This window comes from Zingiber officinale, unplaced genomic scaffold (assembly GCF_018446385.1).
Source record: "Zingiber officinale cultivar Zhangliang unplaced genomic scaffold, Zo_v1.1 ctg31, whole genome shotgun sequence".
NCBI classification, from domain to species: domain Eukaryota; kingdom Viridiplantae; phylum Streptophyta; class Magnoliopsida; order Zingiberales; family Zingiberaceae; genus Zingiber; species Zingiber officinale.
Window position 1 is genome coordinate 1 of NW_024589934.1, and position 63,116 is coordinate 63,116.

Consider the following 63,116-nt stretch of genomic DNA (forward strand, 5'->3'; position numbering starts at 1 on the left):
TGGTTGCCCCTGCATTCTTGATCGACGGCATCATTATAACAATATGTGACATACGATCGTCCTGGTGACTTTCTCTTGGTCTTACGGTAATGACCTTGATAATGTAGCGTCGAGCATGCGTATTAGTCCACAATACGTGGTAAGTCACCGGTGATCTATCCATGGTAGAGGATAAAAGTCTTTCAGACAGCTTTGTTGAGATCGAAAAATCTATGCATACTCCACTTGTTGCGGCAGGGGCCAACCTCACGTTACTTGACCGGCTCGGGAAGCGCACCTCGCGTATGGTAAACTTCGACTTTCTCCGCCACTTGGGATATTGACATTACGCTCGCTTACTGAAGTCTCTTTTTTGCCTTCACCGGCCGGCGTCGGTGGTTTCTTAGCTTCATCTTTGCGCTATACTTGGTGAAATCCGGGCAGCTCATGTATCGACGAACCCGAAAACATCATGATTTCTTTGAGCATTGGATAAATGCTGTTTCTCTCCTCGGCGGATCGGGCCCTTGGTTGGCTTGGAGTCGGGATTGGGTGAATTGCGCCTCTTTTAACGTAAATTAAAGGATGGCTTTTTCGATGTTACCGATCGGGCGCGTTAAGTGGAATTGGCTTATGGGACCATCTCGATGTAGCATCGCCGAACCGCTAGGCGATCTCCCGTATTTCTCCACTTGGTCCTCCGGGAACTTGATCTTGATGGAAGGTTGAGACGACTTATTGGAGGTGAGAGCCAGTCGTCCCAAAATAACGTTGTAGGGACGAGGGAGAGTCGACGACCACAAAGTTTGTCGTCCTTATCCTCATTGTGCTCTTCTCCCGGAAGAGGTAGCGAGTCGGTTGTCAAGCAGGTGAACAGTTGCAGTAAACCGTGGGCGTAGTTGTCGCAGAGCCTTGACTCGGCCGATCAAGTGCGGTGATCGAACGCCTTCTTAAATATGATGTTGACTGAGCTCCCTGTGTCAACAAATACGCGGTGAATAGTGTAATTGGCTATTACCGCTTTGATGAGCAGAGCATCGTCATGGGGTACTTCAACTCCTTCCAAGTCCCCGGGCCTGAAACTGATTTCGGGTCCACTCGCCCGCTCTCTGCTGCAGCCAACGGCGTGGATTTGGAGCTGCCGGACGCTCGCCTTTCTTGCTATTTTTATTAATTTTTTTATTTTTAAAAAATTATTTATTTTTAAAAAATTTTAAATTTTTTAAACATTTTTTAATTTTTTTAACATTTTTTAATATTTTTTTTACATTTTTTCCTTTTTTTTTTTCATGTTTTTTCTTATCGAAGGGTATTTTTGGTAAAAACTGTTAACCCCGGAATCAAGAAAAACCTTAGTTTTCTAAAGTTTTTCGATTCCGGGTTGGATGATCCTTTTGCTGACGTGTCGGGCATGGAACATTACTCGGGAATCATCGAATACCTAAACCAAACAAGGTTTTTGTTGATAACCTTGGATGGATAACCAAGGTTATCAAGAATAACTCCGAACCAAACGCACCCTTAGGGTTTCCGTATGTCACAATTACCATTCCACCCTCGTGATCGATCCTGTGGCATGGTACTTAATCTTCTCCGTTCCTTTAAAATTTAACGGGCAAGATCCACTTCTGCAATATTACAATTTAACGGACAAGCTCTCCTTCCTCCGCCGCCGCTCCTCATTCCACTGATCCAAAAGCCTTCTTCCTCCTCTTCTGATTTGGAGTAATCCACAGCAGTGGTCGCCTCTCGCGAGTTCGTCCATCTTCTTCCTTCCCTGCCGTCTGTCTATCGCAGCAGACCTAGGGTTTGGAGCAGGGGACCTTGCCGCGCCAACTCATTGAAACGACGGTCAACATCTTGTCTCTAACTCTCCTCTTTTCTGTAGCTTCAAATTATTTGGATTCCTCAATCTCTCGAGAGTTCGTCCATCTTCTTCCTTCCCTGCCGTTTGTCCATCGAAGCAGGCCTAGGGTTTGGAGCAGGGGACCTTGTCGCGTCAATTTGTTGAAACGACGGTCAACATCTTGTCTCTAACTCTTCTTCCTTTTCTGTAGCTTCAAATTATTTGGAGCAGGGGACCTTGTCTCAATCTCTTCGTTGTTGCAATGTTGTGTGTTGAGGGAAGTGACGTGTCGAAGGAGATGTTTGTCCGAGATCAGATCTGATATGAATTAATTATACTTTCTTTTTATTTATATTTTTGGTAGTGTTTGATGTGTGGTATTACCTGATTTAGGTTTGGAAGTTGTGCAGGGATTGTTTGACATATACTAGTCTAGATCTGATTTGTAGGCTTGAAGACCAAGAATTTGCGGTAATTTTGGCTTAGATTTGTTTTTGAGGAAGGCTTTTATCCACTTGTTTCTATAAATCGTGGTATTATATGCCCATACATTTTTACTCGGGCTGAAATTTGGTTGTGTTTCATCCTTGGTTTTTATAACCGGTGTTTCGAGTCAATAAATATTATAATTGCTGAGATTCTATATTTGATATGAGTGTTTGGTTGCCTGTGGCTCTACATCTGTCAAACTTAATTGGTTAGTGTCGGTGCATAGACACATGAGCTGTTAGTTTGTCTTTGGTTCTTATCGTTATGTCTTTCAAATTATGATATTTTTGTGTGTCGTAATCTATTACCAACTTGCACAGTAATGTTAGATTTCTTGGTGCTGCTTCCTCTACTGGTTATTATATTCATTTAGATGATTTTGAAAAGTTATCAAACCGTGTTTACCTAACAATTCAACACTTTACACAAGGTTATATATATCACTAGAATTTTAGAAAATCTTTACATCCTCCATAAATTAAAAGTGCTTAATAGGTTAAAATTTGATTTTCATTTTATCAGAGAGAAGTGTAATATAATGAGACCATGTCACTTTTGTTAGTTCTAACAGTTAGTCATAACATTTGCTGCCAAAATTGTTAAGTGGACTTAGAGTTTTTATAGTATATTCAAATCAATTAGAGGCCAAGTCCTAATTTTGCTCACTTGTAGATATGCGTAAGGAGATTACCTAGGGCTTCAAGTGGAAAATAATCCTCTCATAATTTTGTTAATTTTATAATAAAATTAGGTGCCAAGAAAATTTGGTATACTTATTATTTTTTTTCATTTTATCTAACCACCTTTTGTCCTGCCAATATTTCATAAAAAAAAACCATTTGTTTATTTGCCATCACCATGGCTCTTAGCTGTTCTTTATGATTAGGTTTTTCAAAAAAATGAATTCATTTATCCTTTTATATTTTTAGATGTTCTAATTAAGAACATGTTTTTCTTGTTTAAGATTGAAGAATTTAAGATTAGTTATGTAAAGTATTCAAGGGATCATGATGTTTTAAATTTGATTGTATATATTACATAGGTATGGGAGGTTTTTTATAGGTAGAGGATTCTCTTATCATTTGATCTATACATTAAATAGTCACACCAACAAATCAACGGAGCACGATTTAATGGTAATTCGTCAATTTTTCTTTATAAATACCGACGAACGACCATTGTGTTTCAAATTGAGCTTCTTGGCATCTTTGCATTCTGTCTTGTCTGATACCTCTCTTGACCAGCAGCGGCGTTGCATTTTTCTTTTCGTTAACGAAGGTTTTATTCATTCCTTACTAATTTTTTTGAATAATTAATATCTATATTATTTGATTTTGAACACAATGTATTTAAATATCTTCCTGTGCTACGCATATTTCTTGCCCTCCAGGTTTTTGTTTATTTGTTTTATTTTCATTTTATGACTTCATTGATTTTTTTCACATATCCGATGTTAAACTAACTTAGTGACTTCAACGAGATCTATTCTCATAAACTTTTGCTATTAGTCTTTTTTTTTTTTTGTATAATTTTAGATTTGCTATTAGTGTTTTTGTACTTTGAACATTGTTACTAACCATTAAATATTTAGCTTTGCTATTTAAATGTAGCCTTTACTTTAGTTGATTTTTTACATGGATCTTAACTGAACAAAATATTCTAGGTTAACATAATTGGCCAATTTGTAAACATTTTTCCTTACTATTTACTTTGAATCAGGATTTTTGAACTTAAACTTAGTCTCTGATCCTGTTCTAACTGAACTTTGTACCTATTGACTGGCGATTTGCAGGGGTGCGGTGCATACAACTGAAGCCATTCAACACTGACACCCCCTCTTGTTCTCTTTTACGGTTCCTACTCCTCTCTGTCTTGACTGTATTTTGTGTAAGATTAGTTTTTGTTAATTAAAGTTATTTAATTACTGAAATTCTAGAATTGTATGCATTTAAGATTGTCTATAAATGTACTCCTTGTTATGTTTGTGTTTCAAATTTCCTATTTAAGTCCTTTAAATGAATATTATTCGTGTCGTGAACTTATTGCACAGTTTAGCCTTACAAATTTAGATTTTGATTGTTATACTTAACTGTGACTTAGAACCTGAACTTTTGATTTCAACCTTTAGTATGAGGGTTCAGTCTCACTGTGAGCTGGACTTATTTTTGAAGTGTACTTAATTATGAACTAGATTTGCTTTTAAACAACGGAACATAGGTTTGAATTGTACATATTTTTGAAATGGATTTAGTTTCTCCATTTAATTTAATCTGTCAATCTATACTCTGAACTGATCTTAATACATTGATCTTAATCTCTGAAGCCAGTTGAATTTATACTCTGAATTTAATGTATTTTCTCTTTTGAAGTGACTTCAGTCTCTCGAGTTAGTCTCTAAACTCAATAATATTTTGGAACTCTGTAGATTTAGTATGTAAACATTACATTGGGTCTGAACAGCTCTTGCTATATAAATTGATCTTAGTGTCTGTTGTATTCAATATCTGAATCTGATCTACATATGAACTTGATATATCTGCAAACTGAACATAATTTTGAACTGGTTTTAGAGTTAAATTGTACTTAGTTTCATTCTTAACATATTCTCTCAATTTATTCATGTCTTGGTCTCTTAATTGAACTAAATCTCAGTCTGTTGAATTAATTGATTTATGGTCTTAAATGCTTGACGTAGCTTCTGAAATCTCTTCAGGAGGTTTAATTTCATGGTTACGTGAACTTGGAACGTTGAATGGAACTCTGAACTTGGTTATAATGTAGAACAAATAACATAATTTCCGAACAGAGTCTTAAAACAAATGACTCAGTATTTGAACTTAGTGTCTCAACTTAGTTTAGGAGTCTTACTTTCTTAACTTAGAGCTTGTTCTATGAACTTGGAACATATGTTCTGGAATTGAATTTGGTTAAAGGATCTGAATCTAGAACACATAATTCAGTCTCATTATGATTATAATTCAGAGATTTGGGGTTTCAGGGGCAAACTTAGAACCTAATTTCCGAACTTAAATTTTTTGTAGTATTTATAACATAATCTCTGGACCTACAACTCTGAACATAAAACTTGAAATCTGTGAAGTTTTTTTATTGTGTGAATTAACTTGACTGGACGTTTAAATCAACAGCTTAAACTCCAATGCTAAGCTCAGCTTAATTTTAAGATTTAGGAATTAAACTTGGAATTTTGAACATAAAATATTGATTTTAGTGTGGATTAACTTTTATGATATAATCTATAGACTTCCAACTCTGAACATTATGCATAAAAGTTAATTTGTAAACTAAGTACTTAATATTTTAATTTTGTACTTAATCAACTTAAGGACACGAAGGTTCTAATTTCTGAACTTAGCATCTCATGATTGTTTGGGAGGTTAAATCTCTAAATTCTAAATGTAGAATATATAACTTAGTTTTTGAACTCAGTCTAAGAACTTGGTTAAGAAACTAGGTTCGGAGACATAGTCTAAGTGAAGAGATTAAATTAAATTCTGATGATTATGCTCAAAAATTTAACTTTGTTCAAGTCAATAAAATCCCTTTAAAAACTAAGTTTACTCAGTTCAGAGAAAAAGCTAGCAGTGTTAGGGAAACCAAGACACTCCTGTAATAGTAGCTTATGTGAGTAAAAAACAAAAGAGACAAAGAATCAACTCATTAAAAACAAGCGTAAATGATTCTTATGAATAACAAAAAAAAAAAAGAAAAATAATTCAACTCACTGAAGGCAAAAATATATATTATTCATTCTAAACACAACTTTAAATTGAGTTTTAGATTGGTCTCTATATGTTTGAGATATAGTTAATAAAAAAAATCTGCCACTGCTCTTATCCTTTCACTTAAGGGTAGGGATGAAGTTTCGTAGATATTTGTGAAATAATCGATAGAAAATTGTCATTGCTCTGTTATCCTTTCACTTAAGGGTAGACATGAAGTTTCATCAAAGTGGTAATCTTTAACTATTTGAGAACGCGGCCCGGTCGTGCTAGGGCAGCAGCCCACCCTGCGGCTCGGTCGCACAAGGGCAGCGGCCCATCGCGCAGCCCGGCCGCACAAGTGCAGAGTTGGAATGCGCATTGGAACGTGTAGGGGCTCCGCCCGATAGGGCTGTACAGATCCGGTGGCTGGCTCAGCCGCCAGACTGAAGTGCCAAATCTCCCCGGCTTGATTAGGCTGCGAACGGCAGATTCGGCATCCCGCTAGATCTGCATAGCCCTATAGGGTTGCACAGGCCAAACATTCAGCAGTTGGGCTACTAGATCTGCTTGGCCGGATCAAGCTGCGAAGGCCAGACCGTTGGATCTTCCGGTGATGTGTGCAAATCCGTAAGTCCACGGAAGTGTCGTCAAGTAATAAAAAGATATCCAGCCACAAGGACTGGTAGTTGAATATTAGCTTGCTAAGCAGATTTAATTGTCTATACTAATCATAGTTTTGGGTGTTAAGAACTAGAAAATTCAATGGAAAGGTGAAGAAAGGAGCGAGAGAAGAGATTTGATTAAATAGATAGACAGATCACAATAAGAAAGTTCAGTCGGTGAAGACAATTCTTTTTGTTTTAGTTAGCAAATGATTGATTTATTTTTGGATGACCTATCCTTAATGGTGGTTCATATAGGTAGATTACCTTATTGCACTCGATGTGGACTTTTAAAACTACATTGGTGTAGCAATTCCAATTCACTGTCTACTTTTAGAGCGACTAAGCTTGAGAATTGCATTTCAAAGGAGGTCCCATCACGAAATCCCACAATTCCCTAATAACCCTTTCGTACTACGTGGTGATGAATTGAAGTTGATTTATTAAGATCTATGATAGCTATTACTCCTCGTTGCATACTGATTTCCTTTCGTTACTAATTTTTCACGTCTCGGGTCTCTAAGGGTTGGAGGATTGAGTTCTCTTTTCAGTTCATCCCCTAATTCTCATGGGATATGAATCTCGTGCTTTTTGCATCAAGATCGTGTTTACTCGATAGATCCGGCGGGCACGGGTGCTCGTGTCATGTTCGGCGACTGCTAGGGTCTCTAGCCACGAATTGTGCCGGCGGACACAGGTGCCTATGGCTGGTTCGGTCGAGTGGAACATGCCAACCGAATGAAACATGGCTGTGCTGGCTGGCACGGGCCATTCGGTTGAGGTCACTAAATGGGGCACTACCTATGCCAGATGCCACAGGCATCCGCGGCAAGGGTAGGGGCTTCCAAACTTAATCTTCAAGCACTGTCTTCGTGCCATTTTGCATCATAACAAAGGAAAGCACACGAGCATTTTTCCAAGATAGAAATGTATTACAGCGAAGCATATAGATATAATATCGCAAAATATATGCATGCAATGTAGGTTAAAAGATCCGTCAAAATGTATCAAAAACCTATGTAAATAAAATACATATATCAAAATCTCCCAGACTGATCCTTTACTTGGCCTCAAGCAAACATCAATATCTAAAATACATGTGAATAACTCTTCCTAAACTTCAATGAATTCATCTAATCCTATCAAATAGTGTCAAGTGAAGACTCTCAATCAGTTTCGCCAAGCCTACAAGCTAGTTACGTGCACAGTTCATGGTTTGTTCTTAAGGTTTCAAATTCCATCTTAGTCAAGCCGTCATTCAATTGCGTCCTCATGGTTTCCAACGTTAGGCACTTGCTTGCCTTATGAGAGGTTCATTTCCTCTTCCCAACACAAATTCTAAGACATGCTCAGTATTGAGAGAAATTGATAAATGTTTCCGAATAACATAACTCAGTATCAAAGGGGCATTTTATCCTTGCCACCCATGACAACTGTTTTTCTATCCTGTTATTGCACTCTTTTCTTTTTCTTTTACTTAAATATTTGTTGCTTCTCAAATTTTCTTCTATTTTCTTTTCTCTTTCTTTTCACATGTGATTTTGATTTTTTCAAGTGGGCTAACACAATCTGACCGAGTAACTAAAATGCTGAGAAAATGGTCATCTATGATGATGACTATTGTACTAAATCTACATTTCGGAGATAAACCTTAAGTGAAGTGTAATGGTCAAATTATCAAGTAGGCTTATGGTGAAACCAAATTAACTCAACAACGCTATTGTAAAATTTTATTATAAAATAGGAAGATATGAATCACCAATGGCATCATCAAACATGTAAATCATGCTTTAAAGGACAATTTCATGCATATTATACTTCATTTTGAATGACCCTTTATGTTTCGATTTATCAGGGTTGGTGGGATTCATTTCGACGTCCAATTATCAGGGTTGGTTATGATAGTGCATTCAATATTGGGTAGACCTAAGGGGTGCTCGATCTTTAAGCACAAAACCAAATGAATTCCCATCATTGACAAGCATCCTAGCAGCTAGACTCGCCCCAATGCCAAGACTTGAATGACCCTTTACCATTTTCAAACCATCCAAGTCATATTCAAGGTTATTAGCTATATGAGTAATATACCCATCAATTATTATTTTCCTCAAAGGGGCTTTCCTAACTTTGACCAAGTGCCTAATAATTAATATTCCCTCCATGTATCATACACCATAGGCACAATAGTTCGTTAAGTCTAACTACCCTTTTTAAATATGTTATTGGCCATCACTCTATGAATGTACCTGAGGATAGGATTTTGAAGATGAGTCGCTTTAGCTTTTGAGGGTCATATTCAAACTTCCCTGGCAATTCCTCCCAAAAGATCATGGCACAAAAATTCTTACGTGCTCCTCTCCCCTCCATTTGGAAATCTGAAATGGTAACTAAATTGTTTCAACGCCCATCTATAATCATCAGTAAACAATTAAACAATCTGAACATGATCCTCCCTGCGTCACAATTCTTCCCGGTTAGGATTTCAGCGTCTAATGAACTCAAAATCTCAAGGGTAGTCCTAGTGTATGTGGGGTAACGAATGCTCATCAACTCGTCCCAACCTACTTTATTGATCAATCACGATATGTTATCCTTAATCCCTAGAACATCTATAGCTTGCTCATCTATGTACCTATTGGGTGTAATCCTACGTTTAACAAGAATATTAAAACGTATTTTTTGAACTTCATGAAAACAATACCGTAAGGATCGCTATCCTCGTCCTGCGCTTTTTCCTTTATCTTCTCCTTTCCTTTTTTGCTTTGGAAGTAGAATCCTCTCCTTGCCTTGATCGTTTCATCTTCTCTTCAAGAATCTCAAAAGGAAGTAGGGACTTAGGGGAAAGGAAGTTGTGATCTTGTGAGAGGAGAGTGGAGATGAGATTTTAAGGCAAGGGAGGGGCTTAAGAATGAGGCCTAGAGGAAGCAGATGAATAATAAAGAGAGATTCTTGGGCTAGCACGGGCAGTGGTGGGCTAGGGCATGGATGGTGTTTAAATAGGGTTTGTGCGACGTAGGTCGTGCCAGCGAGCACGGGTGCCCGTGTCATGTTTGGCTAAATCAAATTTTGCCCACCACGATCCGTGATGGAGAATATGGGTACCTGTGTTGCTTTAATAGAACCGGTGGCCAAATAAGATTTTGCCTACACAACCTTGTTAGAGAACGGGTACTTGTGTTACTTCAACAGAATCGGACACGGACCGTGCTGGTAAGCACGAGCCCTCGTGGCAGCCTCCTACTGGTTTCACTTCGATGTTTTTTTGATGACTTGCAAAACAAAACGACTTGATTAAAATACTCCAAAAGTAAAGATCTGCGAATAAAACCGACAAAAATTTAAGAAACAGAAGATTTGGGTTGCCTCTCAAGAAGCGCTTGTTTAAAGTCTTTAGCATGACCTCTTCATTTTGAAGGGGTTCCTCTCCCCTTCCCCAACTAATCCAAATTGAAAAATCTCTTATCCTGATGGGGCTTTTGTTGGGCCAGTTTATTTGTTTTGTTTCAAAGGCTTTATGTTCAGTGTGTTCAGGAGTCTTTCATAATGAACCTCTGAATATTCAGAATTACTTCTCCCCTAATCTTCCTTCATAGAAATCATTTGACAATTTGGAGAGATCAAATTCCAACTTGTTGCTCTCCACCACAAATAATGGCTTATGATTTTTCATGTCTATAATTACCCCGGCAGTGGCTAAGAATGACCTTCTAAGAATAATGGGTATGCGAGATTCCTCTTCCATTTTTAATATCACAATCAGTTGGCACGACGATATCACCAATTTGCACACACACATCCTCTAAAATTCCCAAAGGGTACTCCTCTCATTTGCCCACGGATGATGGTTAAATGTAATGCTCTCAATAATCTCCTCAGCTTCTTTAAGTATTTTGTTCATTATGGCTCCTCCAACAATTGAGTCCATGTATACTTTAGCAGTGTATGAAATTTCATTATAGAATGTATGAATAAATAGTCATCTCTCAAGCCCATGATTTTAAGGCACTGTTGCACTAAGCTTTTGTATATGTTCCAAGACTCAAATAATGATTCTTCATCCTTTTGCATGAAATTCATAATGTGTCTTATGCAAGCCATCTTTCTTGGTCGGTAATATTTGTTGAGGTATCTTGGTTCACATTGATCCCATGTTGCTATGTACTTATGGGGAAGTGATGATAGCCACAACTCGACTTTGATCCGCAATGAGAATGGAAACAGCATAAGCTGGATAACATCCGTAGGAGCCTCATTTTGCTTTAAAGTATTATAAATTTCTAGAAAATTTTCTAAGTGTAGATTTGGGTCTTCCATTGGTGTCCCGCTGAATTGACTTTGTTGAAACATACGAATTAGGGTTGGCTTGAATTCAAAATTGTTTGCTTTAATTGTAGGTTGGGCAATGATAGATCTGAATCCTTTTACACTTGGCGATGCATAATTATCAAGTGGCCTATTATTGTTCATCATGGGGAGATTCTGATTTTGATTAAGATCTATTTTACTTGTTTTCTTAATCTTATTAAATGTTCTATCAATCTCTGGATCAAATGATAAAAATCCCCTAACCTTGCGGTTCTTCGCATGCACTAAAGTGTTTCTTGAAAAAGAAAAAGAAACAAAATTAAAAGAGTATAAACAAATGCAATAATTATCTTCTCGATCACACTCAAAATTGGCATATGCTTTGGTAACATGGGATTTAATTGTTGGACAATTTGTCGGAGATATTGGAGAATTTTAGCTAAATTGAAATTACATAAAAATCAATTTCAACTTATCTGTTGAGATGAGGTGTCAAGTAGGGTAGGAAGAGCTATTTGGGATAATCGAGTTGACTTGAAAAATTGGGTTGCCTTGGATGTCCGACTCCGGAGTCTGACTCCCAAGTCGCAACTGTCGAGTCAGAGTGTTGAGTTCAAGTGTCGACTTCGAGTGCTGACTCCTTACTATCAAGTTTGATTATATGAGTGTCGAATCCGAGTGTTGTCTCCCGAGTGCCGAGTGTCGAGTGTCAACTCCCGATGGGAAGGTTAGTGCTCCTGAGTCCTTAAAACATATTCGTCTTATCTCCGTCTGTGCTTAGAGGTTGTCGTGAGTCGTTAATTTCCCAAGATACAACGATAAATCAAGATTGAGTGAATGATTGACATTTAATTAATTACCTATTATTCCAAATAAAATGAGTAAAATATGTCTCATTTCAGGATCCATCTTGATGCTCGAGAGCTATCGAATTAGAAGAGCAATTAAGGAGGAAAATGATGCAAAAAGATTGTCTAACAGGAAGAAGAACAGAAAAACTTATGAATGTGTATTTTCTGTGTTTCCATGGATGGTCATTTTTTATTGAGTATAGAGGCCTTTTGTCACGGGTTATTTGCTAAATTTAAGAATTTTGTCAATTCTTTAACAAACTAAAGTAAAAGACTGATTTAATTAGGATGCGTTTGGTTGGCTAGATTAATTAATTTATTGGACTGTTAATTACAACATATTGTAAGCCTCAAAGGATTAAGTCTATATATATGGGGCAGTTGGAAAAAAGTTGAGCGGGAATTTAGAAAGTGAATGGAGACAATGGATTAAGAAAGTAATTGGATATATGAAAAAGAAAATGTTCATATAAAGATCTTAAATTGTTTTGTGAAAATTCTCTATGAATTTACTTTGGCTCAAAGTTTTGATGACAAAGTTTAAGGGGTTGGGTATCAAATAGTATTAACTCTCCCAGGCACATGGGAGTTTGTAATTTAATTAATGACCGAATCAATTTTTAATTAACAATTGAACGAAGTTAATAGATAATGATGGGAAGTTATTAGATAACAATCAAACATGGGAATTTTGTTTTAATTTTAATTATTTATTATATTATTAGCGATTGAGTTTTAAAATTGGTCCCTAATATGATGTTGTTAGTCACACTAAACTGTACCGATAAATTATTATCAAGCAATCATAATGCTTACAATGAACCAAATATCATGATTTTCATAAACATACCCCCAACATTTGTTAAATTTCCGACAACCTATCAAAGAATAGATATCATCTATATCCTAAACAACTCATGATATTTAAAAAATTTTAATACGCTCGGAAATGGAAAATCCTAGATTGCACAGGTTTATGATCATCTTCTGCAAGCTGTATGTGTCCCAGCTATTCAGGATTGATTACATAATTTGTATGCTTCCATTAAGCTCTATGTGCCTAGAATGTATAAATAATACCTAAAGAATGAAAATAACAACAATCTGATGCTCTGTCATATTAAAGCATCACAAACCATTAGTATTTATCAAAATTGTGCTACAGCCAAAACAACAAATATTTTTTCCTTGCACCGTGTAAGTAAATCGAAAGGAGTCTCTTGGATTCTTTTGTGAATAATTATATTTTACTCTAAATAAAATTTTATAGTAATACTACTATCCTAAATATTCTCCTTCCTGCCCTTGGTATGGCATGGTTCTAACAATGACAATGTGACAATATCTTTGGCAACTGCTAAGCAAAAAAAAAAAACAATAAAATAAGATAATGTAGGGGAGTCAATAAGGGTGAGATAAAAAAAAAGAAGATAAAGATAAAAATGATAGTTGGATGCAAGAGAGAAAGACATTATAAGAGATAGGGAAGGGCCTCTTTAAAAAACACCATGTCTATTTATTGGAAGCCTTCCAGCCATGAAAGGAGCCCGCTGCTTTCAGGTTATAAAAACTATGACGATCACTAACAATAACAAAATGAAGGTTGTTGTTTAGATTATTAAACTTTTCAGTTATTCTTTGTTAAAGAAAAAGAGCCTCTATGCTTGTGTAAATCTCCAACCAGTGAACTGAGAATAAGGCTTACTTTTTTCCTTCTTCCCTGCTTTTGTCTATGTGATGATATTGGGAGCATGGTTTGAAATCTCAAATTAAGCAACATGGCAAAATTATATCATTATGATAAATTATAAGAATTTTTTTTTCCTTTTTCCTTTTTCATCTCTTTCCTCCTTCCACCTTAAATTCACTGCTAACACCAATCAAAACTTGACATAGTACTGAAGTTGTGTTGTTTTTAGTTAGAGGGCAAGCCTTGAGCACGGCTTAGCATTTCATTCAAACTTTAGTTGAAATAGAGATAGATGAGGTAAAAACAATAGAAAGCTAATCAAATCCTATCATCTTATAAATACTAAATAAAAGAGGTTGATTGCAAGTGTGCTTCAAAGTGATGAAAACAAGCAGTAGTTTTATCAAAATGTGGATGGATTAAAGTGATTCATAACATCAAAGATGCACCTCACATGACTCCTAGAATATTCTTATTAATTACATAATAGAATATTCTTATTAATCAATAATATTAAAAAAATGTTATGAAAAGATAAAATTCTCTTGCAAAAGAAGTTTATTTGACATACAAGGAGCATATATACTCAGTGGAGGGCATAACAAAAAAATAATTAAATAGCAAAAAGCCACATTGGTATTTTACCGTTTGATTCTAATTCATAATTAATATCATTAAATAAATTAAGATTTAAATAAATTTGACTTATCCAATTATTTTAAATTAATAAAAAAATACTCACAATAGAATTAAACAGATAAACTAATATTAAGTGTTATAATATATTGCATTGTCTCTTTTATACTGAACATCTAATTAAATGGTAAAAATCAAATAGAAATTTGGTTTCAACATATTGAAATAAATAATTTGCATTATTTGTAATTTATTGATAATAAATACGGGAAAAAATCAATAAATATTAGAAATAATAATTAATTTCAGAATTTAAGAGAATTTGAATTGGATTAATCTTTCATGTTTATTGTTTAGGTGAATTAAATTGCAAACGACGATGAAGCGTGAAAGATTGAGGCTTGGTGAGCACGTATCCCCTGACGTTCCCCCCGCATTGGGTTAGTATGAAATTTATTTTATTTTTTTCTTTTGCAAATATGAATCATGGCACTTTGAATTCATGTGTATGTGTATATTTGCATTTTGGTTTAACTTATCTAATTGGTATTGACATGTTATTTTAAATTGTGATTGCAGATTTCAAGTCACGTCTGTGTGAGATGGCTAGAATCTGGGTAGAAAGAGAAGATGTTAAATGTATGCAATATATGGATCAGAAAAAGAAGTATTTGCACTGCATTTCTGAAGTAGAAAAATTGCAGAAATATGAAAATTTAAAAGAAGATTATAAAATAAAATTGGAGGAGCTTGAGAAAAATCAGATGTTGTTCTGGGTGGAAACGAATGAGACGGTGCACTTAATGTCGAAGACAATGGCATTATTGGAGAACAAGTATAAAGATATTCCAGAAAGTGGTTATTATAATGGAGAGCAAATTAATGAAGAGGAACTTAAAGCAGCTAATGAAGTTCAACCTCAAGCTAATGAACAGCAACCTGAAGTAGCAAATGTAGTGCAACTTGAAGCTACTGAAGAGCAACATGAAACTGTAAAAGAAGTGCAACCTGAAGCTATTGAAGAGCAACCTGATGAAGAGCAACTTGAGGCTAATGTTTTTGAAGGAGGTGATGAAGTTGGTCCAAGAAGAAGTAAGAGGAAGAAAAATAACTGAATGACTTTCTGTTTTTCTATACTAGGTGTGATGGATTGTTTAGGTTAATTAAAACACGAATTTATTTTGTCTACTGCAGAGAGCTTACTATGCTTGAAACTATGCTTGTTTTGTTAGAGGCATTAGATATATCTTTGTTTTGTTAAAGAGACAATTGAGGATATCTTGTTACTTCAATTGATTTGTCTGTTTTCATTTTCCTTAGATTATTTTTCTCTTTGAAAATTTTATACTAATAATTAAATATAGATTTTATTGTATATCAAAGGTTAAAATTACATTCAATGTTATTTAATCTCTTGAACTAAGTATGCAAGATGATAGATTAGATAAATTCAGAGAATAAGACGTTAGGTAGAATTCCAATTGGGTCAGAGAGGACTTGACGGGTATGAATCCAATTGGGTAATGGAGGACCAGATGGGTATAGGATACTAGGTTGAAATCCAATTGAGTTAGGGTTGACTATATGGCTAGCAGGAAATTCAGTTGGATCAAAGAGGATTAGACAACTAGTAGGAAGCCCAGTTAGATTAGTAGGATTAAATCGCTCGTTGAAATTCAGATGAGGCATATGGCTGGAAGTCTTAATGGTCAAGAAATCACGTTAAGAAGACAAGTAAGGTGAAATCAAGATTAGATCTTGGATAAGATTTGACTGGATTTAAGTCATAAATATTATGTGTTCATGCACTTTTATGCTAACTTAGTATTGTAACTGTGCAGGTTGGACTAATCTATATTGTAGGAGCTTAAAGCAAAAACTGAAGTTGAATGAATAGTATTCAAGGTGTCTCAAATGATTGGAGACACTTCAAGTGGATGGAGGCGCCTCAGGCAGGGAGGATGAGGCTTCGTGCAATCGGCGTTGGAGGCGTCTCAAGTGGATTGAGGCACCTCCGCACACATGGATCAGAAGTCGTCGTGTCGAGGAGTGGTAGGACTCAAGGCGCCTCTGGTTGAGTGGAGGTGCCTCAGACTAGATGAAGATCAGTGTTCGTGCATCAGATAAGCTCATATGAAGGCGCCTCAAGTGTGTTGGAGGCGCTTCGGATGTCTATTAAGCTCATTGAACAGTGCATGATAACAACTCGAACGCCCACTTTCTCAAGCTACTATGACTACTCGTTGCGCTCTACGAATCTCCATGCTACTACGCTAACTGAAAAAGCCGTCTCGGACAACCTACACGCATCGACAACACGAAATGTTGTCGATTACAAGTTTCTTTTACTGTGTACTTAATTGCATTAGGATAGTTGTAAGACTGTTACAACACCCTACATATTATATTCGACTGCTCTTTCCAAAAGTTATTTGGAAAGAGAGTATTAGTGGATCACCCATAGATATGATCCGAAGGATCTTGGGCTCTTGGAGTCGGAGTTGTTGGGGCTCTGAATCAAGTAAATAGACTGAGTTTTCATTGTGTTTTCAATTTTGTTGTGCGCTTGTATTTTTGATAAAGACTTCAAAACGAAAAAAAAAAATTTAAAACATGTGATTCACCCTCCTCTCATGTGCAAACGCTCTTATAAGTGATATTAGAGCCATGAGAGTTTGATCTCAGTGCAACCACTGAATCAAACTTTTTTTTTTTTATTTTTTTTGTCGCAATACTTTTTTTTTATTATTCCTTTTACACTACTTACTCCAAGATAAAATCTTGGGATATTTCTTTTAATTTGTATTGTGCTAGAAAAATTTGTTGGCCCATTGGTCGAAAATAGCTGTTTGCTGATGTGGCAACTTCGGGCGCTTGGACTTGATCCAGGCACCCCAGTGGTGCATTTATCTGCTTGCAATGGCTATGCAACGGTCTGAAAATAAAACTTTATCCTCACCCAAGAGCCTGGAATACGTCCGGGCGCATGGAGTGTTGCTGACGTGGACATTTGACGTCATTCGCACCAACGGCTTTCCGAAGCTCCCCTGCTGTGCCAGGCAGTCCAGGCACCTGGACATGGTCCAGGTGCTTAGAGTCTGGGTGCTTGGACATGGTCCAGGCTCTTGGACAAGTCAACACAGTGTTGACTTGTTCGATCTTCAGCTCTGGTTACTTGGGTGATGCTTTGACCATCTAGAGTTGAGCTCACCTGAACCTAACTCCTGTCTTTCTCTCCTCGAGCAGTTTTCCGCTCTAGTTTCTCGTCCCTCAGAAGCGTCGCGCGTGTCCTTCTCCTCCGCAGTGTACCCTTCCGTAACACCTTGAATGCAGCGAGCCAGTTATCTTGCTTCTCGTGCCATCATTATCGTTAGCTGTGTCTTTCGCTCAACTTCATGCATGTATTTTTAAGTTCTTGCATACTTAGATATAAGGATCAAATATAACAGGACATAACTTAACCCGGTTGATTACATCAAAATTCACTCGGGGTATTTAAAGAATTAATGCACAAAGAGATGTTGATGAGCATCCATGAACTTCCACTATACGAAATAAATTATTTCAGAATATGGAAGCATCAAATGGAATGCTTCGTAATAAAGGGCGATTTTGACTATGGCATGACACTAAGGTGATCCATTCAAGACATAGAAGTGAATACAAAGGTAATAAATCAAATTTTAAAGTTATCTAATAAAGTGTTATGCAGAATTGGAGAATTCAAGAATGCCTATGACCTATGGACTTGGTTGACACCATCCGTGAATTGCTGAAGAAGGGCATCATTCTCAAATTTGAGAAGATGATCCTCCGGACCAGTTATTCCCGAATATTCTCCGATGTTTAGATTTTGATAGTGTTTTGGCAAAGGATCCTCCAGTACCTGTTGAGAGAAAGGGGTAGTGATTCGCTCAGGGGAGCTATCATTGTCTATAACTTTCCCTTTGCGCCTGTCTCGGAAAGGTGCTTCTCCTGAAGATTCTTGGAGTACTTCTCCCCAGCCCAATTGCTTAGGCGGTGAGCAAAAGAGTGCTTGGAGGCGCCGAACTGGTGAAAGAGACATAGGAAGTAGACGAGTGTGGCCTTCCTCTTGAATGCCTCTCTCTCGTTGATGCGTGGTTGCTGACGCTGTCGGATTTGGTGGCGGTATAATGCCACCAGCGTTCGCTTATTGTTGTTGCAAGGCTCTCTGTACTCGAGCCTCGACAATCATCTTTAATTCCTCTGGCGTTAGAGCAACAATAGTGAGTTTTCCAGCCTTTTCCATCTCTAAGCTTCAGATTTAGGCGAAGATTCCTAAAGACATCGTCAAATTTAATCCTATATAATGGCTAAAGAGATGGTGTGTTGGTTCTGGTAGATGATTTGTTGACTGATAGAAGATTTTTCAATCCAAGATGAAACTCCTCTGCGGTCCTACACACACTCCGATGATTCAACAAAGCGTTAGTGACCTAAGACTATGGTGGGGTTCCTTAGCTAGACCCTTCAACGCTCAAGTCAGTACCGATCCAGAAGGTGGATGAAGAACAGTAGAGAAAGTGCTCACACGAAAATATGTTTGTGTACCTTACTAATGAAGAGGATTCTCCCTTTTATATCACCTCACATAACCTCCGCAATTGTGAGGTGGTCTACGACTCAAAGTTTATTAAAAGATGGAAGAAGTATAGCCTAGGCCTTGTGCAATAATCATCCGAGGAATCTTTTTTCGACCCATAAATGTACCTCTTTTGTGACTTTTGTAGTAGGCTTTCAATGAAGTGATTGAAGGAGTATGCTGCAATAACCAATCAATCAATGAGGAAGTCTCGAAGGAATATTCCCCGACAAGTTTGATAGGCTATTGGAACGTTGTCGACTATCTGTCTGCTAGATATATCTTGGCCATCTCGACTAGTCATTGAGTCGGCCACATGGTTAGATTACCCTCTGCTAAATGTATCTTGACCGATCATTAAGCCGACCGTATTTGAGTTGTATGATAGACTGTCTGTTATTAATATATTCAGAACTCCGTATGAAAATATTCTGCATTTACGTCTGGGTGGCCTTAGATTCAATTGACATATGAAAGTCAATGAGATCAAGAACATTAAACTCGACCGTCCAGTTGTCTGGCAGAACGGAAATAGATATAATATCTTTACATCAATCGAACCCTCTTGGAGGTTCACATGGGGCTAAATATCCTACTCACCATTGACTCTTACTCGGGCCATGCATACTTGCACCTTTGTCGACCGTTCCTGAGAAGATTTATGAAGTTGGGGACACTGAGCCCGGCTAATCGTATATTAAGAGTCTTACAAGACTAAGTGTCCTTCTACCCGTCCGGTCTTTACCCGGTTGGGCGCACATAAAGAGCCTTACGTTCGATCGGCATTTGCTCAGCCAATCGTATATTAAGAACTTTATAAGGTTAAGTGTCCTTAAGCCCGAGCGACCTTTCGCCCGATCGGGCGCACACAGAGAGCTTTATGTTGGATCGGTCTTCGCCCGGTCGATCGTTTATTAAGAGTTTTAGAATGCTAAGTATCCCTAAATCTGGGCGACCTTTCGCCCGATCGAGCACACACATAGAGTTTTACGTTTGATTGGCCTTCGCTCAGCCGATCATATATTAAGAGCTTTATAAGGCTAAGTGCTCTTAAGCCTGAGCGACGTTTTGCCTGGTCGAGCGTACATAGAGAGCCTTACGTTCTATCAGCTTTCGCCCGACTGATCGTATATTAAGAGTTTTATAAGGCTAAATGTCCTTAAGCCCGGGCGACCTTTTACCCGATCGAACGCACACAGAGAGTCTTACGTTCGATCATCCTTCTCCCGACCGATCATATATTAAGAGGTTTATAAGGCTAAGTGTCATTAAGCCCATCCAGTCTTTGCCCGACCGAGTGCACACAAAGAGCCTTATATTCTTTATATCTGACCGAGTTTGTAACCTGTTGACCCTATCCGATCATCTTGTCTTAGGGCTACGCGAGCATGACCCAAGAACTTCGATGTTGGGCAATCCACAGAACCAGGTATAGAATACCACTCTATTCTAATTTTGACTAGCACCTTCTCTTGACTAAAACTACCACGTCATTTTCTTGGTCCATTCGCTATTACCCGTATCAGGAGATTTTACATACGAGATCTACCTATTTACAATTTACATATCTATATAAAACTATCACAGGCGATAACATTTCTATATACAAATATCACATTTTACACATCATAACATTCCATACATACAAACTAACATACTTCTAATAATTCACACATCCTGATAATTAATATATCACAAACAAATAAATAGTTTGGTGGATAGAAAAATAGATAGAAACAAACACAACCTAAATAAAATATAAATATAATAATAGAAACAAATATCTATATCTCAATTTAAATGTACAGAATCAAATATATAAATCTATGCCATGATAACAAATACTCTAAAGAATTCTAATAATATAAAATTTTACAGAAAGTTAAATACGATAAATTATGATTAGACTGATATATAATTCAAAATTTTTCATATATGTATAATTAATTTTACATGTAATAAAAAAGATACTTGGATAGAAAAAAGATGATGATGATGATGATGATGATGATGATGGTCGTGATGAATATGTAAATAAGGACTTCTGAAATATATAGTAATATAATATTTAGAAATGAGCAGATCAGAATATCAAAACTGAATATATTTTGCATGGTTTATGTATGATAAATAAAAATTAAGTTGTAGTTGAACAAACCTCAAACAAAGCTAATCACCACGGTCTGATGGGTCTTAAGACTCCTGTGACTCAAAAACATGTGGTGTCTAGGTATGGACAAAATTAGCCACGATTGCTCACATACGGGCAAAGAGAGCTTCATTATACTCATCATGTGCGGCTCTGATATGATCCTCCTCGCCTCTCGTCTGCTCTTCAGCGGCCTTCCACTGGTCTATAGAGGTCATCCTCACATCCATTGACTTTAGTTGAGTGCGCAGTTCTTCATTTTCATGTCGTAAAAATTGCATCTCAGTAGATGAAGAGGAACTAGCTGTAAGTACCTTGCAATAGTTTTGATGTGATCAACCGAGTTAAGTTAGGTTCTGTTTGTGTTTGATGCCTTGTGTCTAAGTGTGTAGGAACTTAGGAGCACAAAAAGTCAAGCAAAATACACAGCGAACAAGAAGGATGGTGCGAGAAGCGAGTCAACGGCTCGAATTCGAACTTGGGTCGGGTAATTTTGGACTTTATAGTAATTAATAATAAATCAGGTAATTTTGGACTTATATAGTAATTAATAATAAATCAGGTAATTTTGGACTTATATAGTAATTAATAATAAAGTTAATTTATTTATTTTTTACATACATATAAAAAAGGTATAAAATAATATTGAGGATTTCAACCCATATTGATTAGTTTTTATGAATTTATAAATATTATAATAAACAACAAATATTTGGAGAGAAACTCGTGGATCCATAGGAGTGTAAATTCAAAACTCAAATTGTATTGAGTATGAGTATGACTTGTGAGCATCAAATATCATATCAATCGGAGAAAAATTTATCCAAGTGGAATAATCAATATTTATCATAAGAACTTATGAAGTGTTGTAATGGATGCATTAATCGTCAATTAATTATTGACGGTTGGCAACTAACGTTTTGAGCTTGACGAGTAAAAGCTGCAACCATAAGCAACGGGATATAATACTGAGAAGCAGAAAATAACAAAATTTTTCCTCACCTTTATTCCCTCAAATCATCTTTCCGTAGTGCATTTTTTGCTCAGTAGTTTATCCATAATAACAATCAGGTATTTTCTCAATTTACCACGAACAATCAATGCTTGGTTATGTACATGATTTTGTTATTGTATCATGAAAAATGAACGTTCATCATAATCCCAAAACATAATCGAAGGAGGATGAATCTGTTTCAAGTAAATTACATCAAACACAGGTACAACGTCTTTATTTATGAGCACTCAGGAACTCATCACTTAGACTCAAGATTAATCCTCGACTACGCAACAATGCTCTTTCACTTATTTGGCTTGGGTGACTCGGACTTGTCCAACTCAGGCTTGGCAACTCGCCAACGTGACACTCGGGTGACTCAGCTAACTCAATGATTTAGCAGTCAGTTGACTCAACTTGGCACTCAGTAGTATGTTGACTTGCCTATCCCCTGACTTGACACTCGGACTTGACAATCGACACTCAACAGTCGATTGACTCGTCACTTGACTGACTCGACGGTTGGATGACTCGGCACTTAGCAATCGGTCATACAAAGCAATCCAATTTTTCAGTCAACTAAATTATCTCAAGCAACTCTTGCTTCCTTTCTTAACGGCCTAAAGATTTTATGTTACTCAACGTATAAATTAAAGTTGAATTTCGATTTTAATTCAATAATTATCTTTGTAATCTCTGATGAGCCATCTCTCGTGGAAGGTTGTCAAACATATCTTTTTATTTTCAAATGTACAACTAGGACGTGATTAGCACTAGCAGCATCAAAAAACTCAAAAGCATTCTAAAATAAATATAAGTATGAAAATGTTATTAGTGTACATTGTTGGGTTCGAAGCGCAACGGAAGATATATATTGAATTATGAATCTTTTCATGATATATATAGTTTTACACAAAAATTATAAAAAAAATATATCTCGAGTCCTCGATAAGCTTGAATGATATCACAAACGGATAAGAGTCCCACGTGTGACTCCTCTAGCGATATTCACGTGCACTAGATCACGAATTTGATATGATTCATTAGGTGCTAGCCTCTTGGATCGACAAAACCTTGGAAGCACTACCGATCTCTTTCAATGGAAGAAAGTGAAGAAGAAGTTGACGAGGGAGAAATGGAGAGAAGGAATTCGTCACTTGAATCTTTCCGAGGATGGCTACCAAGGAATACAAAGAATTAAGATCTCCATTAATTCTTCATTTATGATCTCCATTAATTAGAAAGATGAAGAGTTATAGTCTTCATAAATTCTTCATATGTGATCTTCATTATGACTCTTTGAATTATTCATTAATCATCGTTATGATACTCCTCGAATTCTCCATTAATCATCATGATTATGGCTATTTAAATTTTCTATTCTTTGTATCAAATAAATTCATATTTGATATTGATCTAGATTAGCTTTAGATATTTCAGAATTAATTAATAATCCAATTAATTCTTATTATGAAATAATTAATTAATTAATTTTAGCATCCACTAAAATAATCAATAATGTTCATGTCTACGTGCTATGCATGTGACCCTCTAGATTTTATACACGAATGAGTGTAAATTTATACAAAGACTAAGATAACCATCTAGCAATAATTTTTAGGCACTCAACGTGATAAAATTAATATCGATCATAAACTATAAACCACTATGAACTGATTACTATGTAATTCAGTCTCTTCATCTAAACCTACATCCCAATTAATTCGGTATATTATACATCATTACGAAATTAATTGTTTTACTTGATTTCGAAAATATAATCGACTCCTCTTAAATGATAAATCATTTCTCCCATGACCATATATTTTGAGCCACTAATATTTCTATCAAGCCGCCAAAATGTTAACTCCTAATTCAAGAGAGCGATGAATCCTCTATTGACTCAACACTATTCTCTCTATATTTTGCTATACACTCAACTACCGTATTAATCACAATCCAATTAAAAATTACTTTTAACGGTGTCAAAGCACATAACTCCACGCATAGAATAAATAAAGGTCTCAAGTCAAAAGATCAGTTACACTCGTTCATAAGAGGAAAGATGATTGATGCTTAATATATAGTCTTCTCTTAAGTGGGTCATGTCTAGTGTACCTCTAAAGTCAAGACATTCCAAATGCAACTTAGATATACATCCCTCAGTCTATCTCGGCCTAGTCATACTTAGTGTTGATCTAGATATCAATGTCCTCGCTAGATATCTATCCAATCAAAGACTATTTCAGAATAATATATTCATTATTCTATAGGATTTTATCATTAATCATATAAGTACAAAACAGTAAATAATTAATGATAAATATTTATCTGTATAAAATAATTATCCATAAAATACATAAGCAATGTCTTGACACATAAGTGCACACACTAACCTATATAATTGTAGTTTTTGAACACATGTGTTGATTAAAAACAAAGTTTAAAAAGTAAATTAAAGGAATTCGAGAGTTTAGATGGATTCATTTGTCTTGTGAATATGTAACAAAGTAAGCATATTGTACAAGGTAAGACAAAATAGGCAATCGAATATTGTTGATGTTCTAATAGCTATTCACACCGTTCAAATTGAAAGAGCTCGCGAAGCAATTTCAGTTATCATAAAATTGAAAATAATGATCGAAACATTCCTTTGTTTTTGGATTTGGCTCTCCCCCAAATTGATCCTCCTGCAACGGACATGATATGTAATTATGAATGCACAAAATAATAATACTATATATATATATATATATTTTAAAGCATGCTTCATGCATGGTGACAAAAGACGATTTACTCGTCTCTCGTGTCTCCTCCAGTTCATCCTCAGATCAACACGAATGAAATAAGTCATTGATAATTATTGACCTAGGATAGTTGAATAACGTATGAGAAGGTTAGACACTCGGTTACAAGCTAAGTCAGGATTAAACCTCTAGACTTCCATCTCAGGGACAAACATGCTCCATTTAAGCTTATTTACAAGGGAGAGAAGGAGGGTGCAACATGTTGCACGTCGGAAGGCACAAAAGCCAAGAGCAAGAGCAAAACCAGAAGCCCGACGGGAAGGAGCAGCAGCATAGAGGGAGGGGGCGGCAATGGCGGCAGAATGAGAGGGAGCACCAACAAGGACGCAGCGAATAAGAACAGCAACAACAGGGATTTCATGATCATGAAATAGTTGCACGAAGTAGTAGTAGTAGTAGAAGCACCAGCAACAGCAGCAGCAGTAGTAGCAGCTCTGAGCTGAGGTTCACCAAGTGGGGCTGCCTTCCATTGCTGTGAGCTCAAACCCAGCTCTTTTGAATGCGATCGGCGGCGGGGACCTGGGATTTAATCTTGCTCTCTCACAATGAATTAATCTGTGTGGGTGCAGGTACACTGCACTGGTTGGAAACGTGCGTGTTTTGAACGTGGAGCTCCCATACAAATTGGGATGGTGGAGGTTCTTCTCCCCTATAGCTATCTGCCATTTCGTCCTCTATCTCCTGTTCCTTTCCAGACCCGGCCCTCCACGACCATATCAAAACAACATAAGAGACAACCTTGCTTCGAGTACCCAATCCCTAAAATTGCCCATCGTTCAAAATTGAGTTCATAAGAAGATGCGGGCAATGGACTTTGTCCATCCTTCAAAACTTCATTGTCAAATAAGATAAACTTGTATTATCTTTTTAGAGATCATTCGGTTGAATGATATTAAACCATTATTCATGCCTTTTTCTGTGTGCTACAATTATTGTGGGGTGCTTTAAATTAATTTTACGGGAGATGAAGATGTTGTCAGCTGGCTTCAAGGAAGAGGTGATTCAACGTTCCGGACGCATTGATATCTAGTCTTAAAGGATGAATTGAGAGAGTGGATTTGAGCATCTAACTTATCTGAGATTGCTCATAACAGTGTTTCTTTGATAATGTTGATGCTAAAAAATGACGATAGAGGATGCTAATATATCTAAAAAGTGATTTCAAAGCTATTTCGATCTTAACAAATGGTGTCTGAATGCATGTGATACGGTGAGGAAGATGGCCCCCTAAATATAGGTCAAAGCAGTGAAGATCAACTGATATGATGGTCAAAATTAGATAGTCAAAGTCACAAGGTTGGATGGACGATGAAACCGCGGATTGTGGATGATCGAGCAGGCCTCAAGAGCCGATTGGGCGAACTGTTCGAATGGTCATCCTCCCCACGTGCAGTCGAGGTCCAGAGCCAAGTACAAAGTTACCGACCCACTGCCCTGGTTGATTAGGTCTATGTCCAATCAGGCATTATGTGTTTCTTCGACAACAGTAAGGCCGAGTGAAGAACAAACCAATAGCTCCATTCGGAAAGGACGAGCTGAAGATGCCCCGATCGAGCGACTTCCGACAGATCTATAGCGAAACCCACCTACATATCTTACCGTACTCTTTTGGAAGTTTGTGTCACCGACAACAGAGAATGTTCAACAAACAAATAGTATTTTAGAAGCTTCTAGCCTGTCACATCAGATATTCACGTTTCCGCTTAAAAAGATGTTAGAGACTTTTTTTTGACTTGTTTGTTCCTAGAACACTTTGGAAAACGTGCGCATACTTTGAGATGTGTACACAAACACTATAATGGTACTATAAAAGGTTGTTTTCCATCCACATGTGATGATATACGATGTTGCATTATTATACTTACTCTTAGCTACTGTTTATATTTATTATTCTTCTCCACTGAACTAAAGATTGATTTGAGCGTCGAAAAGCTAACGTCGAGACTCTTTCCCTGTCCTAGCACTCACGCTCTTACTTTTGCAAGACCTTGTGGAGTATTCTTCTAGTCAACCATAGAGTCACGTTCCCACCTAACCGCTTTCTCAGCTTTAAGACACAATCAGCATGTTTTCAAATCAAATGACTATTGCTGATATGGTAAGATAAAATTCCCTTATGAATATAGACTTCTTAGAAGAATAAAATGAAATGTGTCGATCTGATTTTGCAAATGAAAACAGGAACTAACCCTCCTGTTTTCTTCAAGAAAAAAAATTGGAAAAGAAAAAACTGGTAAACAGAGATAAATCAAAGGCAGAAAAAAAAATGCTATCTTGATGCATAGACATGTTAATCAGAGAGCGCTCTCCAACAGTGAACATTGATATGCTTCAGTTGTTTCCTTTTTCCAATTATTATCTCTAGTAATTCATGCAAATCGGATAGACAGTCGAAAAGCTCTGAACATCCATATCAGTCGTTCTCTTTCCACAAAAGAAGCTCGCAATTTCGTCTAACATAAAAACCGACTTATCAAACAAATTCTAAGGGATTTGATCTGCACATATTAATATGCTGTTTTCCAAGTGTCGTTCTCAATTGCTAATAACTAGTGCAGAGTCAACCGACATGAGGATAATTATATAGTAGGGGAATATTACTGAACCAAGTGGGAGAGTAAACAAGCAAACCCAAAGATTTTTTTTTTGAAATTTCTCCTTCATTCCCCTCCCAAATTCTCTTTCTTAATGAGATATGTTTGTGGGAATCGAGTCCCTGAGTAAAACTCAATTGTGCATGCCAATGGAGGAAGATTTTGATGCATGAGAATCCAATTCCCCAAGAACTTGATTCTCCCCACCAAGAGTTGACTTGGGAATATAATTTACAAAAGTCTCATTTCTTGGCCCAGAGGTGGTTCTTCATCCAGGTTCATCCTCACGAGCAGCATCTCAGCATGCACTCCTACTAGTTATTTTAGTGCTAGTTAATCTTCTTGATATGAAGGTGAAGCGCAAGCTTTTGGCCGCGTTGAGCTCGGTCGTCGACCGAGCAATCGGGCCTCGGGCCATGGCCGGCGACCGGAGCATCCTCGCCGAGATCGAGGCCGCCTTGGCCCGGTGCACCAAAGGCGGCAAGCACGACGCCGGCGAGGAGCGGGTGCACGAGATCCTCTTCCTCGTCTCCAACGCACCCGGGTCCATCAATTTCCTCTCCCGGAGGCTCTCCGCGCGCCTAGAGGCCGCCGGCGGGGGGAAGGATGATGCGGCGGCGCTCAAGGCGCTGCTGCTGCTCCACCGTCTGCTCCGCGGCGGCGACAGGCACTTCGAGCAGGACCTGCGCGGGATGTGGGCTTGCGGCGAGCTCAGGGTAGACCTCGCCGCCGCCCGGTGTGCGGCGGAGAGAAATGGGTTCCTCCTCGGCTATGCGGCGTTCCTCAAGGAGAGGATCGGGTGGGCGATCAATCAAGCAGGCGGGTTGCGACCGGCGAAGATACCTTCGGCTGCAGCGGCGTCGCCAGAGTGGGCCTTGTACAGCCTGCGCAAGTGTCAAACTTTTCTCGACCGGGCGATGGATTGCCTGCCGGAGAACGCGTCGGCAGCGAGCCCAGCCATGCAGTCGGCGTTCAACATTGTGGTGAGGGAGAGCATCAGGGTGTACGAGAGCTTCTCCGACGATGTGGAAGCGGTGATCGCCGCCTACCCGGAGCTTGACGAGCCATCGAAGAGATCGACGGTGGCGATCATGCGCAAGGCGTGCGCGCAAACGCCGAGCCTCCGTGATTTCTACGAGAGCTACAAGAGGAGAGAGGTCGACGTGATTGGGAAGAGCAACTTGGACTACCCGTACGTTCGGATCGTCATGGCGGCGGAGGTGGCCTCGTTGGAACAGAGGAGTCGAGCTCCAACGTTGTCTAGAGGAGGAGGGAACAGAGGAAGCAGCGGAGACAAGGAGGACTCCTGGGGCGCCCCATTTTGGAAGAAGTTGGAGACGACGATAAGCATGGTGTGGGTGGAGTTCGATGAAGAAGGAGGAGGAGGACTGGAGGAGGCTCTCTAGCTTAGAGCTTCGAGCTTGGGGGCGATGTGATTGCACACCATCGTATTCAAATGAATGCGTGGTGGGAAACAAACGGAGAATATGATCTTGAAGATTATGCATTCTGATCTTGAAGGATGTTGCAATAGAGAATATGATCTTTCATTTATCTATATGCATTCTGACTTTTAATTTGTATGCTAGCAAGCAGGTGGAACTTTCAGGAAAGTGACCGACGCAGTTTGGCATGCTAACTTTGGACACGGAGAGCAAGTTGTCCTTCCACTTTGTGGCCTGGGCTTTGGTCCCGGCTGAGTGTTTTGAATGGAGAATTAAAATCCATTTCAGATTCGGCCAAGGACCGCAACGTCTTCTTGAAATTTAAAGATAAGATCATCAAACTAAACGACGCACAAGCTGAGTGAGTGAGTGAGTGAGACGAACCTCGAAAGCAAAAATCTGTTGTCAACAGCATATGGGGCAGTGGATCAAGCCATTCTCGTTGCACTCTCCACACTTCACCTTGTTCTTCTTCGGATCCAACACCTTGCAGCTGCCATTGCAGTCCATGCACATGACAAAGCGCAGATCGCCGCAGCCCTCGCACCGCTTGACCGCGCTCGGCAAGCCCTCCAGCAAAGGCTCCAATTTTGCTTCGTCCTCCAATCTTGCTATCTCTTCGAAGCCGCCGATGCAGCGCCCCTTTACGAAGACCGACGGGACCTTGACATCCTTCTTCCCCATCAGCAGCCTCAGCTCCTCCCTGTACCCGGAGTCCATGGAGATGTCCCTCTCCACGACGCGGACGCCGTATGACTTCACCAGGGATCTGACCGCGTTGCAGTCCTCAAAGGTCTTCCTGATGCCCCTGAGCGTGGTGGTGTAGAGGACCACTGCGTTCTCGCCTCCCCCGGGGCACCTGCGCTCGTAGGACTGAAGCAAAGTTGCAGCTTCGAACGCCTTACCGTGCGCTGCCCTCGTAGTAATCTTCTTCCCCTCCTCGCAGTGCTGCAGCTCGAACATAGCCACGAGTTCGGGGTCGAACAGGGGGCTCAAGCTCCTCCTCGACCGCGAGTCACCGGAACCCCTCTCGGATCTTTTGCACTTTTCGCTATTGGGGGTACGTTTCCTCGACATCGCCGAAACCAAGCTGATCCACGGCGAGTTGTCCAGGGAACGGAATGGATCGGCGATACGGTGCGCTTCGAAATGCGACCTCTTGGGCTCCGACCGCAATGGGGTGTTCTCCTTTCCGATGGGCCACCTCCTCGGCTTAGCGGGCGACGTCGAGGTCCTAACTTCCGGAGAACGGTGCATCGGCGGTGAGGGTTTCGGGGGTTTCTTCCTCTGCGCCGGAGACCTGCTGGGGGTTTCGGAGGCGAGGTCCCCCATGAGTTCCTGTGCGTCGATGACCTCCGAAGGACGATCCTCCTCCTTCTCGTCAGGTTGCGGACAGAAATCTGGCGTCCTGGCCTCCTCTTCGCTGACGCTCCGTTTCGGAAGAGCTTCGGATTCGACGGTAGGTTTCTCGTCAGCATAGTCAAGTTTGAGGGCGCCGTAGGTGGTAGAGGTGAGTGAGACGAAATGGTTAGGACAGACGCCTCCGGCGTCGGGATTATCGACCTCATCGAATAAGACGTCCTCGCCAAGGTCGACGCCGGCGAACAATTTGGAGGAGATGCAACCCATCAGATTCCGCCACTCGCTCCGAGCCTCCGATCCTTCCTCCTTCCGTAACTAATAGAACTCCAAAAAAAAAAAGTACAAAGATTAATAAATAAATGAATTAAAAATCATGCGTTTGAAATGAAACCGGTTTGGGACGGCGCTCTCGCGTTCGTCGAAACAAACGCTCAATCGCCGTACCCATTGTCATAACCATACGATGAGGCTTTTAAATATTCTGGGCCCCGCTGATAGGTGGGGCATGCGGTGAGTAGGAGAGTGGGGGTGTAAGTGAGTGGCTGGATTGTTACGCGTCGTCCTTATAATTTGAATCAGTTAAAATAACGCGTCGGAACGATCTAGTTCCGACAGTAACCCATCAGGCAATTTGAAATTTACCAGCGACTTTATATCGACAACAGCTTCGAGATCGCCTTTTTTCAGTGTAACAATCTATGGATTCAAAATCACACCGGTATCTGGTTCTCCAGGTGGGAAAGGACGAAAAAGCCTCATCAAAGTGGAACATTTTCAAATTTAAATATATATATATATGTTTTAAATAAACAAACATAAGAGTATTATGGATAGAGAAGTTTAATGATAGCAATTATTAAAGAGGATAGAAACATAGATGATAAGTTGAAGAATCCAAACGGTGTACAAACACAAGCTTTAAGTCCGTAGCGAAGGCTCCATATCTTATCAATGAGAAACTACTAAGCTATTGTAGTACATCCGAAATCAATCTCCAAAATGCTAACAAAAGACCTTGATTTCCAAAATGCTAATGAAAAAGCTTGATGCAGATACGGTGACAAACTACAGCCTCCGCCCCCTTCTTCCTCCCTTTCTGCGCGTGCTATCGGTAGGAATTGGAGTTACATCCTCTGCAATGAGCAACCAATAATGTCATCACGCTTAAAAATTAGGTTTAGCATGAAACTTTGATAGATGAAGAAAATAATTGAGAAAACCACAATAGCTTGCCTAGGAAAAAAATGGGCGCAAGGCCTCAATAACAGAATAAGTTCTTGTAACAATTAGATATGACAAAGGGCATCATTTCCATACACATACATGGGTAGAAACTAGAGAAATATAGCAAAGAGGGAAAAAAAAGGCAGTTAGAAAATTTTCAATTCAAACGTCATATAGATCAATGTCTGACAATTAGGCATGCTAAGAACCTCTGGTACTCAGACTCATCGTTCCTCCCTCCTATTATCCGAGTCAACATGGAACGACACTCGCACAGATATTAAAAACCAGGTAAATAAGCCAAACTGATCATCCTCAAATGAAGATTACAAGCAGGGGAAAAGAGAAGATAAAGAACCAGCATCAGAGGTCTGATAATATGAGGAGATGAAAATTTTCTAACAATAAAGTGACTGGAGGAGACTGGCCATGATGAAGAGGAAAGTGAGGAGATGAGGCATGAGAAGGTTGCAAAACATATCACACAAAATGAAGGGCAGGAAGGATAGGTCATGGGCATAAAAAGAATCACAAAATGAACATAAAGCAAGTCCGAATCCTCAAAATCAGCACCTAAAGACCTGATTCAACTGTCTCATTCCCAAATGCTTCTAAATTATAGTAATATACTTCTTGAATTTCTCAACTTGCATAAATATACTAAATTCAAAAAGCCCTTCATGAAACATTCAAAACCATATGTCTCACTTAAAATCTTACCTAAGTTGGATACTTCTAGCTAAGAGTTATGCAGATAAATCCAACAACAGACAATGTATCATCAAATGACAAATGAGGTTCAAATTTTGTGTTCCTCACCTACTTACTGCAATCACATAATGTCTACAAAACAAAGAATCAACTTACCAATCCGACCAATTTTCATCCCAGCACGAGCAAGGGCTCTAAGAGCAGACTGAGCACCAGGACCAGGTGTTTTGGTCTTATTACCACCAGTAGCACGTAATTTAATATGCAAAGCAGTAATCCCAAGTTCCTACAGAAACAAGAAAGGAACCAAAATAAATCAAGGAAAAAAGTGAAGTAAAACATGATTATTGATATATAAAACTGCTAAATGGAAGACCTTGCATCTCTGTGCAACATCCTGGGCTGCAAGCATGGCAGCATATGGAGATGACTCATCTCGGTCAGCCTTAACCTTCATACCACCTGCATAAAGGAAATGTCATTATCATACAACACTGATCCATAAAAAAATTTAATATATAAACATAAAGATGATAGATGATAATAAAATTAAATGGTCAAATAAAGAAAATAATTTGTTTGTTTTTTACAAATTGCCAATCCACATAGATTATGTTTATCTGCTATGGTCATCATATATCACTGTAACAAAATCAACCACTATTGAACCAAGAGTTACAAAAAAATGGCTTTATAATCTAACATTGAAAGGATATGCACACATAAGAGTCAATTTAAGATCTCGTATAAAGACAAACTTCCCCATCTTAAATGAGAATATCTAGAGAGAAAGGACAAAGCACAGTTACTATATTAGACATAACGAAAACTGCTATCATGATCAACACTTTAAACCATGATAATGCCTGGTATTACTATCAACACCATCATTTTCTATCTTACATACCATTGCATCTACACATCAAATACATATCATACTAATTCGGCCTATTTTTATCTTTATCCATCTCATAAAATGCACATGGTATCAAAAAGTATAGCATATCAATTGTGGGTTGGTGCAGATGGAGTCATTCTTCAGAAAAATATTTAGCATTTAACAGTACTAACAAAACTAAAACTCAAGACAATTGTTAAAAATTATCAACAACAAAGAATCTAAATATTAGTTTACACTTACAAACAGAAAATATTAAAAAAACACAAATTAGGTTATACAATTAGGTTATACAGCATATCTTTACATTATCACTTTCATAAATTAGAGGATAAAACTAAATTAACTTCAAAACAAACAGAAAATCAGCTTCTTATCAAGTATACTTTAGAATGATATTGAGTAACACTAAACAATAAATCTAGGGTAATATGTTTTAAGTGTAAATAAAGTTAGACTGCATGTGAACAAGTGTACATGAAATAGAAAAGTAATTCACTAATATCGCAAATCATGGAATAGTTATGCTCATAAACAAACTCTAGAGTGCAATAAAACACCACCCAGCCTGCTCACAATAGAAGGATTATGGTAGTGAGGTAAAGAAAACCTGTAATCCTGACAAGTGTTTCCCTTCCAGACAAATCAGTCACATGCTGCGGAATCAAAAAGGATGCTTTATTAGTGATAAATATGAAATAATGAGGACTTCAAATCTGATTTTTCAGAAACTAAGTGATCGAGACTCACAATGAAAGTGTCATTAAATGACGCAAAAATATGGGCGACGCCAAAAACTTGCTCGCCTTCTCGTACAGTCGGACCAAGCGTCACATTTTCCTCTTTGGGCTCCCTGGTCTTCTTTCTTCCAGACTGCGGATTCATAAAACAAACTCAATACCTAAGATAAGAATCATAGATATAAACAATGAAAAGCACTCAAATAGCAGAGTCAGAGATTTAAAAAAAGACAAAAAAAAATGTAGCAAATACAGGATGAATACAAGTTATGTTGTTCGGAGAAAAGGAAGATAGATGGGAAGATAATTCCCATTCTATACCATGGTCGAAGCGAGAGCTAGAGAGCAACAAGACGGCGGAAGTACCCCTCAATCGAGCAAGAAGGACCAAACCCTAGCAGACCCACAAATTTATAGTGCTCTCAGTTACAATTAAAACTCTATAGTGGGCTTTGTTGTGGGCTAACTACGCCTGCATTAGTTGGGCTTGATGAAACACCCTTATATTAATAGTTTTAATTTTGGGTTAACTTTGTCACATACCTGGTATAATTTTAAATTTACTACAACATTATGACTCTAAGATTAAATGATAAAAGGATATTATATTTTAAAGATAATTGCTAAATAGGGCTGTGCATGATATAAATTTAAAAAATTAGAAGTATTTTTCTCTCTGTCAAACTATATCAGATTTTGTGGATTAATTTAGGATGTATTCTGTCTTGAATTTTAATTACTTTCAATATATTTTAAATGTCTACGTCTATTCAATCTAGACTTTTATAAATTTCATAAAAATCTAATACTATCTGATGTGATGTCGTGTTGAAGAGAGGCCCCAGTAACGAGTCAAACAGGAGAAAGCGACTGGCGTGGAGGTTAAAGTTAGAGCAATCAAAGGTCCAGCCCTATGAAGCAGATAAACTAAGTCGAACGGCTTGCACAAGCCATGCCTGAGCGGGCGGTCTCGTAAAGCGAGCGACTAAGGCTAACAGACAAGCAGCGACTCCCTAGACGAATGTCCTCATCGAGCGGGAGGTATGTCCGGTCAGACAAAAGACAACCCTCCAACAGCTGTAAGGCCAAGTGAAAAGCAGGATGATAGCTCTACGTCCGGCACTACTCAGGTTGGGCCATGGACATGCGAAAGGTTGGGCGCATGTGGACCCACTTACTCTCTCTCATCGTATCCTTGTGTAAGTTTGTATCGCTGATAGCGAAGCATGTCTAGCAGGCAAATCGTACTTTAAAACCCTCCAGACCGTCACATTAGAAAGTTGCATGGCCTACTTAAGAAATGGTGTCAAGGACACTTTTCATTTGTCTTTTCCTAAAATACCTAGGAAAACGTGCAGATGCTTTGAGATACATGCACGAGCACTACAGTTATGCAAAAGGCGGGTCCCGCCGCCCAGCGGTCCCCTAGGCCTGACCCCACAGGGATCCTAGAAGGAGGTAAATCAGCGGTGAATGCTGGCCCGGGTAAAGCGTGGTGTCTCCGGAATTTAACACAGCCCACCCAGATTATTCATCCAGTGCGCGTCCGTGGACCTTCGACTCATTGTGCAAGGATGCCACGCCTTAACCGGTTGATCCAGCCCGCGGGGGCTGCACGAGCACTACAGTGATACTATAAAAAGGGGTTTCCCATCTACAGGTGGAGGTATGCGCAACTTTATCATTCTATACGCTCTTTACTATAGTTTTCTTATTACTCTCTACATCGCTGGAGAATGACTTAAGCATTGGAGGGCTAACGACAGAGACCCCTTTTCAGCCTAACACTAACACTTTTGTATTGCAGGACCACGTGAAGTCTTCGCTTAGTCAACTTTCCAATCACATCCCCAGCTTATCATCTTCTCTGCTTTTGGATAGGAATACTATCCAAATTAAATTTCTATATAGTTTTAAAAAGTCATGTGGTATTCAAACTTGACTTTTTAAAACTCTATGAAAATCTTTTGTAATCCAAACTTTCAATATATTTTCATAAATTTTTTAAAAATTCTTTGGATACAGACTTTACAACACTTAGTACAAGTTTAAAAAGTCATCTACTCACCCTTAAAATTTCTATATATTTTTAATCGAAGCGTCTTTCTCTTGTTTTCTTTTTCTCACCTCTTCGATGTTCTAAGCCTCTCACACGCACACCTGCAGCAGGACCCTACCACCGCCCATTCCTTGTAGTCGTCGCCGGTGAAGGCCGACGACACCCCATCATATCCTATCAGCTTCACTCTCTCTTTTCATCTTCCTCTCCTAATTCCCTTGATATCCTCTCCATATCTAAGTTTCTTCCTCTCTTTTTCATCCTCTCTTGTTGTCGTTGCTCATCATGGTCATCAATTTTCTTCCTCTCTTTCTTCTCTCATAAGATTAGACATTCATTTCTCTCCAAAAAACTACACAGTTGAGGTACTCACTGTCAACTTTTAAAAGTATGTTTTTCATGAAAATTTTAGAATTATTATGATAAAATAATCAAAGGTCATATGCATGTTATTTTTTTTTTTGTTTCTTGATGAGATGATGAAGAAATCATGTAGCTAATAGGTGAAAAAAATATTAATAGATACAAGATCTTGGATGTTGGTAGAAAATGTGTGATTAAAATGAGAAAAATTAAAAAATCTTCATGTTTTATTATGGTTACCATGAATAAAATATTTAGCAACATATGTGAAATGACATGTGATTTTGAATGGTACATGATTATATGTTTATTACCTACTACTTTCCCATATTCTCATATTTATGTATTTATTTTCTATCTTATGTATATTTAAGTAATATTACCAATGGGAGATTGGTAATCTAAATACATGTATGGACAATTGAAGAGAACAACGAATTATTAAAACTCATGGTTGAGGCTGCCACGTAAGGATGGCGTGATAGAAGTGGAGTCTTTAGTAAAAAAAACCATAGAAACAAAAATATTGCCAGCTCTAAACAAAAAACTTGCAATCGAAAAGACTTTCACACAATATCAAAGTCGTTTAAAGTAGTTCAAATTGAGGTATAACAACTATTTAAAGCTTATGCGTTATAACTCTGGTTTTGGATGAGATCTTGAGAATAAGAAATTCACGACTCTTGAAGAAATATGGAAGGATTATTTTAAGCTTAGTATCCTATATTTAAAATAATAAAATTTACATTTATGATTAGAATTATAACTAGTTTTAACACTTGCTGATCCGGCGGTAAGAATGGGGGACCCACTTCCTGAAGGGTCCCAGCCTAAGGACGGATGGAAGGCTGGTCAAACGGGTAATGGCCACGTTAAGCAGGTCCGAGCGGAGCCAGAGATAACCCAGCCATGGGTTTGGGTTTCCGACGCCAAGGCGGGAGAACCGAAGGGCCGAGCGGGTATCTACCCTGCTGGAACTGAAGGGCCAAACGGGTGGTCCGTTCGGCTCAGGACATGGCCGAGCGGGTGGTCCGCTCAGCCAGGATAAGGGCGAGGATACAAAGGTTAGCCGAGCGGCCTATTCATTCGGCTCGGGATATGGGACGTCAGCAAAGGTGTCTGATGATTAGGTCGTACACAAGTCTGCACGCTGGAGGATCTCGTCGTCACATCATGGAGAGGTCGGTACAGTAGCGGTATGGCCTTATGGATGCCCTTATGACAGACCCATACCTGGGCATGGTCGAAAGCAGGAGATTGCTTCGATTGGCGCACCCAAGCTCCTTCGAGAGGTCTATATAAGGCCTCCATTTGTTCACCGGAGGTACGCTATTCTAGATCTCTGAAGCCATCTCTTTGTTGTTCCTCACCTGACTTGAGCGTCGGAGGGCCGTCGCCGGGATACCCCTCCTAGCTCGGTTTCGTTACAGGTTCGCCGGAGCACTCGAGGATCCAGTAGGGAGCGCCATGTCCCCAGAGTCCGTCGACTCCTGGTTCGGACAGGATCAATTTGGCGCCGTCTGTGGGAACGCTCCTGCATCCGATCGGAATCAATGGACGAGGCTGGACGACAGCACATGGTGACGCTTTCGAATGAGGAACTCGACGCTCTGATCGAGATAAGGGCCGCGAAGCTCGTGGAGCAAAAACAAAAGGCCGCAGCCGAGCGGCCGGAGCAGCAAGCAACATCAGCGTCTGGTGGTCGAACGGAAGCACCACCGGCTACCGTTGCATTTCATCGAGCCCTATTCCGCACCCCTGAAGCCGTACCAGCTCAGAGAGATAGGGGGTCTTCTTCGGATGAAATGCCTAAGCGAGATGAACGAAAAGGAAAAGCCCCCCGAGCGGACGCATCGCCCGAGCGGATCAATCGCCAATTTTCAGAGGCTCTGCACAAGCACTATGCGCCTCCGACGATCGGCGAGTACAATGGGACGACCGACCCTGATGATCATTTGGGTAAGTTTGACAATACAGCCACTCTCCATCAATACACAGATGGAGTAAAGTGCCGAGTCTTCCTCACCACCCTCTCCGGGTCGGCTCAACGGTGGTTTCGGAGACTGCCGGACGGATCAATCACTAGCTTCAAGGATTTCCGCACGGCCTTCCTCCACCACTTCGCCAGCAGTCGACGCTACCAGAAAACTAGCGTTAGTTTGTTCGCCATCAAGCAAGAAGCCCGTGAATCGCTATGGGCTTACATCCAGCGGTTCAACACAGTGACCATGGATATTCCAACAGCCACCTCGGAAACCATGATGAATGCCTTCACGCAAGGTCTAGTGGATGGGGATTTCTTCCGAGCGCTCATCCGAAAGCCGCCTCGAGATTACGATCACATGCTACACCGGGCGAACGAATACATCAACGTCGAAGAGGCGCAAGCGGCTAGGAAAAAAGAAGCTCCAACCGAGCGGGCTTCGCCTCCCGAGCGGAAACAGCATGCCGCTCATCAGCCGCCCAGAGGACCGAGGGCCGAAACAATCCGAGCCTCCCATGTCCGATCCCATGTGCAAGAGGTATCTGCCGCTCGGCCCAAGCCAAAGAAGAAATGGACCCCGATGTTCTGCTCTATCCACAGGACGGATACTCACAACACAAGGGATTGTCGAAGCCTTCCCTTCGTAGCTCATCCTGCGCCCCGGAAGGCTGGACGGCGGTCTTCCCCAGTTGACCCGCGACAAGGAGCTAATGAAGCCAATCGGACGCAAGCTGATAGACGACAGCAACAGACTCCTGACCGGCATCGTTCTCCAAGGTGAGAGAATCGTCGAGCGTCCAGAGAACGGTCCCGACCGTCCGTTCGGGAGGAAGAAAATAGAAGCAATACTTCCCGAGGCGAGATCAATGTTATTGCTGGCGGCCCGACCGGAGGAGACTCTAACCGAGCCAGAAAGACGAGCGTCCGGCAGCTCCAAATCCATGCAGTAGGCTGCAGCCAAGAGCGGGCGAGCGGATCCGAAATCAGTTTTGGGCCCGGGGACTTGGAAGGAGTCGAAGTACCGCATAACGACGCTCTTCTCGTCAAAGCGGTAATAGTGAATTATACAATCCACCGCGTTTTTATTGACACAGGGAGCTCCGTCAATATCATATTCAAGAAAGCCTTCGATCAACTACAAATTGATCAAGCCGAGCTGTTGCCCATGACGGCCCCGCTCTATGGTTTTACGGGCAACGAAGTTCTACCGGTCGGACAGATCCGACTGGCTATCTCTCTAGGAGAAGAGCCGCTCAGGAGGACTCGGACCGCAAATTTCGTGGTGGTGGACTCGCCCTCCTCCTACAACGTAATTTTAGGACGACCGGCGCTTAGTGAATTCCGAGCGGTCGTCTCAACATTCCATCAGAAGATCAAGTTCCCCGTGGAGGACAAAGTGGGAGAAGTGCGAGGAGATCAGCTAGCAGCTCGGCGTTGCTACTTTGAGATGGTCCGGGCGGAATTCACTTCCGCTCGGAAGACGCCCCGGGTCGAGGTAAACGCCATTACTGAAAAGCCGCCTTCTTTAACTTATGAAGAAAAAGAGGAGGTACAGATTCATCCAACCCGATCGGAGGCCACGACTTTTATTGCGTCCGATCTGGAGGAACAGCAGAAAGAGGAGCTGATCCAATGCCTCCGAAGAAATCATGATGTCTTCGTCTGGTCGACACATGAGCTGTCCGGAATTTCGCCAAGCATATCGCAGCATGAGCTCCACATCCGATCGGACGCCCGGCCAGTGAAGCAAAGAAAAAGAGATTTTAGCGCCGAGCAGAACGCCATAATTCGGGCGGAAGTTGAGAAGCTCTTGGAGGTCGGGCATATACGCGAGGTCCAGTTCCCCAGCTGGTTGGCTAATGTGGTGCTGGTCTCCAAACCGGGCGGCAAGTGGAGAGTATGCATAGATTTTCGGGATCTCAACAAAGCTTGCCCGAAAGATTTTTATCCCCTACACCGAATTGATCAGCTGGTGGACTCCACGGCCGGCTGCGAGTTGATATGCATGCTCGACGCCTATCAGGGATATCATCAAGTGCCGCTCGCCCGGTCGGATCAAGAAAAGGTTAGCTTCGTGACAGCTGACGGCACATACTGCTATAATGTGATGCCGTTCGGATTGAAGAATGTCGGGGCTATCAACGCTTGATGAACAAAGTGTTCAAGGAGCAGATTGGACGGAATTTGGAAGTATATGTGGATGACATTCTCATCAAATCCATCCGAGCGGCCGATCTCTTCAGAGACATGGAGGAGACCTTCCAAACACTGCGCAAATATGGAGTCAAGCTAAATCCCCAGAAGTGTCTGTTCGGAGTAAAAGGAGGACGTTTTCTGGGATATATAGTGATCAAGCGGGGAATCGAAGCAAACCCCAGCAAGGTGAAAGCTCTACAAGACATGCCGCCCCCAAGAAATACAAGGGAAGTACAACGTTTGACCGGTCGGATAACGGCATTGTCCAGATTTATCTCCAAAACTGCCGACCGGAGCCTACCATTCTTCAAGATCCTGCGCAAGGCTACTAAGTTCCAGTGGGATGAAGAATGCGACCGAGCGTTTGAAGAATTAAAGACGTATCTTAATTCCCTGTCTGTACTTGTCAAGCCGATCGGAGGAGAGTCACTCTATATTTATCTATCTTCAACTGAGCATGCTGTAGGCTCAGCACTTGTATGGTCGAGCGGCGAATAGCAGCCGGTGTATTTCCTGAGTCACATTTTGAAAGATGCTGAATCTCGTTATACCGGGCTCGAGAAGTTGGCTTTTGCTCTGATCCTCGTCGCTCGGCGCCTTCGACCGTATTTTCTGACGCACACCATTATCGTCAAGACCAATAGTCTGCTCGGACGTGTATTGCTGAATCCAGAGGCGTCCGGGCGGCTCATTAAATGGACGACGGAGTTGAGTGAATTTGACATCCAATACCATCCCCGCTCGGCGATCAAAGCGCAATCCTTGGCCGATTTTGTGACTGAGGTGCAAAGGCCAGAGCCAGAAGTTATGTGGAAAATATATGTGGATGAGTCGTCCACTCGGATCGGGAGCGGTATTGGCGTATTGTTGCTATCTCCGCAAGAAGAGAAGATGCACTTATCCGTCCGGCTGGATTACAAAGCTACCAACAATGAAGCAGAATATGAGGCCCTCATAGCTGGCTTACAGGCTGCCCGGCATGTGGGAGCCGGTCGGGTAACGCTCCACTCGGACTCGCAGTTGGCCGCTCAGCAACTCTCTGGTACCTTCGAAATCAACAGTGCTCGGCTCAAGCTCTACGCTGAAGCCTTCGAGAAGCTGAAGGCCGATTTTAAAGAAGTTATTATCCAGAAGATACCCAGAGTAGAAAACCATGCAGCTGATGAGTTAGCCAAACTCGCGAGCTCGATAACACCGGTCGCCATTCAGCAGCCAATTGAAAAAGTTCTGTTGGTGGCGCACGTCGACCGGATGGAAGGCCTCACATTTTCGAGCGACTGGAGGACACCCATCATAGAGTTCCTCCGCTCAGGCACTTCACCATCAAATGAGTATGAAGCCCAGATACTAAGGAGGAGAGCCGGTCGGTTCACACTCATCGGCGATCAGCTTTATAAAAAGGCTTTCTCTCGGGCGCTGTTGAAATGTGTGAACTCGGAGGACGCGACGTACATTCTCCAAGAAGTTCATCAAGGATCATGCGGAGGACATCCGGGCGGACGATCGCTGGCAAGGAAGATCCTGCTGGCCGGGTACTTTTGGCCAATTTTACAAGCAGACGTCGCTCGGACTGTATCAACGTGCCTGTCCTGCCAGAAGTACCATAATTTCAACCACCGACCGGCGGAGGAAATGAAGGCATCAATAGTTTCATGTCCGTTCGATCAATGGGGAATGGATATTATTGGTTCATTCCCAATGGCGACCGGGCAGCGGAAATTTTTGCTTGTGGCGGTTGATTATTTTTCCAAGTGGGTGGAAGCCGAGCCGTTGGCCAAGATCACCGAGCAGATGGTCAAGAAGTTTATACGGCAACACATCATTTGCCGGTTCGGCATCCCTCGTCGACTGGTGTCCGACAACGGGCGGCAATTCACAGGAAAGTTACTTGAAGATTGGTGCAAGAGCTATGGAATTGAGCAACACTTCACGTCCGTGGCCTACCCCCAAAGCAACGGTCAAGCCGAAGTAGCCAATCGAGAAATTCTTCGTATTTTACGCGCTCGGCTCGACCATTTGGGAGGAAGTTGGCAGGATGAAGTACCGAGCGTCTTATGGGCCATCCGAACGGTTCCGAAGGAGGGGACAGGTGTCACGCCCTTTCACTTGGAAGTAGGCGTCGAGTCCAGCCGAATCCAGAGTTATGATGAGGGCAACGCCGAGCGGAGGAATATGGAGCTGGATCTGGTCGATGAAGAAAGAGCCAAGGCGTCCGTTCGGCTGATGGCGTACCGACAACGAATGAAGCAAAATTACAACCGGCGCGTAATCCCGAGGTCATTCCAGATTGGCGACCTTGTCTGGAAGAAAGTCAAGCCGGTCGGCGACGTTGGCAAACTGGAGGCACCATGGGCGGGCCCCTTCAGAGTAATTGAAAAGCTCCACTCGGGTGCATATTATCTGGAAGATGAAGTCGGGCGGCAGCTGGATCGACCGTGGAGTGCAAATCATCTCCAGCCTTATCGGGCGGGGTGAAAGGTGCACGAATGTAAATAATTTTTGTATGTCGGTAGTCCATGTCTTTGTAATGCAGGAAACAAAATTAATTCGAAGGATGGCCAACGTATCCGCCGATCGGCAGCGGCAAAATTAGCCTTAAAGGCCGTCGAGCTCCGACGTTAAATATCGAGAGACGAGCCGACGTCTATAAATCTCCGAGCGGAAGACCGTCGAGCTCCGACGTTAAATATCGAGAGACGAGCCGACGTTAATAAATCTCCGAGCGGAAGACCGTCGAGCTCCGACGTAAAATATCGAGAGACGAGCCGACGTCTATAAATCTCCGAGCGGAAGACCGTCGAGCTCCGACGTTAAATATCGAGAGACGAGCCGGCGTCTATAAATCTCCGAGCGGAAGACCGTCGAGCTCCGACGTAAAATATCGAGAGACGAGCCGGCGTCTATAAATCTCCGAGCGGAAGACCGTCGAGCTCCGACGTTAAATATCGAAAGACGAGCCTGCGTCTATAAATCTCGGCGGAAGACCGCCGAGCTCCGGCGTTAAATATCGAGACGAGCCGGCGTCTATATACCGAAGGAAGACCGTCGAGCTCCGACGTAAAATATCGAGAGACGAGGCGGCGTCTATAAATCTCCGAAGCGGAAGACCGCCGAGCTCCGGCGTTAAATATCGAAGACGAGCTGCGTCTATAAATCTCCGAGCGGACGAGCTCCGACGTTAAATATCGAGAGCGAGCCGGCGTCTATAAATCTCGAGCGGAAGACCGCCGAGCTCGACGTTAAATATCGAGAGACGAGCCGTCTTATAATTCTCCGAGCGGAAGACCGTCGAGCTCCGACGTTAAATATCGAGAGACGAGCCGGCGTCTATAAACCCGCCGAGCGGAAGACCGTCGAGCTCCGACGTTAAATATCGAGAGACGAGCCGGCGTCTATAAATCATCCGAGCGGAAGACCGTCGAGCTCCGACGTTAAATATCGAGAGACGAGCCGGCGTCTATAAATCTCCGAGCGGAAGACCGTCGAGCTCCGACGTTAAATATCGAGAGACGAGCCGGCGTCTATAAATCTCCGAGCGGAAGACCGTCGAGCTCCGACGTTAAATATCGAGAGACGAGCCGGCGTCTATAAATCTCCGAGCGGAAGATCGACGAGCTCCGTCGTTAAAGATCGAGAGTCGCACCGACCGGCTATAAATATCCGCGCCATCGAGCTCCGATGTTAAATATCGAGAGCCGCACCGACCGGCTATAATATCCGCGCCGACGAGCCCCGTCGTTAAAAATCGAGTCGGTCCGGCGACTATAAATACCCCGGGCGGACGAACGGATGTTAGAGAAACCGCGGGAGTTAAAACATTTAGGCCCGCTCGGCCATTGGTCCTTCGATACTTGGCGTTTGTTGAATTCACAGGCTAGATATGTGCAGAGCGAGTAGGCCCTCCCGCTCGGACTTTGTTTAACGGGTTAAGCTGATCGGCCGCGTGGCGGAGAACCCTTAGAGCATGACTGACTCTAAGTAGAAACATTAAGCAAACAGAAGAATACTATGGATAAGGATCAGGAAGACACAAGCAAAGACATAATTACATTAAAGGGAAAAACATGCCGAACGACAATTACAAATAGTTACACGAAGTAAGAAATGCAAAAACAAGATACAGACAACACTCCTCACTCGGGGTCTTCAAAGTTAAAAAAGGCGTCCGGGATATCGTCAATCATAGCCGCCAGGTCTGAAGGGGGAATGCTCAGGTCAGCAGGAAGATGCCCCCCCTTCTTCAAGTATGCCATGGTGACCTTGACCGCCTCGGCGAAAGTTGAGGAGACGTTGCCACCAAATTTTGTGTCGAACCGTTCCGAGCGGAGGTAGTCTTGGCGCGCTGCTGCTAGGCGACTCGGCTCCCCTTCCTTGTAGTTTTTGAGCGCCGCCCGGGAGGCAATCAGTGAATCGTGGAGAACTTTTTGGTCCACCTCAGCCTTTGTGCGTTCCGCCGAACGGTCCTCCCGCTCGGCGTTCAGCTGAGCCTCCAGATCCTTGGATCGCTGATCTAGCGCACGGACATCTACTTTCATCTTGTCCAGATCAGCGATCGCTTGCTTCTTCCGAGCAGTAGCGCGTTTGGCGTCCGCTTCGCGCTTCTTGACTTGGCCCTCTAGTCTAGCCACCTCTGTAGCCAGGTCGGCGACCTTCTTCTGTTCGGCCTCGCGGGCTTGTTTCTCCCGCTCAGCCAATGGACCCCCCGAGACTTGGAGTTTCTCCATGAGATCCTCCAGCTCGGCTAGCCGATGGCTAGTGGCGATTTGCTCCGCCTAATGCTGTAAGACAAATAATAAAATCAAGGATCGAACAATGGCACGGCACAGGAAGAAAAGTGAACCTACCTGAGTGGCTTGCTGCATATGGTTATCGCCGAGCTGCTTGAGCGTCATGAGGGCCACCCGAATCTGGGCGTCCACGAAAAGTTTGGCGAGCGGACCCGTCAAGGTTATTTCGTGGACGGGGCTTGATGGCCGATCGGCAGACAGTAAATATTCCTCCGAAGGGAATCGAAGGGTAGTCTTGATGGTAGGGTGGCCGGCCGGCCCTCCCTCGGCCGCAGTCGCCTGGTCCGAGGACTCCCCTATGGTTGAGGTTTCGCCCAACCGTCGTAAGCGACGACGAGTCCGCGGAGGAGAGCCAGAGGGTTGTGCGGTGGGCGAGGCCACGGGGGTCCCGATCTGTGACGCCGTGCGATCGGGCGAGGCGATATCAATCGGCGCCTGTGGTTCGCCCTCTTGGGTCGGCGGAAGGCTGGAGTCTCTTCGGCGTTTCCTCCGAACTCCCAGTGGTGGATTCCCGGCCTGGGGGACTCCCAGCTCGGCTGGAGCCGAGGAAACAGGATCCACCTCAACCTCCGTTGAAGCGGATGGGGTCACTTCAGTTTCAGGGGCGGACTGCGTCCCCCCCTCTCCTGCAGCTGCCGGGCGGCTGGGGATAAGACCCCGCTCGGCTAGTTCTTTTTTGGTAGCCGCCTCAATTTCCACGGCCTTCAACTTCAGATGATCGGTAGCCTTGGAGCGCCACATGACTTCAGCTGCAATGGAAGAAATTAAAATCAGTTAGACAAAAAAGGCGAAGGGAGTAAAGAGTCCTTACCCATGCGGTAGGGGAGATTGGCCCGAACGGGAGACAATCCAAAAATGTACAACACCCCCTTGAGAAGCAACTGGTCGATTTTGTACCGCTGACCGGACAACCAGTTTGCCGCATGAAGGTAGGCTGGATTGCTTCTGAATTTGCCGAGCTCCGGCTGGGTCGGCACAGCGGTCTGCCACTTGGTTCGGAATGCTGGCCACTCGGGAAGTCGTATGTAGAAGAAGAACTCCTTCCAATGCTTGTTGGAGGTCGGCAGATTCTCAAAAAATTTGAAGTCTATTCTACTTTGGAAAATAAAAGTAACCAACTCGGATTGTTTGGGGTAGAAGAAGTAGTGGAATATTTTGGGGTCGAGTGGGATGCTGTGCAGCCTAAAAAGGACGACTACCCCGCTCAGCAGCCTAAAGGAATTCGACACAAGTTGGCCGAGCGGGATGCGGAAATAATTACAAACTTCCAAAATAAATGGATGGGTAGGAAACCTAAGGCCGCCCAGGAACTGGTCCCAAAAGAAGCAAATAGTGTCGGGCTGCGGGTCATGGGGCCGGTTGGTCGGGTCGGCTATAACTATTTCATGGTCATCCGGAAGCCCGTAGGTCCTAACAACGCGCCGGGCGTGCTCTTCATCAAACCGACTCTCCATGGTCGCATACCATGGACCATGGGCGGTGGTAGCGGGTTCGGAGGAGTTGGCCATCTCAGAAAGGCAGAAGGATTGCAAGAAATCGAAGGAATGGGAACGAAGAAGACTCACTGAACAGGAAACGAGCGGAAAGGATCACCGGTGAGGTGACAGCCGCCTAAGAACAGAAACTAGATCGCCGGAGGCCGCAACAACAGAAGCAGCAGAAAGACGAAGCGCGAGCAAGCGTGCGGCCAAGGAGGGGGCTTGGGGCTTTATATGGCCGAGGCCGGTCGGCCTCCGCCGTCCGATCTAGGTCACGAGAAACAAGGACGCTATCGGGCCGTCCATTTCAAACGATGACGTCCCATCGTAAGTAACGCCGCCGCCACGCGATGGTCGACGCGTGGCACTGAGCGATTCGACGCAATTAATGCGTCCATACCGCGCACGCTTCGACTTAATGGAATGGATTTGCGCGGTCTTCGAGAAGATTTAGATAAGCAAACATCCACGTTGAGCGCCAAGACATCCAAAACGGAGAGCCGAACGGCTGAATTTGGCATAAGTGCCAAACGACTCAAGGGATATTATAAGCGACGGTAAGGCGACGACCGTCCGCTCGGACACATAGTCCAGTCAGTCGGACTCATCGCCTCCTTCGACTAGACTTGAAGGGGAGGCAAGTGATCTGGCGGTAAGAATGGGGGACCCACTTCCTGAAGGGTCCCAGCCTAAGGACGGATGGAAGGCTGGCCAAACGGGTAATGGCCACGTTAAGCAGGTCCGAGCGGAGCCAGAGATAACCCAGCCATGGGTTTGGGTTTCCGACGCCAAGGCGGGAGAACCGAAGGGCCGAGCGGGTATCTACCCTGCTGGAACTGAAGGGCCAAACGGGTGGTCCGTTCGGCTCAGGACATGGCCGAGCGGGTGGTCCGCTCAGCCAGGATAAGGGCGAGGATACAAAGGTTAGCCGAGCGACCTATTCATTCGGCTCGGGATATGGGACGTCAGCAAAGGTGTCTGATGATTAGGCCGTACACAAGTCTGCATGCTGTAGGATCTCGCCGTCACATCATGGAGAGGTCGGTACAGTAGCGGTATGGCCTTATGGATGCCCTTCTGACAGACCCATACCTGGGCATGGTCGAAAGCAGGAGATTGCTTCGATTGGCGCGCCCAGGCTCCTTCGAGAGGTCTATATAAGGCCTCCATTTGTTCACCGGAGGTACGCTATTCTGGATCTCTGAAGCCATCTCTTTGTTGTTCCTCGCCTGACTTGAGCGTCGGAGGGCCGTCGCCGGGATACCCCTCCCGGCTCGGTTTCGTTGCAGGTTCGCCGGAGCACTCGAGGATCCAGTATGGAGCGCCACGTCCCCAGCGTCCGTCGACTCCTGGTTCGGACAGGATCACTTGCTATTTTTCAGTCTTTGCGGTTTCACCCGAAACATGAATATTATCGAATAAATTAATATTTTTGAGGATTATGAAGATCTGAGAATTGCAGTTGGAAATGTAACTGCTACAGGAAAATACTCAGTTTTTTTTTTAATTTTAGTTTCTTGTTTAATATCAGGTGGTTCATTTAAATGTCAAACATTAACATGCATGAAATAGAAGAACAAATGAAAGAAGAGGTATTGGAAGAAGAATTAAACGAAATACTTAGGTGTTTGTTGGTGGAATTTTATAGGATCCTATGATTATTGATTGAGCATATAGCTTATATGCATAATGAACATGTCCATCGTCCCTTAGATGACCAACAACTTCCAAATGATATCATTATATTCATAGAATATTAAAAGAAAATCCAACACACTTTCGAAAAATTTATAGAATGCACCCTAGTGTACTTTTAAAATTGTGCAACATCCTTAGAGAAAAAGCATCATTGCAAGATACAAGATACACTTTATTAAAGAAATGGTTGTCATGTTTTTACTCGTTGTTGGTCACAATACTTGATACTATTTGATTCATAAAATATTTGATCGATCACACTACAATACTAGCCTAAACTTCAACCAGGTGTTGAAAGCATTAAATTGCATTGCAATAGATATGATGGTTAAACCTAGATCGGTAGTGCCCGAGAGAATAAGGTAGAGTATAGTATTTTTTTCTTTAAAGTAAGTAACGAAATTCTTATTTTATTTTTATTACTATTATTGCTACTATTATTATTGTTATTATTTTATCATTGTTACAAGATTGCATTAAAGCTATTGATGGTCGTCATTTCCCAGCAATAGTGCTTGCACATCATACTAATAGCTATCATAATCGTCATGGAACAATTTCTCAAAATGTTTTGGCAAGTTGCAACTTTGATTTAAAATTCATATATGTGCTTAATGGGGAAGGGATCTGCACATGATTAAAATGTTTTGACATATACTTTATCCAGAAATAATGAACTTAAAGTTCCACAAGATATATATATTTTATTCTGTATGTTATTTGCTTATTTTATTTTATTTTGTAATTTTTCAAAATTGTATATGTTATTTATATTTGGTCGTTTGATTTCATGAACATGATTTGATAGGTAAATATTGTTTAGTGGATGGTGGAATCCGAATCGGTGTCAATTTTTAACTCCATTTCAATATGTACGTTATCATCTCTAGGAATTCACTGACTAAGGTCGTCGTCTAGAAAATGAAAAGGAGTTTTGTCATAACTCCTTGAGGAATGTCATTGAGAGAGTATTGGAATATTAAATCATGATTTAAAATATTCAAAACAGCTTCCCATTTTTCATATACAACACAAGTCAGTTTGTTTTGGCTTGTGCTAGATTGCATAATTTTTCTTCATAATGAGTGTCATTCTGATAAATTTCCAGTTGAGCCAGATAATGAAGTTTTATCATCCTTGTCATAACAAGTTCATGATGTTGATTGCTTTGATCAATTATTTGCTACTTAAGAACAACAACGAGTAAATGTTAATACATGAAGAGATACAATAGTAAATCAAATGTGGAGTGATGTTCATCACATTAGCAACAACGAACCTTAGATTTTTTTTTTTTTTTAAATCTACAATTTTTCATGAAAAAATTTACAAATGACGGTAAAAGTCTTTAAAAAAGTGAAGATTAAAAGTGAATAAAATTCTATGAAATTCCTTTTCACAACTACATAAGATTCTATAAAAATTAAAAAAATTAAAAAAAAAAAATCAATGACCATTAAATCACGTGATTAGAAACTTAGAGGAGAGATTTCCTTAGAATCTTTGAAATAATAGGCATATTATAGCAGTTGTCGATGGCATATTATAATAAAGAAAAAAAATGATGACAATTTATAATCTGTAATCTACACTGAAACTTATATATATTCTTCCTAGCAAAATAAAAAGATGGCTCTTACACACGACGTTTATCAATCTATATAGGAGAATGTAAAGGAGACTAAAAACAACCAAATTTCCTCTCAAAATATAAATTTTTTAAAGTGAATATATAAAGTCAACATCGTCAGTTGTTGCTTGTATTGATCTGACTGATATATGCTATATAATTTGACGTATTACAAGGGTTGTGTGTAAGAAACAGACTTCTACTATCCATATCTAGCCAATTGTTTGCGTATTGGAAAGCATAGTTCCAAGTAACATGAGCAAAAACACGAACCAATATCACAATGCTATCACTACTAGTAAACCTAGCACCAATTGTATACCTTCAAACTAATGACCTAAGAGGGAAGATAAATACAGATACATGAATACTAATTTGGGGTCTCAGCTGTTCATCCTGTGTGCCTTCCATGTAATTGTTTTAACTTAGTTATTTCTTTCCTTCTCTTTCTCGCATCCGCTGCAGTTCTTGTTGTTGCCGTCATCGAACTTGATACTTTATCAGGAGGCCATGTACAATAACCCTGCAATTCTTCTGCTATATCTTTATCTTTATCTTTATCATGGCACAAAGAAATTTCATGGCATGAAGTAGATCTTTCAGGAGAAGGCCTAAGGACCTCTTTAGCAGCAACCATAGTTGCAGGATCCTTTGGAGCTCGGCGATCTCCTTGGAAAGAGAGCCTTTCCATCACGTCCAGTTGGTTGCGAGGCAGCTTTAATTCAAGCTCGCTGCCAATTTGTTCCACATCTTTGCTTTGGGTCGATTCAGAATACATTGTTGATCCAGAGACTTCACGAGGAAGGGGGTAATACCAAGAACAAGGCATGTAATGGGTTGGCATTGATCCACTGATGTAGCTAGAACCACCTTGTTCAAAAACAGTTGTGTCTTGAGGGATAGGATACATAACCGATAAGACAGGTGTTTTCTCATAGGTGATAAGTTGAGGCTTGCTTATCAATGGCGTCGAAGATTCTGACTTAGATGTCGCCACATCAGGATTTTTCTCATCCTCAAGCCTCATAGCCCTGGCGATCTATGGAAGAAGAAAAAATTAAGATGTTTTTTCATCTCAAATACAAACTAATTAGCATAAACTCTAAAGAAATCATGCCAAACCTGTTCTTTTAATTTTTCATTTGCATCTTTAAGTGAAAGGTACTCTTTCATAGCCAAATCTTTTTCCTACAATCAATGACAATTCAAAAATTCAGAAGGAAGTTTATAAATATGTCAAATATCACATTACAACCTCATTGATAAAGGAACAGGGCCGTGAAAACAACTCTAAACTAACAAATATGATAAAGATGTTGCTTACCAATTTCATATTCTCATTTTCCATTGACAAATCAACCACTTTTTTCGTTAATTCTTCTCGAAGAGCCTAAAATGTTCATCAAGCAAAAGTAAGCACATTTGGAAAAAGGTTGGATATAAAGAAAAAACATAGTTTTTCACCTGACGCCGACGAATGGTCTGCCTGGCTGACTCTCTGTTAGCTAAGACTCTGCGCAATCTCCGTTCTTCCTTTTCAGCCTGTAGGTACGTACTGACATTATTTTAGGGGAAAATTTGCATGCAGTCCCCATTGGCAAACACAACTTTGCATGCACTCCCCATTGGCAAAATTCTTTGTATTCACTCCCTAGTCTAATTACTTACCTAATTGCCCCTGATATTTTAAGTATAAAAAGTCAAAATGAGTATAAATCCTCTTAAATTCAGTACATTAAACTAGAATCTAGTATATTTTCTATCAAATTGAGTACGATTCTTTTTCTACCTCAATTGGATGGAAAATATAATAGATTTTCTTTAAATGGTACTCAATTGGATGGAAAATATACTGGATTTTCTTTAAATGATACTCAATTGGATGAAAAATATACTAATTTTTTTTTTCAAATGGTACTGAATTTAGGAGGAATTATATTAAATAGGGAAAATGTCCTACTAAATTTAATAGAAAATATACTTGATTCTAGTTTAAAATACTGAATTTAATAGGAATTATATTCATTTTTAGACTATTTATACCTAAAAATATGAAGGGCAATTTTAATAGAAAATATACTCGAATATACTAGACTTTCTTTAAATGATACTCAATTGGATAGAAAATATATTACATTTTCTTTAAATGATACTTAATTAGATAGAAAATATACTAGATTTTCTTTTTACATGGTATTAAATTTAGGATGAATTATATTAAAACAAAAAAAAATATGCTCAATTTAATAGAAAATATACTCGATTCTAATGTAAAGTGTTGAATTAGGACCTTTTGTACCTAAAAAATCTGAGGGACAATTAGGTCACAATATTTGCATGAGGGAGTTGAAGTAAATAAAACTTTACATGCAGAAAGTGGAAACAAAGTTTTTTATGAGTGGGGATTGCATGCAAAATTCAAATTGTGATTGGGGATTTTTCTCTATTTTGTCGTTATTTTAGTACTCACTAAAGAATCACAAACATTAGTGTGAATAAATTTACAAACCTCTGTCAAATTTTGCTTCACTCTGGTACTGCGTGAAAAGGAGGGACTACTTGTACTTGGGATCTTGACACTCGGTTTGATCATTTCAAAATTTTGATTGATGTCTATCAGTTCTTCTACCCTATCAGCAATGTAATCTCTGCTATAGCCAGGAGCTGAACTCGTAACCTAAAGCAAAGGTATACATGCTCACTGTAATAATAAATTAGAATTTGCTGAAAGATTCGTCAATGTTTTTTAGTGTTCTAAGTCTAGATGAGTGTTGCCTCGCATGGAGAATAGCAGGGGTCTCACCTCCTGGTCCGGCCGGAAGTGGACGCTGCGTGGTTGAGCCATAGGAGGCGACTCGCTCTTGATCCGCTTCCTCGAGCTACTGCCTTCGCCACCGCCCTCTGTCGCCGCTGCACCGGCGAGGTGAGCCAGGGCTTGTGCCGCGGCGAGCTCCATCTCCGCCATCTCGCATGGCGGCGGAGGAGGCGGCGAGGCCATGGAAGATCGACTCGCGCGCGCCCACCCTGTTTCACTTTCGGCTTTAAAATCGATCCGAACTTAGGGGAAGAGTCGAGGGGCGCAAAATGAGCATCGACTCAGTCGCGGCGCCAGGCGATGGAGGCCACGTGGTCGGGGGCATCGCGCTCGTCTTACGTGGTGAATCGGGAGGAGGGTCGCCCCTTCCTGGGGTGCGCCGTGGGTCCGTTTCAGTTCGCCGCGTGTTAGCGCGGCAGTCGCCGGATGCGGTGGCTCGGTGCTTATGCTGGATGCCGACGCAGGAGCTTCCCTTCCCGGATCGGAGGGCTGGGAATGGCAGGCGGCAAGGCGGCAACTCGACGTATCAGAAGTTGCTGACGTGTTGATGGAAGATTGCCGATTTTGTAGGGATATTCCTGCCTCTTCAGCATCGTATGATTCGTATTAGATTCAACCATTTAAGTGTTCCAACTTGCGAGACTGACCGCCATAAATTTCAAGGAGATCTATAAACCGCCGCCGCCGCAGCGGCGGCGGCGGCTCAATTCATCCGACACACTTTGATTCATTTAAATGGGCCACAGTTTGGACCACAGCAGCACCTACAGGCCGGACTATATATATATCTTTTGCTGGTGATACAAGGTTGGAGTATAATTTTTCTCTAACCAATAAGGCTACTAAGAAAAATATGGAATTGTCACATCAGCGACTCCCCTAGAATTAGTCCCACGGATACCAATAATGCTACTAAGGAAGTCTATATGTGTTACAGCTAATTACATCTATTTTTCCTTGAGATAATTAATCAATATTTTTTAAATAAGTTAAAGATCATGTGTAGATGATTATAATGTTCTTTTTTGGTACAAGAGAAAATTATAATGTCATTAATATACACACAAGTAAAGACAGTTACAGGTCTAAAGATATCATTCATTTTTAATTGAAAGACCTGAGGTGCCATTTTAAGGCCAAAAGACATAATTAATCATTCAAAATATCCTTGGAACAAGAAAACTTTTTACCAAGTGGTTTCTGCACAATTATAAGTAATTTGTAAGTACATTAATGATGACAATCTTTTGACTTGAGATGCCCGGAGAAGTTGGAAAAAACAACTTAAAAACCAACAATATGAGTTCTATAGTTAAATATATATGTCTCAATAATATGATGGTCAACAAACACAAATAAGATACAAAAATAGCCAAAAACAAAGGAATCAATTACCAGCTCCTAAAAAAAATCTACTCCTAAAAAAACTTATTATATTAGAAAAAGTAAAGAAAAAAAATTGTTCTTTAATAAAAAAAAACATATACGAAGGTTCAAACCCAAAAAAAACATACACCAATATGATTACTTATTTTGCTTGTCATAAACCTAGTCACTTATCATCCGCTTGTTCAGATAAAAAAACTTATACAACCGCCAAGCAGAAGTTATAGGCAATACCAATTTTGACTTAATTGAAATCCAATCCGATGTTTCCAGTACATCTTTAATATATTCTATATTTTAAAAATATACCACCTGCTTTTCAAAAAGATTATTCATTAATCAATTCGTTTTTAGATCCTACTTATGTTTCTAGTTCTGAGTTAGAAGAAGATCCCTTCTTAGATCCACTATTTGAGGAAACTTTAAATGACTTCTAATGTTTTACTCTTATGTATCATTTTATTCCTCAAAAATTAAATGATCTAAGGTATGATAAAAGAATCTGTCCTCATGACTGGATACTTAAAGAAGGCTATGATAGATACTATCCTTCGGTCTCCCAAAGAGAAATTTGTAAATTTTACAAGAAATAATGCTGCAATTTATGTCTCAATGCTCCTTTTTAAATTAGTATCCCACAAGCTCCTATAGTTAGATGGAGTACTAAAAATATTTTATTATTATTATTATTATTATTATAAATATATATATATCCTAGAATTTCTATCCGTGTAACAAAACTGCATTACCATGCCCATCTCGAATGAGGTCAAGAGGCGTTTTAAATATATAGCTAGCTCATGCCTACGATAAATGTTCTCCTTTGAAAATATTCGACTATTTCAATTATCTAAAACATCCCCTTCGGTACTTCTCTTTTGTCAGGTCACATAGTTTAGATGTGCATAACATCAATATCATTCTTGGCCTCGACAAATCTAGGAGCCCGTTATTTTCAAACTGAGTTGACGATCATACATAAGTCCGGAGTTTCTTGGATGATGGGTACGACGACACAATTAATAAATATAATGGCTCTAACTACGAAAGTCAACATGGTCATCTTTGACTTATTATGACTTCATTTGAACGTTGACTTACGTCTATTACACTTTGCTACATTTCAGCACATGTGAGAGTACTTCTTTTACTAAATATTCAATAGTTCTCAACTCATTTGAGCTTCTATCAATGTTTTGTAGGGCACTGTATCACTGTTTGGATGTCGAACACAGAGCTATCACGCTCCAACCATGATGCTGCCTCAATGCTCTCGCATGTTCGCAACAGTTGGCATTGTCCTCCAATGGCCTCCTGGGGAGGAGCTCTTGAAACTGTCTCGTCCGAGCTACAATTAACAAGGAAACTGTTGGAGGTTTACAGAATTAAAACTGAGCAGGGAAGAAATATTATGAGCTCAGCTTCTCTGTCAATCATGCTTCGTATCCACGAGAAGGAGAAACCCCCCCCCCCCTTCAGTTCACATGGCTCCTTTGTGTAAGGACAGACAAGATATCTTTCAGTAGATATGGCTGAGACAATTATATATATGATAATTCAATGCTTCGTTCAGATGAATCTTGGCTCCTTCTTGGCGATGCCCATTCTTAATTTTTCTATGCCGCCTCCAAAAAATATTATAAAGGACATTAATTCAGAAGGGCAACTCGTCAGAACACTCCTCTTGTATTAGGTATTTAAATAAGAAGTATAATTCATGCAGATGGAGGAACCAACTTGAGGGGTTCTTAAGAGGTTTATTTATGTGAGGTTGGTCTGCTTTGGCTTTACTCTGCAATTGCTGCATCATTCAATTTTAAATTTAAATCAGGCTTGTCAAATCACAAAAACGCATTCATGTGTGCACTATTGGTTGGCGAGGAGTCTGATGCGACTTAATAAAAAAAGCAATTAAAGTGGGAGACAAGGTAGCTTAGACCCACGTAATACTGTTGAGAATCTAGGTTTGTCTGTCTAGAGTCCCACCTTTCTCAACTTGTAGGCCAACTTTCCTAATGCTACTTTTATTATGAATTAGTAGCCCACTTAAGAATGAAAACAAAATAAAAAATTATTTGACTCTATCCGAAAATCGAAGAGGTAGAAAATTGAGGATGTAGTGCTTATGCTGATCTCTCATGAAATTCGTGTAGATTTATAACATAAATTATATCAATGTCAAATCAGAAAAGAGGTCCTCGGCATTGGTCCTCCGACGTTCAAGTCAGTCACCGACGATGAGGAATAAAGCAGATCAACAAGAAGACTGTAGCACAAATAATGAATATCGTATACCTCTGTCGATGTTTGGGCCCCCCCTTTATATAGAGTTCCGGTAGGGTGCGTGCACACTTCCCAAACGAGCACGCTTCTCAAAACTTTTCCTGAAAAGATTTGTCAGTAAAGTATCTCTGACACGACACCTTAATGGGATGGGTATATCTCTGAAGTGATACTGGAAGCTTCCGTCATATGATCTTCTGGTAACCTATGCCCAGTGTCGGCGACACCAACTCTCAAAAGAATATCACTGGATATCATCAGAAATGTATTGTTAGGCTGAGCGAATTGACCACCTGGCCTGAATTTCGCCGCCCTGGTGTCCCGTCTGGTCGGCCAGAACCTCGCAGTTCTTCTATGTCTGTTTAACCGAAGGTCCACTTTATTATTGCCGAAGACTAGCTACTGCCAGCCGAGCAGGGTAGCTGTTTGGCCGAAGTATGTTGCCAGGCCGAGCAAGCTAGCCGCTCGATCAAAGTTGAACTCTGCACACATCTCTATTGTCTGATCGAGCGGGGTAGCTGCTCGGTTCGACTTCTGCACATTGTCTTGAGCGTCGGTTGTTTGATTGCTCCCCGTATTGATGGCGACGATAGGTCGGAACCTTCTTCTCGATCGGGGCATGCTTCACCTGACCGATTGATGTCATTTACTTATTGATTATCTTGACTTTGATCTCCTTTGATTTCCATCATGATAATAAAATGAAAATTTTCATCATCACCGCATCACTATAAATGTACCAAAGAAAAGACAAGACATGGAGATCCATGATTCTTATCTTGTGTTTTTGCACCCGCTTTAAATAGATAGTGATCTATTGAGGTTTACCTGTTTATACATTTTATACGATCTCTATACCACCTTCGTTTCATATCACACTAGATCTTCTTGTGGATATTTCATATCATGACCATTAAACATGGAGGGCAAAATTTAAAGACCCAGCAGATTCTATAGATCTTTCCTCAAAAAATACAAATCTAACAAGGCGAGAGAATCAGTGCCTAAAGAGGACCCACCCCCATTTCTTCTACCAGTTTTCAATCTGATTTATCATGAGACTTCAACCAATATCCCATCCATCAGATCCGACAGGCCATCACCATGTACAGTAAAGATTCTGTAAAAGCACAAACACACAGAGAAAACTAAAGGGAAATGGAAGTGGAGATTGCCCAGAAAACCAGGGATCTTCATCCCATCTCCCTTTTTTCTCCTCTGGTCGCTCTCTGCTTCTGTCCTTGTGCAGTGCTTGCCGGGTCCTCCACAATTCTGTCAATCAAGTTGTCATTTTTGAAGAGGGAGTGGATTGGCTGGTTGGATTTGTGAACGCGACCTCGGATTTCCTCCCGACTTCCTTCGGTTTATTCCGCTCTTCCGCGATCGTAAAATATAACCAGCTCCGGTTACTACTGTCAAAAGCACATGCGATAGAACGTTAATCTTTCATCGTCACCAATTTGTTTAAGCATATATGAAGTTGGCGTCAGAAACACCACCACGACCCACCTATTTCCGAGAGCTGGCGTACTCAGTTTTCAGTATGAAGATTAGCTTAAGAACCAAGAAGTCGAGGCCACTGGCTGTGGCTCAGGCTCTGGCCAGAAGTCCAAATTTACACCGAAGAGTCTCAATCTCTTGGAGTTAGCTGGTGCCACAGCCTCACTCTGTAGTACAATTACTCCATCACCTGGATCTTCTGCGAATGCATACAGCTTCAGTAAATTTGATAACTAACTATATGATATAATTGAGTAGGAAATTTCTCAACCAAATTAACTGTTCCGCATGATTTTTATCCAATTTTGATGTTCTTTCAAGTTATGCATTGATTATAATCTAAAATTCACTATACGATGGGCTGTTCAAAATTAGAAATTTGAACCTGCATGAAGAGAAGAGTGTTGTGGCACTGCGGTCCACGGCCGTGCAACAGTGGGCATGGTCACGGATGTAGCCGCCGGCGACGGCGACGGCGACAGTGTAGAGCTCTCATTTTCACCTCGATACCTGCACCCAATGTAGAGGCGCTCTCTCCCATACCTCGGACGCTCAAACAGGACGACATCTCCTGCGTCCAATTTCTTCTCCTTAACAAAGCGGCTCCATCCTTTGGTGAGCACGTAGCTCTGGCTACTGGTCCAGTAAGAATACCGAAACTGCCAGGTCTTGCCGGACTCATCGATATCGTCGAAATTCAGCAGAAAGCCTTTCTCGCCAGAGTCGCCATTCAGGGGGAAGTACTTCTCGGCGTGCTGTTTCGGTATGACGAGCCTGTTGAGCTTCCCCACGTCACTCGGAGTCAGAGGCTTTTCAAACATGTGCTCCCTGTCTTCTCCCTGTTCACCTCGGTGGAGATGATGATAATGGCGGGAATTCATGGGGGACTCGCAAGCCCAAGCTTGAAGATGATGCTGTGGCATTGACGTGGGAGAGAGATAGGAAGAAAGAGGAGATGGTGCTGCTGTTGACAAGCTTGTGTTACTTTGAATTTATAGCCTATGAAGCAAAAGATTTCAAAGGATCTGGGGGGACAAAGTGACAAGTACTGGGACAGATACGTGCATTATTTATAGAAGTGAGCTAGAGGAAGATCTGAACATTTCAAGTATAGTTTTAATTTATTAACTTAGTTGAACAGAGAATAGTCAAGAGTTTAGAGATCCTAAGGTTTCTATTTTTTTTTTGTGAACTTGTTAGGAATGAATGATGAGGTAGTCATAGTTAGAAGTAAGTGTGTGACCCTGTGGCCTCTTCACAGCCATCCAGTGTGAGGCCCATGCAATTATATGGCATGTGGGTTGTTCTCACTTGATAACTCCTGCCAACTTTACTAATGTGCAGGTGCTTCTCCATTCTGATGCAAGAATTTTACTATTCTGAGGCTCTGTCTTCCTTCCACACATATGATGCAAGAGCTGATCAACCGACTGTTCTATAGACGTTATTAAAAAGCTAGCTAGCTGTAGCCTTTGTATGCAAACTCCCAGAAGGATCCAACACGCTTACAGTGTTTAAGTTCAATTTATGTTTTCTATGTCAACTCCATTTCCAAGACCACGATTACCAGCATATATATTCAAATACTTTAGTGCAATTAAATTATGTGGCTATTTATCCTGTGGCCATTGCTGGCTCAGCTCCATGTGAAATTCTCAGGTCCCAAACCCTCTGTTTTTTTTGTAAAAAAAATAAAAATAAAAATTAATAAAATTCATGTGCAGATAAATGAGTGGACATTTGGAAGCTCCCTGCATGTTTTGTGGGGCTATCTTGTACAAATCTGATAAGATAACACATGGCAGTGTTGCACAAACTGAGAGTGCTAAGTTAATTCACCTCTTAGCTAGCTATCACGATAGTTTTCCAAATCTATTATAATGTTCTTTGAGTTGCTGAGGAGGAAGCTTGGCGACATTAATGAAGATGATGTTGTCATTAATTATCAAGGGTAGAATTGTTAGTTAACACTTATTCAGAGAGTTCATGGAAATTTCAACGCTGAGTTGATGATGAAAGTGAAGAAGATAGAGGGTGAATCTGACATGCATGCATCAGCCTGTTTTTTTTCATAAGAGTGACAGAGACCAATGATTGGGCTGTACCTATTACCTAATGCATGCATGGGTGGGGTATGTGCTACGATCAGAGTTTCGTATAGATCGATCACTTTAGCTGGAGGGATTCATGTTTGTTTCGGCTAGAGATCGTATCATATCATATCGATTCATTTGCTGCTATATCCCACTGGACGGGATGCTGCCCCCGATTCGTTGATGGCAACTGCTCACTGCCATTATCTGGTTGTAGTAGGCAGAGACGTCGGGGCCGGCAGGCCGGAGCACGCAGAGGTGCAGCTCACCGTGTGACTCATGCGCCTAGCTACGACGGGGCCTGGGTGCGAGCTCGTCTCCATGTGGCGTCCTTGCAGAATGTAAGTTTTATTTGAGAGACAGAACTCAGAAGAAGTCCTGACAGCTGAAACAGGCCTTCAAAAGTGTAAATCTCTGCAATCTGAGATGATCTAGTGGAAGAAAAGAAAATATGGGAGAGGAGCATTTTGGGATACACGTGAAATCGTGGATAAAAGAAAATATAATTTATTTTGGAAGAAGTCGACAGGGTATTTTGGGCTCTATTCGACAATGGAGTAACTAAGCAGTTATGAGCTTCTGGATTCCTGTGCAAAAGTCAATCACTTCCTGAGCTGTCTAGTCTTGGCATTTAAGAACATGGAAAATGTGATGGTGATGATATAGATAAGATTGGGATTGTACGTATTCCAAGATTGGATTTTGGATTCTTCTTTCATACATTTAAGTTAATTGTTGGATAGCTTCGAATGAATTAAATGTTGGTGGACATTTTAAATGAATTAGGTTCCGCGTATTTTAAACAGCTTTCGAGTAGATAAATTTTTAAAATATCTAAATTATGTATAATTTTAAAATTATTAAATTACGTATTTTTTTTATTTTTTTTTATGCTCGTCCTTAAATTTTTTTACTGAAAAAAAATAATCCATTGATTTTTTTTTAGTCAAATTAATTTGTCAGTATTTAAAAAAAAATCATTAGTTAATTTCGATAAAAATAACTTGATGAATCTATACATCTTCAAATGATATGAAATTAATTTTTTATATATTCATCGTCAATTTGACCTAATATATTGAGGTGTATAATTTTTTAAATATGAATATATATAAAAAACTAATTTATATTTAAAAAATTACTGTTGTTCATAATATATTAGGTCAAATTGATATTTGAGAATATAGATAAGAATGACAATAGGACGGGTTCAAATCCAGTCCCGTCATAAATCTGCCCCGGTGAGGCGGGTTTAGACCCGCCTAAACATGTCTAAGACGGGTTCGGGGCATGTCCTGGATTTAACGGACCCACCTCGGATCTATATATATATATATATATAGTTTGTTAATATAATTATAATTTTTTATATTTAATAATTAAAATTTTTAATTAAAATTTTATTTTATATTATTTTAATATTAAAATAAATATATTTTAAATATGGCGGGTCTAGCGGGTCTAACTCGAACCTAATCTGTCGTGTTCAAGGGGCGGGTCCAAAGGGAGACGGGGCAGGTTCTGGGTTTAGCCAAACCCATCTCAATCCGGACTCGTTGTCATCCCTAGGTATTAATATAATTATAAGAATTAAAAGAACTCATAGGATCTGATTTCACTTCATTCCAAGTTCTCTCGGTCCATCAATCGATTTTGACTGAATGAACCTACATTGATTTTATTTAGGTTCATTCGGCCATAGTTTAAAAAAAAATCACTGCTCTCAATATATTGTATGAAATTGATATTTGATAGTATTTTTATAATTGGGAGAACTAGAATAACATATAGGAACGAGTTTCTTGTCATTTTAATATCTCTAGGTCTATTAGTCGATTTCGGTCAAAACTGACTAATGAATCTGGAGATCTCAGAATGATATGAAATCAGTTCCTATATGTTCATCTATTTATTCGAATTGTAAAAATACTATCAAATATTAATTTGATTCAATATATTTAGAGCATTGTTTTTTTAATATGAATATGTCTGAAAAACTAATTTTGTTCAAAAAAATCATTATTTTCAATATATTATGTCAAATTGATATTTGATAGTATTTTAATAATAAGGAGAATTAGATGAATATATAAAAACTAATTTCATATTATTTCGAGATCTTTTGATCTAGGGAAAATTTGCATGCAGTCCTCATTGGTAAACACAACTTTACATGCACTCTCCATTGGAAAAAATCTTTCTTTTCACTCCCTAGTTTAATATAGTTACCTAATTGCCCTTGATATTTTAAGTATAAAAAGCTAAAAATGAGTATAAATCCTCTTAAATTCAGTACATTAAATTAAAATCTAGTATATTTTCTATCAAATTGAGTACGATTCTTTTTCCACCTCAATTGGATGAAAAATATATTAGATTTTCTTTAAATGATATTCAATTTGATGTAAAATATACTATATTTTCTTTAAATGATACTCAATTGGATGAAAAATATACTAGATTTTTTTCAAATGATACTGAATTTAGGAGGAATTATATTAAATAGGAAAAAAGTCGTATTCAATTTAATAGAAAATATATTTGATTATAGTTTAAAATGTTGAATTTAATAGGAATTATACTCATTTTTAGACTATTTATACCTAAAAAATATGAAGAGCACTTTTAATAGAAAATATACTCGAATATACTAGATTTTTTTTTAAAATAATACTTAATTGGATAGAAAATATACTAGATTGTCTTTAAATGATACTTAATTGGATAAAAAATATACTAGATTTTCTTTTTACATTGTGCTGAATTTATGAGAAATTGTATTAAAACAGGAAAAAAAGTACTCAATTTAATAGAAAATATACTCGATTCTAATGTAAAGTGCTGAATTTAAAAGGAATTATATTTATTTTTGGACCTTTTGTACCTAAAAAATTTGAGGGGCAATTATGTTACAATATTTGCATGAGAAAGTTGAAGCAAATAATACTTTACACATGTAGGGAGTGGAAATAAAGTTTTTTATGAGTGGATATTACATGCAAAATTTAAATTATGATTAAAAATTTTTCTCTATTTTATTCTTTGATCTATCAATTGATTTTCATCTAGATTTTTTAAACAGAATAAAATAAAAAAAAATCAGGGACTAACTTTTTTTTTTCTTTGAATTATTTAAG

At 40.4% G+C, this 63,116-nt stretch overlaps 6 protein-coding genes across 14 annotated transcripts; 2 read left to right on the forward strand and 4 right to left on the reverse strand.

The window, feature by feature from the left end:
* Positions 1 to 1,628: 1,628 nt before the first annotated feature.
* Positions 1,629 to 15,499, forward strand: LOC122037407. 7 transcript variants are annotated; one of them, XM_042596873.1, is made up of 6 exons: positions 1,629 to 1,830; positions 2,037 to 2,125; positions 2,219 to 2,296; positions 4,107 to 4,201; positions 14,538 to 14,620; positions 14,760 to 15,499. In XM_042596873.1, the coding sequence occupies exons 5-6, from the start codon at positions 14,560 to 14,562 to the stop codon at positions 15,293 to 15,295; spliced, it is 597 nt and encodes a 198-aa protein (XP_042452807.1). In that variant the 5' UTR covers positions 1,629 to 1,830; positions 2,037 to 2,125; positions 2,219 to 2,296; positions 4,107 to 4,201; positions 14,538 to 14,559; the 3' UTR covers positions 15,296 to 15,499. The 7 variants fall into 7 exon arrangements, with proteins under 7 accessions (XP_042452807.1, XP_042452810.1, XP_042452808.1 ...); XM_042596876.1 differs by having other exon boundaries at positions 4,107 to 4,167; XM_042596874.1 differs by lacking the exon at positions 2,037 to 2,125.
* Positions 15,500 to 27,588: 12,089 nt separating this feature from the next.
* LOC122037401 (putative clathrin assembly protein At1g33340) lies at positions 27,589 to 28,733 on the forward strand. The gene has a single exon (XM_042596864.1). It carries the CDS (start codon positions 27,675 to 27,677, stop codon positions 28,731 to 28,733), a length of 1,059 nt encoding a protein of 352 aa, XP_042452798.1. The 5' UTR covers positions 27,589 to 27,674.
* A 228-nt stretch (positions 28,734 to 28,961) lies between these two features.
* Positions 28,962 to 30,479, reverse strand: LOC122037400 (uncharacterized protein At3g28850-like). The gene is made up of 2 exons (XM_042596863.1): positions 29,157 to 30,479; positions 28,962 to 29,082 (listed from the first exon to the last, which is right to left on the reverse strand). The coding sequence occupies exon 1, from the start codon at positions 30,399 to 30,401 to the stop codon at positions 29,178 to 29,180; it is 1,224 nt and encodes a 407-aa protein (XP_042452797.1). The 5' UTR covers positions 30,402 to 30,479; the 3' UTR covers positions 28,962 to 29,082; positions 29,157 to 29,177.
* Positions 30,480 to 30,963: 484 nt separating this feature from the next.
* Positions 30,964 to 34,114, reverse strand: LOC122037402 (40S ribosomal protein S14). The gene is made up of 6 exons (XM_042596866.1): positions 34,029 to 34,114; positions 33,718 to 33,840; positions 33,578 to 33,623; positions 32,446 to 32,531; positions 32,226 to 32,355; positions 30,964 to 31,267 (listed from the first exon to the last, which is right to left on the reverse strand). Exons 1-6 carry the CDS (start codon positions 34,029 to 34,031, stop codon positions 31,200 to 31,202), a joined length of 456 nt encoding a protein of 151 aa, XP_042452800.1. The 5' UTR covers positions 34,032 to 34,114; the 3' UTR covers positions 30,964 to 31,199.
* A 16,179-nt stretch (positions 34,115 to 50,293) lies between these two features.
* LOC122037389 lies at positions 50,294 to 52,900 on the reverse strand. Its single transcript, XM_042596847.1, has 4 exons — positions 52,706 to 52,900; positions 51,227 to 51,292; positions 51,025 to 51,090; positions 50,294 to 50,941 (listed from the first exon to the last, which is right to left on the reverse strand). The coding sequence occupies exons 1-4, from the start codon at positions 52,898 to 52,900 to the stop codon at positions 50,294 to 50,296; spliced, it is 975 nt and encodes a 324-aa protein (XP_042452781.1).
* Positions 52,901 to 57,340: 4,440 nt separating this feature from the next.
* LOC122037398 (B3 domain-containing protein Os11g0156000-like) lies at positions 57,341 to 58,910 on the reverse strand. Of its 3 annotated transcripts, none has more exons than XM_042596862.1 (3): positions 58,272 to 58,910; positions 57,896 to 58,082; positions 57,341 to 57,798 (listed from the first exon to the last, which is right to left on the reverse strand). In XM_042596862.1, the coding sequence occupies exons 1-2, from the start codon at positions 58,807 to 58,809 to the stop codon at positions 57,937 to 57,939; spliced, it is 684 nt and encodes a 227-aa protein (XP_042452796.1). In that variant the 5' UTR covers positions 58,810 to 58,910; the 3' UTR covers positions 57,341 to 57,798; positions 57,896 to 57,936. The 3 variants fall into 3 exon arrangements, with proteins under 3 accessions (XP_042452796.1, XP_042452795.1, XP_042452794.1); XM_042596861.1 differs by having other exon boundaries at positions 57,341 to 57,795; positions 57,896 to 58,085; XM_042596860.1 differs by having other exon boundaries at positions 57,896 to 58,085.
* Between the last annotated feature and the right edge of the window lie 4,206 nt (positions 58,911 to 63,116).

Coding starts and splice junctions, on each gene's coding strand:
- LOC122037401 (XM_042596864.1), top strand. CDS start 27,675: ATGAAGGTGAAGCGCAAGCTTTTGGCCGCGTTGAGCTCGGTCGTCGAC.
- LOC122037407 (XM_042596873.1), top strand. CDS start 14,560: ATGAAGCGTGAAAGATTGAGGCTTGGTGAGCACGTATCCCCTGACGTT. Junction 14,621..14,759: donor TGACGTTCCCCCCGCATTGG/GTTAGTATGAAA, acceptor TTGTGATTGCAG/ATTTCAAGTCACGTCTGTGT.
- LOC122037402 (XM_042596866.1), bottom strand. Junction 33,624..33,717: donor CATTTAATGACACTTTCATT/GTGAGTCTCGAT, acceptor TTGATTCCGCAG/CATGTGACTGATTTGTCTGG. Junction 32,356..32,445: donor ATGTTGCACAGAGATGCAAG/GTCTTCCATTTA, acceptor TTGTTTCTGTAG/GAACTTGGGATTACTGCTTT.
- LOC122037400 (XM_042596863.1), bottom strand. CDS start 30,401: ATGGGTTGCATCTCCTCCAAATTGTTCGCCGGCGTCGACCTTGGCGAG.
- LOC122037398 (XM_042596861.1), bottom strand. CDS start 58,809: ATGCCACAGCATCATCTTCAAGCTTGGGCTTGCGAGTCCCCCATGAAT. Junction 58,086..58,271: donor ACACTCTTCTCTTCATGCAG/GTTCAAATTTCT, acceptor ATGCATTCGCAG/AAGATCCAGGTGATGGAGTA.
- LOC122037389 (XM_042596847.1), bottom strand. CDS start 52,900: ATGGCCTCGCCGCCTCCTCCGCCGCCATGCGAGATGGCGGAGATGGAG. Junction 51,293..52,705: donor ACTTCCGGCCGGACCAGGAG/GTGAGACCCCTG, acceptor TGAACATTTTAG/GCTCTTCGAGAAGAATTAAC. Junction 51,091..51,226: donor AAAATGAGAATATGAAATTG/GTAAGCAACATC, acceptor CATTGATTGTAG/GAAAAAGATTTGGCTATGAA.